Here is a 72,089-nt window from a genome sequence, read left to right as displayed (position 1 = left end):
TGCATTCACTGGAAAGGCGAAGAGTTAGGGGTGACATGATAGAGGTTTACAAGTGGGTGAATGGACATAACAAAGGGGATATTAATAGGGTATTAAAAGTATCAACACAAGACAGAACACGAAACAATGGGTATAAATTGGATAAGTTTAGATTTAGGAAAGACTTGGGTAAATACTGGTTCAGTAACAGGGTTGTTGATTTGTGGAACCAATTACCGCGTAACGTGGTGGAGGTGGTGTCCCTCGATTGTTTCAAGCATGGGTTGGACATGTATATGAGTGGGATTGGATGGTTATAAATAGGAGCTGCCTCGTATGGGCCAACAGGCCTTCTGCAGTTGCCTTTGTTCTTATGTTCTTAGTACACACGGATGTGGAGAAAATCACATTCACCCGCACACTCACGACAGTGCCAAACTGTCCGAAATACCGTTTCAGCAGTGCCTCCCAGAATTCAAAAGGTGCACCATGGACACTGACGTATGTGAGGACACCACTCCGATCGGATATAACCACGAACCCGCAGCGTCCGTCAGTAGAAACGACTGCCCCTCAAAGCGGCTCAAAAACACCCAATAAACCTCGCCGGCAGCAAATTTCACCACTGCCCGACGAGAAGAGACGAGCTCCACGCCATGGATGACAGCCACGGCCAAACCCAGCACCTCACAGAACACCAGCTCTACAGCCGGGTAGTCAGCCTTACCTGTAAACTCGAGGCCGACAGAGTGAGCCCACAACTTGGAGGGATGAGGCCCCCCTATCACTCAGTCGACGTCAACAACTACACCAGGGTCCACTCACTACGCTGAGTCGCCAACAACTGAAGGGGTCAGGTGAACCGTCCTCACCCCACAGCAGTCAGGGTGCAACCATGTCTCCCTGTCTGTCTATTTTGTGCAACAGTTGGTTTAGGATGATCCTTTCAAGCATCTTGCAAGTGCTTGACATAAGACTGATAGTATTAAAGTTATCAGTTAATTCTTATTTTTCCAGCTGTGAAGTGGACGACACCTTGTCTGGAGACTTTTGTCAGCTGGTCGCCTACCTCTCCGTCGGGTTGGGGGGGGGGGGGGGGAGGAATGATACCGCTCCACTAACTTAACGCTCTGATATACTTATTTTTTACTTTAATGTGTATGTTGCACTAAAAGCATACTTATCAGGTACCTTATAAGTTTAAAAATAAAAATACAATAATCTAGTTCACATAGCTCTAAGATACTGCGTTTTCAGTGTTGTTTTGATATGGTGTGGCTGCCCTCCTCACTGCCTCTCACAGGCACTGTTGACAACTTATGTTCCTATTAATGAATTCTTGAGCACTGCTGCTCGTCTTTTAGTAGCTTTACGTTGTTGTTAACTGGCCCTGGATAATACTTCGCTCATTAACTTGTTCGTACGAGACTTATGAGCAACCATTGGTGATAGACACCAATGTGTAGCCATCAATAATATAACCTCTCCCACTCTACCAATAACCGTTGGAGTGCCACAGGGCAGCATCTTGGGACCTCTCCTATTTCTTATATACATCAATGATCTGCTTAATGTCTTTAACATTCTGAAACCTATTTTGTTTGCTGATGATACTACCCTCATCTACTCTAACCTCAACCCACATACACTAAATAATGTTGTTAATAATGAACTAAAAAAGTCCACTTATGGATGTCAACCAACAAACTAACACTTAACATAGAAAAGACCTACTACATCTTATTTGGAAGCAAATCTACAAATGCAATTCAGCTTCAGATAGACAATGTAAACATTAGTAATAAAAATGATGGAAAGTTTCTTGGCCTATTCCTAGACAAGAGACTCAACTTCAGTACCCACATACAACACATAACTAAGAAAGTCTCTAAAACAGTTGGGATACTCTCCAAAATCAGATATTAGGTACCTAATTCTGCTCTCATCTCTCTATATTATGCACTAATCTATCCCTATCTTAATTATGGTATCTGTGCATGGGGTTCAACCACTGCAAACCACCTCAAGTCCATCATCACCCAGCAAAAATCTGCTATCAGAATAATAACAAATTCTGCTTTCAGACAACACTCAGCCCCCTTGCTTAACTCCCTAAACATTCTAAACATAATCTCACTCCACAAATTCTCTTGTGTCAACTACATTTACAAAACCCTGTTCTTAAATGCAAATCCTGCTCTGAAACTCTCCCTGGACAGATGCAATAGGACCCATTATCACCACACCAGAAATAAATATATCTTTGATATCCCCAGAGTTAAACTTAATCTGTGTAAACACTCTATGCAAATAAAGGGACCAAGTCTATGGAACTCACTCCCTATTGAATTGAAAAGTTCTCCAACTTTTCCGACATTCAAAAACAAAACTAAAAAGTACCTAATTTCATCTTCATAGTTTTTTACCTTTTGCTTTAAAATTACACTGTAACTATTGCTACCCAATCTCCCAATCCTTATGTACCCAATCTGAACATCTTTACCATTGTGATCATTGCTGTCTTCTTATATGTGCTATCAATCTGCTGTATGGTGTCTATTAATCTTGTTTAAATTACCAATCAAGTTGTCAGTGTAATCAATCAGAGCTTCAATATACCAATGTGCTTTAATATACTTACTAATCTCTCTCATCTCATTTTTTTCTTGCAATGTATCTGTTATCATTTTGTTCATTCTGTTAGAATTTACCTACTTAAAATTATCTGTTAGATTTGGACCTGCCCGAAACGCTGCGCGTACTAGTGGCTTTACAAGAGTGTAAATACTATGCTATGTATTCTCACAAACCCAATGTACCTTCTTGTATATAAATAAATAAATAAATAAAAATAAAAATATATTTAATTATTTCCTTAACTATAGATTGTCACTACCAGTATCAATGGCATCACTTCACCAATGTTTGAATTCCTGTAAACAGTATAGGCCTCCTACGGCCACTCCAAGCACTAGTGACGTGAGAGTGTTGCTCTAGCCCAGCTTGACCACTTCATATGACATGTCTACCACTTTGCTCTAGCACCACAGCCCCTTCACTACCAAATACCTCACTGTCCTGCGTGACAGTGAATACCAGCATTATCTTCACTTTAATAAGACTTAATCGAAATCCTCAGATTACGCAAAATTGTAATTAATTTTGTCAATAAAGATGTTAATAATAAAAATAACTAAAATTTCACACTAAAATACCACAACTGAAATAACCACTGAGGCTCACACCTCAGTTCTTTCCTCACTGACTTTGGGTCAGCGGCTGAGTAACCAGATGCCAAGTGAACCCTCCCTTGGGGTCCCCTCTAACACTGATCCCTCGCGACCCCAGAGTGTAACTTATAGTTTCGTCTGACATGCAAAGTGTACTATGGCTCTGCCGTTCCATTCAAAAGATTTTTAATTTCACATTTTTTTATTGTTTATCCCATTTTATATTGTTCCCTTCTTCATTTTTCACATATTGTGTTGTTATTTGCTCTCACTTTTATTCCATTTGCATAACTTTAATTTTTAATATTGCTTATTATCACTCTAAATTTCACTGTAATTTGTAGAAATTATAGCAAGTAGATTTACAGCAGATTTAGTATTTTACTGTTCTGTAATCACATTCTTTATCGTATACTAGCAGTACCCGGCCACGCGTTGCTGTGGCTCAGCAACGCATGTGCGTTGCTGAGCCACAGCAACCTTTCCTGTCCCCCAGTCCTCCCCACCATTCTCCCTTCACCCGTCTCCTCTTCCTTCCCACTATGCCCCCTCCCCTGTCCCTTTGTCCTCCCCACTATTCTCCATTCCCCCATCCCCTCGTCCCCACCATCCCAAATTTCCCTGTCCCCTCGTCCTCCCCACCATCTCTCACTTCCATCCCCTCGTCATCCCCACCATTCCCCACTCCCTCGTCCGATGTCTTCCCAAATGGTCTGATGTTCCTATCAGAAAATTGGGAACATCAAATGATCTGATGTTCCCATCACTGAAATATAAGAAAAACAGTTAAAAAATGAAATGAAAATAAGAAAAAATATAAAAATAAACTATACTCAGGAAACGAACGGTCTGGTAAACAACACAGCTCAATTCTAACGCAATTCACACAAAATAAATAAATCAAAATGAAAATAAATCAAAATCTATGAAAATTCAGTTTATCAATGCAATCAGAAACATTGGAATGGAATTGTAACATGTTTAGTATAGCATGTGTGTTGCTATTACATGCAACAGATAGTGTCGTTTTTCAAGAAAAGCATAGTTTTACCTGTCACAGGTGTTGTTGTGTTGATTTAGGGGCGACGACGATCGTGGGATCGGATGCGCCCTCCTGTCACAGGTGTGGCATCTATACTTATACTTACGAAATGAACGATATGGTAAACAACACAGCTCAATTAAAACACAATGTCACACAAAATAATTCACTAAAAAATAAAATAAATCGAAATCTATGGAAATAAAATTTATCAGTGCAACCGGAAACATTGAAATGGAATTTGTGACATATTTAGTATAGCGTGCATGTTGCTATTATGTGCAACAGATGGCGCTGTTTTTCAAAAACGCATGTTTTTACCTGTCACAGGGGTGGCATCTATATAGTAGGTATATAAGAAAACGCGCCTATTCGAATGCAACGTTGTGTCAAAATTTCAAAGCCATTGGTGAAGAACTTTTGGAGATTACAGCATGTGTTGCTCCTACGTCCAACAGATGGCGCTGTTTAAAAAAAAAAATGTTTTTTCCTGTCACAGGTGAGGCATGCATATAATAGATACATAAATAGACGCGCCTATTCAAATGCAACGTTGAGTCAAAATTTCAAAGCAATTGGTAAAGAGGTTTCGAAGATTTCCCTTACATGAAAAACACAGTTTTTCAGAAAAAGCATGTTTTTTACCGTCACAGACGTGACATCTATATAGTATGTATATATAAACCTGCTCGGATGCGAATGGAACGTTGTGTGAAAATTTCAAAGCAATCGGTGAAGAACTTTCGGAGATTAGCGATTTTGAACAAACGAACATTTCCATTTTTATTTATATAGACTCCATTGTATCCACATGCAAGCTGATATTGACCCTGAATTAAATCTCCTGTCACAAATCTACACTAACCAGCATAATGATCATCACTACTGCAGGTATTACACAGCACACCTGGCAAAAATAAAACTCCAAAATAACACTTGCCGTTCAGTTTTCAACCAAAATTCCAGATCACTTGGTAAACATTTTGATGACATAAATGTACTACTCACAGCACTAGGTACTAAACTATCGTTCATTATTTTAACAGAAACATGGCTAAGTAACACAGTAAGTAAGGACGGAACACTGCAAATTGTATGGTTAATTATTTAGCTAATGACACGGCTAAGTATTCTGTATTTGTTGACATCAAGGGAGCCTTCAACAAAGCACACGGGAATGCGATCCTGGACGAGCTTGCATGCATGGGTGTCAAGGGGAGACTCCGGAAATTAATTAAGACTACCTCACAGGGTAGTCGGTGGAAAGCCAAAGTCTGCTTCAACGAAGCAATCTCGAGAACAATGAGTATGGAACTCGGGATCCCCAAAGGAGGGGTCTTAAGCCCCACACTATTCAACATACTAAACTATCAACGCCATTGCAAATATTGATTTTTTTTTTCATAAGGAACACAGCAAGTGAGATATGCAGATGTTCTAATACAAGTCGCAACCTTAGGAAAAATTAAGCAGTCCATTGAACTCCTTGGAAGGAACTGTATAGAGCTCTGTTTCACTCTCTAACAAGACAAAAGCATACTCTCATGCAGGCGATGAGTCACAATAACGTGGCTAAAGTATGTTGACCAGACTACACACTAGAAGGTGAGGGGACGACGACGTTTCGGTCCAGGACTGACCGAAACGCCGTCGTTCCTTCACCTTCTAGTGTGTGGTCTGGTTAGCATACTCTCATCACAAGCGGGGAGAAAATGAGGAACTACAAATTAATGGTGTAACACTAGAATGGGTTGACCACTATCGGTACCTTGGCGTCACTGTCGGCTCTAACAAGGGAAAGAAAGAGGAGCTCAACCAACTCATAGGAACTTGCAAGAGTCGACTCAGGGCACTGAAAGCTATGACCTGGAATGGACATGGAGCTTCTATTGCCGTGCTTAAAATGATGTACACAACCTATGTGCGCTCCGTCATAGACTATGCTGCATCATTTCTATGCACCTACTCCCATAACGATATGAAAAGGCTTGAAAACTTACAAAATGAAGACATGACAATCATTCTTGGAGTTCTAAGAACTGCCAAAACAATTAATCTACGAGAGGAGTTGTCCCTCCCCAGTTTCAAAAGCAGAATTAAGTTACTAAATGCTAAGCTTGCAGTTAAGATAACCAGAGATCCCCATTACAGTGATATTGCCAAGAAAAAACTGAGTTTAGTGCTACTTACAGGAGGAAACAGGAGAAGCAAAAAATGGTGTGGGAACCGACCTGTGAGATTTATATTTATTTAATTTATATGAATATATATAGAATTTATATTTACATTAATTTATATACTTCGATAGCAATTTGTATAATGATAAGTGGACTGTATTTCTGCAATAATCTCATAATCTCACAAATCGATCCTCTACACATTAGGGGGGTTTATATTAATTTAATTTATATATATGCAGCCAATCAAACTACAGTATTAACTACACATTATTAAACATTGAAGAGGTTCCTTATCTTATTTGTACAGCAGGCCTTAGTCCACCAGGTATAACCAGGATGTAGACACCACATTTTCCCTCTTTGAGGTAGCTTCCATCACCCTGGTAACTGATGCACAAAGTATGCTTCCTCGTCTTGACCTGTCAAAAGGGCGCTAACTGTGAAGCCAGGTTCCTAATATATGACAAGCTATATCAGAGAAAACACTGTACATGGAACAATGTAGACCTGGCTTAATTACCTTTAGTATGAGGCTATCTCGTGCTCTAACCGGATCACCCTATATACACTGACATTAATGGCCACAAATGAAAGATAAATGGGTTTCGGAAGAACACTTAACTTGATTTGTTGACAGCGTGTTGATAATGGTACACCTTTGGTTTCCATAACACTTCGTCCAAGTAAAATTAACAGGAGCCGTATTTGCTCCCGTGAGCCTCCGTGGTCTTAGTTATAAACAATGGCTGCTCCCTCACCACTCCCTGACGCCTGGCTTACATTGTCCAGATGACAGAAAGTGATAGAAGGGTCACATTTACTCTATTTTGATATTGATAATTAAGTTAATTTATATGAGATGTTTTTCTGATGGTAAAGTCCAAAGACTAATGTATTTAAGAATAATTCCCAGCAGAATAGCTGGTGAATTTATAATAGTATGTGGTGATGATATCCCATTTTCTGTAGATGGTAATTCCACTACAAGTTACATTTTCTATGGGTTACTTGTTTATACAATACAGCAATTATTATCTGTCTGTATGTTATATTAAATGGTGTCGGATTTTCCGACAAATGGCATCACAGATCAGTCTGCTACCTCGAAGAACTTCACCTGCTTGAGCAAGCCCGTGAGCTCCTGCCTGTAGAGAGGTTACCTCCCTGGGAGGATGACTCATGCAAGATTATCATCAATGAAATGGCAACGAAAAAGTCCAACATGATACCACAAGAAATGAGGCACAAGTATCTTGAGGACATTTATAAGGAAGTCGGAGATGAACTAGATCAAATTTAAACTGACGGGTCATCTGACCCTGTCGATGGCAGAGCTGCTGCGCCATACACTGTAATTAGGAATAATGCCTTTCAATGCAGAAATTAAGAAAAAGCACGTATTGAGAACTTTGCCTCTTCAGAGCAAGCAGAGCTAACTGAAATTGTTATGGCGTTAAGATTCTTTGAACGAAGCACTAATGGTGCAGTGTTCTGAACTGATTCAAACGCAGCGCTACAAAGCCTAAGTAAAATTCGGGTAGAAAATCTTGCGATAGTCGCTAAAATTAGCTGTGAGGGTACTAACCAACCAGGGAAGAGTCGTCAAGTTTCTGTGGATTTCCTCCCATGTTGGAATATGTGGAAATGAATGAGCAGATGTGCTGACTGCTGAAGGCGCTGAAGGAGATCATATTGAATACTTCATACCCAAGACTCTGCTACAAATTAGAGGTATTATCAGGCAACATCACCGTGATAAGGTAACTGAGGAAAGGAGGATAGAAGAACAAATCAGTGAATCTGTACGATGGTACAACATGGGTTGCAGCTGGCAACCATCTGGAAGTTCTCGTCGCCATCTGGAAGTTCTCATTGCCATCTGGCAACGGAGAAAACAGGGCATTGGAGCGTCCTATTTTAAAATGCTCAAGCACATAATCCCTGCAGAGTGAAAGTATTGTACATTCGAAATAGAAGAGGTCGTGATAACATTGGAATTACAGTTGAACCGATAATCCGTTGTAACTACACCCCTCCACTTCCCTTCCAGCGGTTGAGAACTGTATGATCTGCTGCCACTTCGTTATTCAAGTGGGAGATGCATCTTTGAAGTCTTACAGGCGCCCTTACTGGGTCTACAGAGGTGAGTAGAGGCACTCACCTCAAAGCCAGCGAAGGACGTGCCTCAGACTATGGCGGAACAGGTGCCAATCAGGTTTCGTGCTCCCACAGAAGGTTCTTTCGGACAGATGGTCTGAAATTGTTAATCAAATCTTCGAAGGGATTCAATTTACCTGAGAGGTCACTATCTCTCTAGTGGCCTCGACGAGGACAGGAAACCGGCGGCTTGTCAAAAGGTCCCCCTCCATTTGTCCTGATGAATTTATCGAACTGTTTTTTTTTTAATTTGCTACAGTGTTTTGGCATTTACGGCTTCGACGGGTAGGCGGTTCCATGGGTTAATAATCCAATAGGTGAAAAAGCATCTCCTGTTCTCAGTCCTACATTGTGGCTTGTTGAGCTTGAAACCGTTGTTCCTTGTTCGTGTTACATCTGACCTTCTCAAGAAATTGTCCTGATCAATATCCTCCTGTTGTTCTAATTTTTAATAATTAAGTTGAGATCCGCCCTGTCATGTCTGGACCGCAGTGTTGTTAACCCTGTGGCCCTCAACGGTTCCTGGTGTGAGAGTCGACCAACACAACACTGCCTCACATGTCTCACTTGGAGCTGTTCTGTATATTGGAAGAAGACCTCTTGTGTTAGACAACAAGAGCCTGGACTTTTATACTCCTGTTATCTCTTGTGTAAGACAAGAGTCAGGCCATTTGTAGTCTTGTTACCTCTAGTGTATGACACCAAGAGCCAGGACATTTATACCCTTGTTACCTCTACTGTAAGACAGCACTAGAGCCAGGACATTTATACCCTTGTTACCTCTACTGTAAGACAGCACTAGAGCCAGGACATTTATAGTCTAGTTAGCTCTAGTGTAAGACAACAAGAGGCCCCTGTTACCTCTAGTATAAGACAATGTAACGTACGTTTATGTTACGTTGTTGGGTTGATTAGATACACAGTGTTTAGTGAGTTTCATATTTATTTAGTAGTCCTGGATACAGCAGTGTCGTAGACGTTGAGACGAAGCTTGGAGCAGAGCAGAGAGCTGAGTGTGGCCCGAGTCGCGGAGCTCTATGTGGGAGAGCGTTGTAGCTCGATGCGGTCCTAGTCTGCTGCCTGTTCTGTGTCGAAGCTGTAGCGTCTTGGGTCGATTAGAACTGCCCACGCCGAGTACTACATTCTTGACTGGAGACTGTACTGGTTTGCTATTCTCAAATCGCTGGCTTATATACGGTTACTACACCTCACAGTAAGATAGGAGGGTGGAAAAACCGTTACCTGTAAATAGGGATAGGATTATAGCTTGTGTAATTAGTTATGCCATTAAGATGATGAGATAATGGAGCGAGTATAAGTTTACTCGCTACAACAACAAGAGGCCCCTGTTACTTCTAGTGTAAGACAACAAGAGGCCCCTGTTACCTCTAGTGTAAGACAACAAGAGGCCCTGTTACCTCTAGTGTAAGACAACAAGAGGCCCTGTTACATCTAGTGTAAGACAACAAGAGGCCCTGTTACCTTTAGCATAAGACAACAAGAGGCCCTGTTACCTCTAGTGTAAGACAACAGGAGCCCCTGTTACCTCTAGTGTAAGACAACAGGAGCCCCTGTTACCTCTAGTGTAAGACAACAAGAGGCCCCTGTTACCTCTAGTGTAAGACAACAAGAGGCCCCTGTTACCTCTAGTGTAAGACAACAAGAGGCCCCTGTTACCTCTAGTGTAAGACAACAAGAGGCCCTGTTACCTCTAGCATAAGACAACAAGAGGCCCTGTTACCTCTAGTGTAGTACAACAAGAGGCCCTGTTACCTCTAGTGTAAGACAACAAGAGGCCCTGTTACCTCTAGTGTAAGACAACAAGAGGCCCTGTTACCTCTAGTGTAAGACAACAAGAGGCCCTGTTACCTCTAGTGTAAGACAACAAGAGGCCCTGTTACCTCTAGTGTAAGACAACAAGAGGCCCTGTTACCTCTAGTGTAAGACAACAAGAGGCCCTGTTACCTCTAGTGTAAGACAACAAGAGGCCCTGTTACCTCTAGTGTAAGACAACAAGAGGCCCTGTTACCTCTAGTGTAGTACAACAAGAGGCCCTGTTACCTCTAGCATAAGACAACAAGAGGCAGATCAGTGCTTCTGAACCCTCTGTGTGTAAACATATAAGAGCCCACTCCGACCATTATAGGAAGTGACGTGTTTGGGGAATCCAACACTATTTCTCACAGCACATATGCCACATTTACTAACATATTCCAAATGATTATTATCACATCAGTAACTTTTCTTCGTTAGTTTCGTTGTATAGAGGATAATTGCGCTATACATATAATTTAAACATTTCACAACTAAAATGTTGAGTGTAAATTGCCTGTCTTGTGGGTGGGTTGGGGGGGGGGAGATATTTGGGTTGCCAGCTGCACAATAGCTGCCATTTTAACGCGATACCTTTCCAGACTTTTTCCTAGTGAGTCCGACTCGTATATATGGCATTGTGATGCCATATATATGTGTAATATATATGGCATACACACACACACAGTAGATGGGGGTACCCAGGGGCGCATGGGTCTCTCTCTCTCTCTCTCTCTCTCTCTCTCTCTCTCTCTCTCTCTCTCTCTCTCTCTCTCTCTCTCTCTCTCTCTCTCTCTCTCTCTCTCTCTCTCTCTCTCTCTCTCTCTCTCTCTCTCTCTCTCTCTCTCTCTCTCTCTCTCTCTCTCTCTCTCTCTCCCTCTCTCTCTCTCTCTCCCTCTCCCTCTCCCTCTCTCTCTCTCTCTCTCTCTCTCTCTCTCTCTCTCTCTCTCTCTCTCTCTCTCTCTCTCTCTCTCTCTCTCTCTCTCTCTCTCTCTCTCTCTCTCTCTCTCTCTCTCTCTCTCTCCCTCTCCCTCTCTCTCTCTCTCTCTCTCTCTCTCTCTCTCTCTCTCTCCCTCTCTCTCTCTCTCTCTCTCTCTCTCTCTCTCTCTCTCTCTCTCTCTCTCTCTCTCTCTCTCTCTCTCTCTCTCTCTCTCTCTCTCTCTCTCTCTCTCTCTCTCTCTCTCTCTGATCCCCCCATTTATCGCCACTCTCCCCTTCGCCTCCACCTCTCTACTCTCTACCTCCAAATTCTTGGCCACTAATATTCAAGAAATCCAATAATTTACCCCAGGTACTGGTATACTGGTACTATTGTTGGTACGGTGCTTTACCAACTATTCCAGGTTTGCTAACTGTAGATAGAGTGTATCTTGATGGAGCTCACTATGTGAGGGTACCTCTCTACCGTACCCTAGTGATGGGTGTAGCGTACCCTACCTGTGCTCACTATGTGAGGGTACCTCTCTACCGTACCCTAGTGATGGGTGTAGCGTACCCTACCTGTGCTCACTGGGTGAGGGTACCTCTCTACCGTACCCTAGTGATGGGAGTAGCGTACCCTGCCTGTGCTCACTATGTGAGGGTACCTCTCTACCGTACCCTAGTGATGGGTGTAGCGTACCCTACCTGTGCTCACTATGTGAGGGTACCTCTCTACCGTACCCTAGTGATGGGTGTAGCGTACCCTACCTGTGCTCACTATGTGAGGGTACCTCTCTACCGTACCCTAGTGATGGGTGTAGCGTACCCTACCTGTGCTCACTATGTGAGGGTACCTCTCTACCGTACCCTAGTGATGGGTGTAGCGTACCCTACCTGTGCTCACTATGTGAGGGTACCTCTCTACCGTACCCTAGTGATGGGAGTAGCGTACCCTGCCTGTGCTCACTATGTGAGGGTACCTCTCTACCGTACCCTAGTGATGGGTGTAGCGTACCCTACCTGTGCTCACTGGGTGAGGGTACCTCTCTACCGTACCCTAGTGATGGGTGTAGCGTACCCTACCTGTGCTCACTATGTGAGGGTACCTCTCTACCGTACCCTAGTGATGGGTGTAGCGTACCCTACCTGTGCTCACTATGTGAGGGTACCTCTCTACCGTACTCTAATGGTAAATAAATTTAAATCATATGTAATTAGTTGAACACATAGAAACTGCTTCAAATAGATTAAGGAATAATGACTCCAGTTAACACCGGGTCCGGTTCCAGCGCAGGTTGAAGACGTCTGGAAAATGTTTCCATCTCATGCCTCTGTTCACCTGACGGTAAACAGGAACCTGTGAGTTAGGAAACCGTTGTGGGTTATACTGTATCAGGCTTCCTGTCTGCAACCATACGGCCGTGACACTTGCTTATAATTACTGACCAATCAGCCTGTATTCTTTATTCCTATACATAGATGAAGACTAAAATATATTCAGTGTATATCCCATTATCCACAGAACAGCAGTATATTGTTCCACAGTCTGTCCCTAACTTGAGATTTATGTTTAATTAAGCTCTAAGCAAAACCAAGTCAGCTATTGGTGACGTTGTATCAAATCAAATCAAATCAAATCAAATGTTTACTCAGGTAAAATTACATACATACGAGTTACAAACATAATGTTAAATTTCTAGAGACTTATTACACACAATGCCTAAAGCCACTAATACGCACAGCGTTTCGGGCAATAACATCACATCCCATTCTGAATACATCACTAATGTCAACTTCCATTCATCTGCAAAAATAAAAATGAAGTATGGCATACAGTTGGCGAGGGCAGGAAGCCTGACTTGGCTAGGCTGATGGCGTTCCTTCCAAGACGAGGCTACCTTGCCAGGGCTTATCAGATTGACCGATTCAGTGGAACGAATAATTATCCACACCACTGCCTTATGTATTGAATTATCCAATATTTCCACTCTCTAGTCTAGTGTATCTTCTTTTTTGTTGTTGTCGATTTTAAAAAGTTGAGGTGTGTGGTGGGAAAGATTGTGTGGGGCTGTTAGTGAGGTGTACAACAATACCTACCCGGGCGGCGTACGATAACGTTTCCAGCGGGTGGCAGAGCCTCTGGTGTGCCCAGGTGCGGTTGACTCAGTAGCCTCCGATATGACGAACGTTGTGGGTTGTACTTTCTTTGCCGGGATTTTGCTCCAAATTCATATCGGACAAGCCCTAAGTAAGTGACCATTTTTTATATATAAATATATATACAAAAATGCTTTGATAGTCTCTAAGTATATTACTAGTAGACACACGTTTATTCATTACTTATTGTATCAAGTACATATATATATGTGGTAAACGGTGATATAAGACCGCTTAACGGAATTGTTATCCTTTGCCAAATGTATTATTTTTCTCCAACTCTGAGTTGACGACGTATACAGTATGTTGTTTATTAAGGCAGTTAAGAAGATACAGCTGTATTTGACACTGTCACAACGGGCTCCCTCCAAGTGACGTAACCCCCCCCCCCTCACCCAACACCCGTCAAACCTGCCCCCTGTGTACACTACAGGTAATTATCCCACCTGTAACGAAAGTACTTATAGTAACTATTGGGGGGAAAGTACCAAGACGGAGTGATGGTACAAAAAAGTACAAAGATGTAGTGATGGTACAAGAGTACTAAAATAGTAGTGATGAAAGTACCAATATGTAGTGAAGGACCACCAGAAATTACCAATATGTAGTGAAGGACCACCAGAAAGTACCAATATGTAGTGATGGACCACCGGAAAGTACCAATATGTAGTGAAGGACCACCAGAAAGTACCAATATGTAATGACGGACCACCGGAAAGTACCAATATGTAGTGAAGGACCACCAGAAAGTACCAATATGTAGTTTTTTATTATTATTTTCTACCACAGTCGTGGCCACACATTTACAATGCTAACCAGCATATATACATTTTCTTCTATTTCCATGGACAGGGTGAGAGATGTGTTAAACATGTAGTTCAGGGATTTATTGAACAATCAACCACACAAGGTGATTGTAGTGCTTTTAAAATGCTAATCTAACCTACAGACATAAATACATAGATACACAGAGTTACGTATGCCCTACATAAAGTGGTCGATATGATTTTTACATAGTATCATAAATGTGCATTTACAAAGGTGAAATGTAATTCTGATCAGCTTCCACATATTCTTTATACACATACATACATACATATACATACATACATATACATACACACACATATACATATACACACATACATAACATACATTTATGGCTCTCCTACTCCGAGGGTGTGAGATAGCGGATAGAGAAACTAGTGTGCAATTAAGCACTTAATCACTGAAGGTGATGAAGGTGCTTTTACAAGCTCAGGTTATATAGTTACATCACATACATACATTGTATAATTGATACATTACATGGTCAATCTAGGGTACAAGTCCAATATATCATCAAGTGTTCCAGTATTCATATAGAAATTACAGAGTTCAGCATACATCAGCCCAGGAGGACGAAAGTCAGTCAGTATGGGACATTCTACAATATAATGTTCAAGAGAGTGCATGTTTTCTCTTTCACAAAGTTGACACATTGTGTACTCGATATTTGGGTTCTGAGAAAGCTGCTAGATACGTCTGTATCCCAGGCGTATTCTGGCCACTATAACATCACATTGCCGGGTTCTTGTTCTATTAGTCCCATATGTGAATGTCTCCTCACGATATCTATCATAATATTTAATGCTACAACTTTCAGGTCTTTGTGAATTTGTTAGGTCGGTGAGATCTTCATTAGATATTTAAGTATTCTCTTTGTCACTGCTAATGAAACACCCATATCAACTTCTACCACTGGTTTTCTGCAGGCTGTCTTTGCAAGCATATCAACAGTGTCATGCCTTGAGATGCCAACATGTGATGGTATCCATAGGAACTTAATCTCAAATCTGTTTTCTTTAGCAGCTGAAACATTCATTCGAATATCACTGACTATTTTCTGGGTGTCACTACTATGTGCGTTCAATGCCAGGAGTGCACTCTGCGAGTCACAGTATAAAAGTCCACCGTATTTGTCTTTTTTAAAATTCAGTGGCAAGGTATATGCCTGCAAGTTCAGTTTGAGTTGTACTTGCCCAGTCATTGACGCGCTTCATTGCTGTATGTACGAGAGAAGAGTGTTCAAATATATTACATGCACATCCGGTACATCGTCCACCTTCTTCTACAGAACCGTCGGTATAGCACTGATACACATCGTTACCCATACTCTGAGGACTCTTAGTGATGCTGCACAGTGTTAACTGTTTTAATAATGTAGAGTGTACACTAACTTTCTTGGGCAATGATGGACCACCAGAAAGTACCAATATGTAATGATGGCCCATCAGAAAGTAGCAGTATGTTATGATGGACTACCAGAAAGTACCTAAATGTAATGACGGACCACCGGAAAGTACCAGTATGAAGTGATGGACCACCAGAAAGTACCAATATGTAGTGATGGCCTACCCAGAAAGTACCAACATGTAATGATGGACCACCAGAAAGTACCAATATGTAATGATTGACCCCAGAACGTACCAGCATGTAATGATGGACCACCAGAAAGTACCAACATGTAACACACACAGAGATCACAATAACGTGATGCATCAAATGAACAAACGGCCCTTATGGATTTGTTCACCAACATGTAATGATGGACCACCAGAAAGTACCAATATGTAATGATGGCTCACCAGAAAGTACCAATATGTAATGATGGCTCACCAGAAAGTACCAATATGTAATGATGGACCACCAGAAAGTACCATTATGTAATGATGGCTCACCAGAAAGTACCAATATGTAATGATGGACCACCAGAAAGTACCAATATGTAATGATGGCTCACCAGAAAGTACCAATATGTAATGATGGACCACCAGAAAGTACCAATATGTAATGATGGACCACCAGAAAGTACCAATATGTAATGATGGACCACCAGAAAGTACCAATATGTAATGATGGCTCACCAGAAAGTACCAATATGTAATGATGGACCACCAGAAAGTACCAACATGTAATGATGGACCACCAGAAAGTACCAATATGTAATGATGGACCACCGGAAAGTACCATTATGTAATGATGGCTCACCAGAAAGTACCAATATGTAATGATGGACCACCAGAAAGTACCAATATGTAATGATGGACCACCAGAAAGTACCAATATGTAATGATGGACCACCGGAAAGTACCAATATGTAATGATGGACCACCGGAAAGTACCAATATGTAATGATGGACCACCAGAAAGTACCAATATGTAATGATGGACCACCGGAAAGTACCAATATGTAGTGGTATACCACTGGTGTGGGGGAATACTGACCCGTGGAATTTATTTATCTATTTTCAATTAATTAAATAATTTATTTAATTATTTATAATTTGTTTATGATTAATTTATAAAATAATTTATCTCTTACGTTAATTTGTTTGTTTCGATAGCGGAGTGTATGAATTTAAATTGGATTGTATGACACTAAATTCCCACAAACCGTTTCCTACGCAAGCTGTGGGTTTATTCCGACAACCGGAATGCGGACTTTTATATTATTGAATTTTGACAAATCGGAAACACAACAAACGTTGTGTACCTTGACTTTAGCAAAGCTTTTGATACAGTGCCTCATGAAATATTGATTAAAAAGATATAGCACCCCGAGTACAACGAGCCTCTATTAAGTTGGATTAGGGCATGGTTATACCAAAGGAAACAAAGAGTTAGTATATATGGAGTTAAGTCATACTGGGAAAATGTTGTAAATAGAATGCCTTGAGGCATTCCACTTGCAAAATTTATCCTATAACTATATCATCATTACCTAGCCTCAAAACCTCACATTTATCAGCATTAAACTGCATCTGCCAATCTTTTGACCATTTCAAAACTCTATTTAGATCGTCTTGAAGTGATAGTGAGTCTTTTTCCATGTTTATTTCCCCTCCTGATTTTTGTATCAACAGAAAATTTGCAAATATTGCTGCTCAACCCTAAATCTAAAGCATTTATATATATTATGAATAACAGAGGTTCCAGGACAAAGCCTTGAGGCATCCCACTTACAACATTTTCCCACCCTGACAATATAAATTTTTTTGTAACTCCTTTGAGTCTTCCGAATTTATTTCCCAAAATTTTTATTTTTTTAAATTGAAAATGTTGCTCAATACTGCGTCAAAGTTTTTTTGTATGTATAATAAGAACAAGTTCCAGGACATTGACCTGGGAGGCACATGAGGCACTTGCTGAAGACAAGATATATGTATGTAGAAATCCTTTCCACTATCAACTGGTTGAAAAAAAACACTGAAAAAAAACAAAATCTGAAATATGAACAGCCATTAGTTAAACAAAGTTGTGAATTTATTATTAACATGTTCTTCAAGATGCAATTGAATGGTTTCAGTGATGATTCATCCAAACAATTTTTTTACAATAGACGTTAAGTTTGTTGCATGATAGTTCGAGTCAAGTGATAAATCACATTTCATAAAATTCGGCACCACATTAACAACCCTCCATGACTTTTGCACCTTGGACAAATGCAATGATATGCAAGACAGGGATCACAAAGCTCATCTTAGTGTTTTAAGAATCCTATTTTAGTCAAGAGGATTCGACTTTTCGGAGTGAAATGATATATTGCCCCTTTGTTCAGAATCCGGCTATGTTAAATCTACTCTCATGACCCTACTGGTTCGCTTCATTAATTGTAGTGGTGTCCACCCTGCGTACTCACGGTCCTGTTCTCACTATAAAATTCAACAGTGAATTCTCATCCTCAGGGACATCATCATCATCCTCTCCGAGGCAAGGATTTAGCTCTGGCACCTGAACCAAGTCAGTTATGCTTGTGCTGCACATCAGTAGGCTCCGACCCACTCTCCTTTAGGTCCCCTTCTCCAGAAACGTCTCCATGTCCTCGTTACTGAGACTTTGGCAGATGCATGTCTTCTGCACGCAGACCATGAGTCACAATAACGTGGCTGAAGATATGATGGCCGAACCACACATCAGAAGATGGAGAAACGACGTTTCGGTCCGTCCTGGGTTTTGTGTGTGATAATGTCCGTTTTAGACGGATCGAAACGTTGTCGTTTTTCCTGCTCCTCTGCAGTCTGCATCCGGGAGTGTATTCTTGAACTCTCTTCTCATATCCACGTCCCTCCTTCTCGGTCCATCTTCCACATCCGTCCGCTACTCCCGTTTCTCTTGACCATTCTATTGCCAGTTGGGACTCCCTCTCATATCTCCGTTTTCCTTCACCCATTTCCCTTTGGCCTTTCCCCTACTCTCCACGGCCCCGACATTTATCCCTGAAGAAGTCACTGACATGCTGCATTGTATCCACTGCCCCTCACGGCTCTGCGCCACCATCTTCCAGCCAGGGGCGTAAACCGGACCCCGCCCTACTTTTCCTCTGCCAAGGGTAAAAACTACTTATTGTGACCAAAGAGACGCACCCACTCTTGGTCTGTAGTCTGACAACGTTATTGTTGTAGTGGTGTGTGTCAACTGGCCTAGGTCAACCCTCTTATACATGTGCAGCTGCTCCTTTCAAAGACCCTTCTCCCTCCATCTTGTCTCTCGCCTGCACCTGTCTGCATGTTTACTTCATACTTTTCCCGCCATATATTTTTGTTAGGCTTCACTATATCTGTTATTCAGAGGGTACCCACCATCCTTGACATGAGTTGCTTGGGGCTTCTTTGCCAATCTTACTGAAACTGTACCGTGCTTTATCTTTTAGTCTTTACGTTTTCACCGTTGACTGTCTCCTGGAACTGATGGTTTGTGGTCATCCGTGTAGCTTCCAGTTACACCTTTTAACTTCACTTTTTTAACGATTTTTCTAGCACCAATGTTCTCATAATTCAAAATAATGTTTACCTTTCTTCCACTTTTTCGTTGAACATCTGTTTACTGCTCACATAATCGCGAATGTATTGTATACTGTCTCTTCTCTTAATCTCATTTCGATCTTTTATCTCACTTGTTGATTTTAAGCACCTTTTTAGATCTTATATATGTGCGGTCACTCTTTTGGGCGAGTTTCTCCTGTAGACATGCTCTCTGGAGCGGTTCTGTTATTAACAGCCCCGGACATGTTTTGCAACCTTTTATCCTCTCTTAGTCCTTATCTCTGTTAAAGACTGGCGAGCTGACGTGAACTCTCGCCCTCGGAACTATTTCCTGTAGGGCTCTTGCCTCTCAACACCTCTTCCTTGGCTTTCATAATCTTGACATCGATTTGGCAAGTCTTTAACGGCCTCTATTACATAAATCATTTCTCAAATAGCTTGTTCTTTGTCCCAGATATTTCTGCCTCTTGTAGCATCTCCCAGTACGATGGTCGGCGGCCACCGTAGTATCGTTGGACTGGTAACATCGTGCTCTGGCTGTTGTAGGTAAATACGACGGGCTTCACTTTATGCAAATCATTTGAAGAACGTTGTACATGAGTGTACAAGACGACGAATCCAATTCCATTCCTCTGTCGTGCGTAAACCTTTGCACACTCAAGTCAATGTGAGTTCCACAACTTTTCTCGGATTTCTACCCTATTATTTATTACGCCATCCACAACCTCTGCAGAGAGAGAGAGAGAGAGAGAGAGAGAGAGAGAGAGAGAGAGAGAGAGAGAGAGAGAGAGAGAGAGAGAGAGAGAGAGAGAGAGAGACAGAGAGAGAGACAGAGAGAGAGAGACAGAGAGCATAGTGGTTAACTACTCCCAATATCATGTGTGCTACCAAATGTGACACATCTCCTTGGCCTTTCCCCCTCCTATCGAAACAGGAAATGAGAAACCGCACTATAAAGTTCACTCATCGGCCACACACACACTTAATTCGTGGCCACTTATTGGAACAAAGACCTAATTATCTGGATAAGATGTCTTGCTTTTCCATTGTTTCTTTGCGTCATGTGTCCCTTGATAAAAACCTCGGCCGATCTGATACCTTAGTGCATTAATTACCTTCTGCTTGATTTGCTCTTGTATTGACGTGATCCAGAAATTTTAGCCAAGTCTCATCAATTTACTAACTGTAGGAAACAGTTAGTAAATGTGGGTGATTGTAAATAACATTTCAACTGCTGCTCACTGGTTGGGAGGTGGAGTAGTCGGCCTTGAGCCCATTGTTGATATAATACATCACTATGAACCGTATAATTAGCTCCACAGGACTGTAACTTGCTTAGCTTAATGAATTTTGGGCTCCAGTTCTTAAGCCCAAATGTGCCATTGTGACCTTTCCCCAGTACCGCCCACGGGATGGGTATGGGCTCCACTACCGCCCACTGTAGGGGGTCTGGAACTGTGTTCTTGTTGGGGTCTGGAACTGTGTTCTTGTTGGGGTCTGGAACTGTGTTCTTGTTGGGGGTCTGGAACTGTGTTCTTGTTGGGGGTCTGGAACTGTGTTCTTGTTGGGGGTCTGGAACTGTGTTCTTGTTGGGGGTCTGGAACTGTGTTCTTGTTGGGGTCTGAAACTGTGTTCTTATTGGGTTCTGGAACTGTGTTCTTGTAGGGGTCTGGCACTGTGTTCTTGTTTGGGTCTGGAACTGTGTTCTTGTTGGGGGTCTGGAACTGTGTTCTTGTTGGGGTCTGAAACTGTGTTCTTATTGGGTTCTAGAACTGTGTTCTTGTAGGGGTCTGGCACTGTGTTCTTGTTTGGGTCTGGAACTGTGTTCTTGTTGTAGTCTGAAACTGTGTTCTTGTAGAGGGTCTGGAACTGTGTTCTTGTAGAGGGTCTGGAACTGTGTTCTTGTTGGAGTCTGGAACTGTGTTCTTGTAGAGGGTCTGGAACTGTGTTCTTGTAGAGGGTCTGGAACTGTGTTCTTGTTGGAGTCTGGAACTGTGTTCTTGTTGGAGTCTGGAACTGTGTTCTTGTTGGGGGTCTGGAACTGTGTTCTTGTTGGGGGTCTGGAACTGTGTTCTTGTTGGGGTCTGAAACTGTGTTCTTATTGGGTTCTGGAACTGTGTTCTTGTAGGGGTCTGGCACTGTGTTCTTGTTTGGGTCTGGAACTGTGTTCTTGTTGGGGGTCTGGAACTGTGTTCTTGTTGGGGTCTGAAACTGTGTTCTTATTGGGTTCTAGAACTGTGTTCTTGTAGGGGTCTGGCACTGTGTTCTTGTTTGGGTCTGGAACTGTGTTCTTGTTGTAGTCTGAAACTGTGTTCTTGTAGAGGGTCTGGAACTGTGTTCTTGTAGAGGGTCTGGAACTGTGTTCTTGTTGGAGTCTGGAACTGTGTTCTTGTAGAGGGTCTGGAACTGTGTTCTTGTAGAGGGTCTGGAACTGTGTTCTTGTTGGAGTCTGGAACTGTGTTCTTGTTGGAGTCTGGAACTGTGTTCTTGTTGGGGGTCTGGAACTGTGTTCTTGTTGGGGGTCTGGAACTGTGTTCTTGTTGGGGTCTGAAACTGTGTTCTTATTGGGTTCTGGAACTGTGTTCTTGTAGGGGTCTGGCACTGTGTTCTTGTTTGGGTCTGGAACTGTGTTCTTGTTGGAGTCTGGAACTGTGTTCTTGTAGAGGGTCTGGAACTGTGTTCTTGTAGAAGGTCTGGAACTGTGTTCTTGTTGGGGTCTGGAACTGGAACCGACGCCAACGGAAGACAGTGAACACCTTTTGGATGAAATGCCTGAAGTCAGGTTGCTTAATTCGACGGAACCAACCCACATTGGTGGGGGGAAGCTGGACCTCACGATGGTTCCACCAGTGTTTATGAGTTGTGTCATTGATCAGTTGACCAGATCAACAAGGCCAAATGAAAATCGCCTCCTGCTCCGCCGCATCATGTTCATCCAGAGCAAGAAGCAGAAAGGTTAGCAAATCTATTTGCTTCAAGAGAGCCAGTTCCACTCAACTTCCTCAAGCCACTCTGACTCACCAACAAAGAATGCAAGCAACGAAATGGAAAATAATAGATGATGCTTTAGCCTTACCTGACGAACTAGATCAACCTTTCAATCTGAAAGAACTCAGAAGAGCTGCAAAGAAAATTAAAAGCACAGCTCCAGATGAGGACAAAATCACTTACAACATGCTGGTCAAGTTAGGAGAAAAGGTTGAAGAAGCTTTATTGGATCTCATCAACAGAATATGGGTGACAAGAACTCGACCACTCTCTTGGAACAGTGCAATTATAGTTCCCATTCCAAAACGCAAAGACCAAGGAAATCCAAGACCCATCTCATTAACAACGTTTCTGGCCAAAACTGCGGAAAGAATGGTTCTTAATCGAATTGACTGGAAAACCAATTCACTGCTCCAAAATATGTTTGCTTACAGAAAAGGTGCTGGAACCACAGAATGCCTTACCTCCCTCTTGGATAAAATCAATGACAAACCTGGAATCATTATTTTTCTGGACCTAGAAGAGGCCTTCGAACTAGCCAATGCTCCAGTTACACTGTGCTGCCTGGTGGATAAGAAAATCAAAAGACACGCTCTTGCCTTTGATAAAAGAAGTTTGCTCAACATAGAATATAATGTAAATTTTCAAAGACAAATATACTCCTCAATGAGGCTGGAAAATGGGACTCCGCAGGAAGGAATACTAAGCCCCTTTCTCTTCAAATGTCTCGTGGAACAATTCATGAAGCTCAAGTTACCAAAAGTCAAACTGCTTAACTATGCAGACGACTTTGTGGTCATCATCAATGGCAAAGGTGCCAAGAACATGCACAAAAATGCCTAGATATTATCAGCAGGGAAGCGGAACGCATAGCAATGAAAATAAACAACAATAAAACCAAAGCAATGGCTGTTAAAATGAGAAATCAAGACATCAGACTCCCAATACAAGGACATGAAATTTAGTGGGTTACTTCATTTCAATATCTTGAAATCATAATAGACAGCCAGTTAAAGTTCACTCAAGAAATTGAATATCTTCGGCAACGTTGTAAAGTCAGAAACTCAGCTTTGCGCTCTCTGACCAGTCTTAGAAAGGGTGCATCTCTACCAGTACTCAAAATATACTACGTTCAAGCAGTTCGGTCACTCATTGACTATGCTGCTCCTGCTCTTACATCCCTCAGTGATAACCAATGGGAGAAACTGGAAGTGTCTCAAAATGATGCTCTGGGAACAATGCTGGGAGCATCTATATGGACGCATCGAGAGAATCTAAGAATGGAAACCAACTTATCAGCCTTAGAAAACAGGATCAAACAAAGGATAGCCACCATAACAGCAAAACTTGTTGGAACCACCGCCAGACTGTCAATCAAAGATAGCATATACAGATTGCTTCACAGAAACCTTCAATATAGAATACGTGCATGGACGGATAATCTGGTCAAAATTCCAGAGAAAGTGGACTTAACAGACCATTCAAAACATAGGGGAAGATAGACCATATCAACACTTTCAGCAGCTTCCTCCATGGGAAGAATCGTGTCAAAAGATAATCATTGAAGGATTACCAGCTAAAAAATCAGCATGTGACCCGCAGAGGCTCAAAGCAGTCATAGAACAACAAATAAAAACTATCTCAAGACCTACAACCATTCACATCTTCACAGATGGATCGGTTGATCAAGAAAAGGTTCTGCTGAGGCAGCAGTTTACACTAACAATCATGAAGCTTACTGGAGCATGAATTTTGGGTGCTCAACATTGCAAACAGAATTATATACCCTGAAAGAGGCCATAAATTATACAATTGAGAATAATTTACAAGAGGACATCTTTCATACAGACTATAAATCTTCGCTCCAGGCATTGTTATCCAGCCAGCACAGAGATAATATACAACTCATCACATAAATCCAACATATAGGAAAAGAAGCACACAATCTAAGGCTGTTAATCACCCTGAATTGAATAACAAGCCACATAGGCACAGTTAGTAATGAAAAGGCAGACTCACTAGCAAAAACTGCCACTGCTCTACCTGTTGTACAGGTTCAAATACCTCGAAGTTTTTCACAGATTAAGGAGCAAATCAAGAAGAAAATACTCCCAACTATCTAAAGTCGCCACAGAGCCAAAGTAGCAGAAGGAAGATACACTGCGATATGGTACGAACAAGCCACTGGGAACTCCTCTTTCAAGCATGACAAAAAGATATGCAGAGACATTGCAGTAGCCATACACAGACTCAGACTTGGTTACAAGTGCTGCTGGGAGGTAATAAACCCAATAGTTAAAGAGTGTCATATCTGTGGAACTAAAGCAGAGGCGCCACTATTGCACTACTTACTGGAATGTAAAGCTACTGAAACCCTGCGCATCAAACTCAACATTCAACGACAACAGCTGTATTAGATGCAAAATCCACAGCGACTACAATCGTTAAAAAAGCAGCTGAAGAATGGGACACATTGTGAACACTGCATCTACATCCGCCACCAAGATAATGCTATTAAAACAAGACTAAAACCAGTGCGGTTAAACAGAAGCGGAAAAGAAACGGGAGAAAAGGAGGAAACCCCACCTCCATTTAAAACTTTGATCCAACTATCACAGTAACAAGGTTATCACGCATAACCGAACTCAATTACGGGCTCACCATAGCCCGTGCTACATGAACATTTTGTTCTGAGTAGTTAAAACTAAAACAACAACAACAACAACCTTGTAAGCTCAGTATAGCTGTGTCAGTTCAACATAGTGTACTTCTGAAGATGTCACATTGCTGACGAAATGTTAACAATAAAAATGGAAACATTAAGTGATCTAGTGTTTCTTTACCCTCCAGATGGTAGAAGATATTTACGTAGAATGGAAAATTTCTAAAAGAAAATTTATAATAGTCGCAATGTTTTAATATCCATGTGTACTAGAAATATATATATATATATATATATATATATATATATATATATATATATATATATATATATATATATATATATATATATATATATATATATTTTTTAACCATATATATATAAATATAATATATATATATATATATATATATATATATTATATTTTTAACCTTATATATATATATATATGTCGTACCTAGTAGCCAGAACTCACTTCTCAGCCTACTATTCAAGGCCCGATTTGCCTAATAAGCCAAGTTTTCCTGAATTAATATATTTACTATAATTTTTTTCTTATGAAATGATAAAGCAACCCTTTTCTCTATGTATGAGGTCAATTTTTTTTATTGGAGTTAAAATTAACGTAGATATATGACCGAACCTAACCAACCCTACCTAACCTAACCTAACCTATATTTATAGGTAAGGTTAGGTTAGGTAGCCAAAAAAAGCTAGGTTATGTTAGGTTAGGTAGACGAAAAAACATTAATTCATGAAAACTTGGCTTATTAGGCAAATCAGGCCTTGAATAGTAGGCTCAGAAGTGAGTTCTGGCTACTAGGTACGACATATATATATATATATATATATATATATATATATATATATATATATATATATATATATATATATATATATATATATATATATGTAAAACCAAGAAAACTGCCAACCTACTCATGAGAAACTCTCCAGACACAAAGCAGAACACTTTAAAAGAGACCAATGTCGTCTATGCCTTCAAATGCCCACTTGGGGACTGTAAGCCTCAAAGAACTCAGTATATAGGCTAGACAACAACATCTCTTTCCAGGCGATTAACGATGCATAAGCAACAGGGCTCCAGTAAGGAACATATAATCTCTTCCCACAACCAGACCATCACCAGAGAAGTCTTAACAAAAAACACGGAAATCATCGATAGATAAAGCGATAGCAGGCGGCTTGATATCTGCGAGGCACTACACATTAAGAAGTCAACACCAGCAATCAACAGCCAATTAATGCACAACTATATTCTACCCACTTCAAGACTCCGCACCAATATAGAAGCATCAAGAAATATGGGCCAATAGGCCCTTTGTAGTTACTTCCATTCTTCCCTTTAACTTACCCAATATTATACCCATTGTTTCGTGTTCTGTCTTGTGTTGAAAGTTTGTTTTCACCTCATCCAAAACTGTTGTAACATATCACCTCACCCAAATGCAGGTATAAAATGAAAGCTGTTTAAACTCTGTTTAGTGTTTGCAGGTTATAGTTGTGGGTGTGTAAACTAAAGTCTTTGAAAATGTAATAAGTTATTACGAAACGCGTTCAAATGTTGCGTCAGACTAGAAATAAAAATGAATTTTGGAGAATTGATTTTTCAATTACCATCGACAGTGAAAAGAAACATAAGAAATATTGAGAAAATTCGTGTTAGCATTATTAATCTTACTTTTTCGGTCATATATATATATATATATATATATATATATATATATATATATATATATATATATATATATATATATATATATATATATATATATATATATATAGTAGGCATCCTTCAGTCTCGGGAGACTATGGAGTTGCGCCCTAGTTGTCAATCCTGGTGCAGCGTCTGGTGTGACTGATGAGGCCAATCCGAGAGTGGCAGTCCATCCCACACCGAGCACAAACGAAGTCCGATTCTGGTCTGTCTTCCTGGCTACCGGCTTTCCTTCTCTGTCTCTTTGCCTCCGATTCCTTGGCAAGTGACTCCTCGAACTTGGAGAGACCTCGTTGAACAGACTGCCTCCAGGCTGAACGGTCTCCAGCCAGTGTCTCCCATATAGCAAGATCGACGTCCATGGCTTTCAGGTCCCTCTTGCATACGTCTTTGTACCGTAGCTGGGGCTTGCCTGTTGGACGCTTTCCCTGCCTCATACAGGAGATCCTTGGGGATCCTGCCATCGCCCATTCGCACAACGTGCCCGAGCCAGCGCATTCGTCTCTGTATATATATATATATATATATATATATATATATATATATATATATATATATATATATATATATATATATATATATATATTATATATATATGTATATATATATGTATATATATATATATATATATATATATATATATATATATATATATATATATATATATATTATTAAATATGACCGAAAAAGTAAGATTAATAATTCTAACACGAATTTTCTCAATCTTTCGTACATTTCGTTTCACTGTTGGAGGTAAATCAAAAATCAATTCTCCAAAATTCATTTTTATTTCTAGTCTGACGCGACACGAGCGCGTTTCGTAAAACTTATTACATTTTCAAAGACTTTAGTTCACAAATACACAACTGAATAGAACTTACGCATCTCCGATTTTATATCTACATTTGAGTGAGGTGGAAGGGGTGATGTGGCATTAACACAAGACAGAACAAGATGTGGTATTAATAGGGTATTAATTTCATCAACACAAGACAGAACAAGAGTATTAATAGGGTATTAATTTCATCAACACAAGACAGAACACGAAACAATGGATATTGAATAGAAGTGTTTGTAGAAAGCCTATTGGTTCATATTTCTTGATGCTTCTATATTGGAGCGGAGTCTTGAGGTGGGTAGAATATAGTTGTGCAATAATTGGCTGTTGATTGCTGGTGTTGACTTCTTGATGTGTAGTGCCTCGCAAACGTCAAGCCGCCTGCTATCGCTGTATCTATCGATGATTTCTGTGTTGTTTACTAGGATTTCTCTGGCGATGGTTTGGTTGTGGGAAGAGATTATATGTTCCTTAATGGAGCCCTGTTGCTTATGCATCGTTAAACGCCTAGAAAGAGATGTTGTTGTCTTGCCTATATACTGGGTTTTTTGGAGCTTACAGTCCCCAAGAGGGCATTTGAAGGCATAGACGACGTTAGTCTCTTTTAAAGCGTTCTGTTTTGTGTCTGGAGAGTTTCTCATGAGTAGGCTGGCCGTTTTTCTGGTTTTATAGTAAATCGTCAGTTGTATCCTCTGATTTTTGTCTGTAGGGATAACGTTTCTATTAACAATATCTTTCAGGACCCTTTCCTCCGTTTTATGAGCTGTGGAAAAGAAGTTCCTGTAAAATAGTCTAATAGGGGGTATAGGTGTTGTGTTAGTTGTCTCTTCAGAGGTTGCATGGCTTTTCACTTTCCTTCTTATGATGTCTTCGACGAAACCATTGGAGAAGCCGTTATTGACTAGGACCTGCCTTACCCTACAGAGTTCTTCGTCGACTTGCTTCCATTCTGAGCTGTGGCTGAGAGCACGGTCGACATATGCGTTAACAACACTCCTCTTGTACCTGTCTGGGCAGTCGCTGTTGGCATTTAGGCACATTCCTATGTTTGTTTCCTTAGTGTAGACTGCAGTGTGGAAACCTCCGCCCTTTTCCATGACTGTTACATCTAGAAAGGGCAGCTTCCCATCCTTTTCCATCTCGTAAGTGAAACGCAGCACGGAACTCTGCTCAAATGCCTCCTTCAGCTCCTGCAGATGTCTGACATCAGGTACCTGTGTAAAAATGTCGTCAACATACCTGCAGTATATGGCCGGTTTCAAGTTCATGTCGACTAATACTTTTTGCTCGATGGTACCCATGTAGAAGTTTGCAAACAGGACACCTAGGGGAGAACCCATGGCGACCCCATCTACTTGCTTATACATGTGCCCATCCGGGCTCAAGAAGGGTGCCTCTTTAGTACAAGCTTGGAGTAGTTTCCTCAGAATACTTTCTGGTATGTCAAGAGGAGTACAGGCTGGATCACGATACACTCTGTCGGCTATCATTCCGATTGTCTCGTCCACAGGTACGTTGGTAAACAGCGATTCTACGTCCAACGAGGCTCTTATCCCTGTGGCCCGTGTGCCCCGCAGTAAGTCAACAAATTCCTTTGGAGACTTCAGGCTGAAGGCGCAAGGAACATAAGGAGTCAGCAGGCCGTTGAGTCGCTTCGCCAGTCTGTACGTGGGTGTGGGTATCTGGCTAATGATTGGCCGAAGTGGGTTTCCAGGCTTGTGCGTCTTGACATTTCCATACGCATATCCAGGTTTATATTCCCCAATGATCTTTGGCAGGTGGAGTGCGGATTTCTTGGCGTTCACAGTTTCGATCAGTTTGTTGACCTTTGCTTTTAATTCGGCTGTAGTGTCCTTCGTTACCCTTTGGAACTTAGTTTGGTCAGAGAGTATGATGTTCATTTTCGCCAGATATTCGTCTTTTTTAAGAATGACATATATTGGCGACTTGTCACCTCTCCTGACAACTATCTCCTTGTTCTTACGAAGGCTTTTAGCTGCCGCTTTAAGCTCGGGGGACAGTATGGTGCTTCTGTAGTTGCCTCGATTCTTTCCTCCTTCTGCAATAAGTTCTGCTTGTAAGGTATCTTTGGTAGTGACCTTCTTTTGTGTCTCGAGGTCGAATATGTCGTCCAACAGAATTTCCAACTCTACTTTCCGGGCCATCTCACTCGGTCTGGACATAACATGACAGTTTATGCCCAGATTTAGGAGAGTGACTTGGTCCTCAGTGAGGTTAATTCCTGCAAGGTTCAGGAAGCCATCTCTTGGTCGTGGAATTGCCATAGGTCCTCCATATAATGTTGTTAGTTTCTTGATAATCCTTGTTTCAGTGCTGAGGTGATGTTGGTCTGTGAGGATGTCGAGGTGTTGATGTAACAGTCATGGAAAAGGGCGGAGGTTTCCACACTGCAGTCTACACTAAGGAAACAAACATAGGAATGTGCCTAAATGCCAACAGCGACTGCCCAGACAGGTACAAGAGGAGTGTTGTTAACGCATATGTCGACCGTGCTCTCAGCCACAGCTCAGAATGGAAGCAAGTCGACGAAGAACTCTGTAGGGTAAGGCAGGTCCTAGTCAATAACGGCTTCTCCAATGGTTTCGTCGAAGACATCATAAGAAGGAAAGTGAAAAGCCATGCAACCTCTGAAGAGACAACTAACACAACACCTATACCCCCTATTAGACTATTTTACAGGAACTTCTTTTCCACAGCTCATAAAACGGAGGAAAGGGTCCTGAAAGATATTGTTAATAGAAACGTTATCCCTACAGACAAAAATCAGAGGATACAACTGACGATTTACTATAAAACCAGAAAAACGGCCAGCCTACTCATGAGAAACTCTCCAGACACAAAACAGAACGCTTTAAAAGAGACTAACGTCGTCTATGCCTTCAAATGCCCTCTTGGGGACTGTAAGCTCCAAAAAACCCAGTATATAGGCAAGACAACAACATCTCTTTCTAGGCGTTTAACGATGCATAAGCAACAGGGCTCCATTAAGGAACATATAATCTCTTCCCACAACCAAACCATCGCCAGAGAAATCCTAGTAAACAACACAGAAATCATCGATAGATACAGCGATAGCAGGCGGCTTGACGTTTGCGAGGCACTACACATCAAGAAGTCAACACCAGCAATCAACAGCCAATTATTGCACAACTATATTCTACCCACCTCAAGACTCCGCTCCAATATAGAAGCATCAAGAAATATGGACCAATAGGCTTTCTACAAACACTTCTATTCAATATCCATTGTTTCGTGTTCTGTCTTGTGTTGATGAAATTAATACCCTATTAATACTCTTGTTCTGTCTTGTGTTGATGAAATTAAAACCCTATTAATACCACATCTTGTTCTGTCTTGTGTTAATGCCACATCACCCCTTCCACCTCACTCAAATGTAGATATAAAATCGGAGATGCGTAAGTTCTATTCAGTTGTGTATTTGTGAACTAAAGTCTTTGAAAATGTAATAAGTTTTACGAAACGCGCTCGTGTCGCGTCAGACTAGAAATAAAAATGAATTTTGGAGAATTGATTTTTGATTTACCTCCAACAGTGAAACGAAATGTACGAAAGATTGAGAAAATTCGTGTTAGAATTATTAATCTTACTTTTTCGGTCATATTTAATAATATATGTCTACAGGAAAGACTGCTACCAAAATATATATATATATATATATATATATATATATATATATATATATATATATATATATATATATATATATATATATATATATATATATATATATATAGGAGAAGTGCGTTCTGGCTACTAGGTACGACATATACATATATATATATATATATATATATATATATATATATATATATATATATATATATATATATATATATATATATATATATATATATATATATATATATATATATATATACACACACACACATGAAAATTATTTCAGACAATGGAGTGACTTGAACTCGCGACCTTGTGATTCCCAGACACTTGCCTTAACCGACTCAGCCACGATGGTACAAAAGTTGACCAAACCAAAACTCTATTCAGTTCTACATTCGGTTCTCTACCGGTGGGGAGGTAATTAACGCTCCAGGTATACCGGATCTTACTACATTTATGATAGGTCAGTCTCAATGATTTTTCATATTACAAGACAGAAGACGTACGCTAATTCCCTCCTCCCTTAGCTTTCACCAGCTGCAGATCCTCTAGCAGGGACAAGTTCAATTCCCAGACGTGGCAAGTGTAACAGTACCCTCCAGTCTGTCAACACCAGGAGGGAGGCGGGTGACCTACCTTCTTTATCCTGGTCCTACATCTATCGTGTCTCCTCTTACAGCGCTTAGAGGAAATGGCGCGCCCGGGGAGCGGTGCAAGATGGGCGGGAACGTGGCCGGACAGTGCGAGGAGGTGGAGGCGTGTCTGCGGGACGGGGGCGTGGTGAGGCGAGAGGGCGTGGTCAAGCTCTGCGACGCCCAAGGCTCCAAGGTCTTCGTCTGCTGCCGCAAGCCCCACCGGGTCGCTGATGAATGTGAGATCTTCATGTTGTTCCAGGCCTTGAGCCCAACCCGTCCTCTCCACTCATAGGTCGCGTTTTTGACGTCAACCACCGTGAGAGAATGGGATGTATGGTTAAGTTACGGCTCACGAATATCTGAGTTTTCTATGTATAGGACTAGTTAGGTTAGGAGGGTTGCTTGGGTTTGTACGCTTCTGGTTACGTTAGTAGGTGGTTAGGTTAGTAGGTTGGATTTTGTTACAGAGTCTGCCTAACCAGCCAGTTAGGCAGACTAACCAGCCAGTTAGGCAGACTAGCCAGGAAGTTGGGCAGACTAGCCAGCCAGTTAGGCAGACTAGCCAGGAAGTTGGGCAGACTAGCCAGCCAGTTAGGCAGACTAGCCAGCCACTTAGGCAGGCTAGTCAGTCAGTTGGGCAGACATGAGCTATGAGGAAAGACTTCCCGAAGTCTTTCCTCATAGCTCATGTCCCTCCATTCGGGCACTCGTCTGGTGGCAAACCTCTGAACCTTCTCCAATTTAGTCTTATGCTTGACGAGATATGGACTCCATGCTGGAGCTGCATACTCCAGGATTTGTCCGACATAAATGGAATACAAGGTTCTGAATGATTCCTTACACAAGTTTCTAAAGGCCGCTCTTATATTGGCCAATCTGGCATATACCACTGATGTTATCCTCTTGATATGGGCTTTGGGGAACCGGTCTGCCGTGATATCGACCCCCAGGTCTCTCTCTGATTCTAGAAGAATTTCATCTCTCAAATAATACCTTGTATCTGGCCAGCTACTCCTTACACCTATCTTCATTATATTACATTTGCACGGGTTAAACTCTAACAACCATTTGTTTAACAATTTCTTCAATTTGTCCAGGTATTTTTGAAGCCTCATGCTGTCCTGCTCTATCTTAATCCTTCTCATAATTTTGGTATCATCAGCAAACATTGCGAGGAATGAGTCTATACCCCCTGGAAGATTACTTACGTATATTAGAAACAGGATAGGTCTGAGTACAGAACCCTGTTGGACTTCACGCCATTCTGAGGTCTCACCCCTCACAGTAACTCTCTGCATCCTATTGCTTAGGTACTCCCTTATCCACTGTCACCTGATCATAAAATTCTGTTAAACCAGTGAGGCAAGCTTTACCCTCCCTGAACTCATGTTGGTAGTGTGTCACGAAGTCCCTTCTTTCCAGATATGTTACTAGGTTCTTTTTCACGATCTTCTCCATCATCTTGCATGGTATACAAGTTAAGGACACTGGCCTGTAGTTCAGTGCCTCTTGCCTGTCTTGTATTCCAGTTTTGTATATTGAGACTACATTAGCCGTCTTCCATATTTTTTATAAATCCCCCGTCTCCAGTGACCTACTGTATACCATGGAGAGTGGCAAGCAAAGTACGTCTGCAATACTCTTTCATTACCCATGGTGAGACTCCATCCGGACCAACAGCCTTTCTCATGTCCAGATCTAACAGATGCCTCTTCACCTCATGTCTGGTAATTTCGAACCCTTCCAAGGCCGCCTGGTTTACTGCGACCTCTCCTGGCTCAGGGACTTCACATCGTTCTATTGTGAAGACCTGTAATGTCTTGTTGAGTTCTTCACACACCTCTTTGTCATTCTCTGTGTACCTGTCCTCACCCGTTCGAAATTTCAACACCTGTTCTTTCACTGTTGTCTTTCTCCTGATGTGGCTGTGTAGCAGTTTTGGTTCGGTCTTGGCTTTAGTTGCTATATCATTTTCATTCTGTCTACCTGCTTCTCTTCTCACACTGATATACTCATTCCTGGTTCTCTGGTATCTCTCTCTCTGTTTTCTGTTGCTCTCTTATTTCGGAAATTCATCCACGCCCTTTTGTTGCGTTCCTTTGCTTCCATACATGCCTTATTAAACCTTGGATTCTTCTTCTGCTTTTCATTGTTTGCCTTTTGGGCCGGAATAAACCTGTTTACTGCCTCCTGACACTTTTGGGTGACATAGACCATCATGTCATGTACTGTCTTAGTTCTGAGTTCTGTGTCCCATGGTATATCCCTTAGGAATTTTTTCATCTCATAATTTCCCTTTTGGTACTCCAGCCCCTTGATTTCTAGTACTTTCTCGGGGAATAATAATAATAATAATAATAATAATAATAATAATAATAATAATGATAATAATTTATTCAGGAAAAGTACATATATAGATGCAGAGTTACAAACATACTGTTGGATTTATAGATAGAGCAAGTACATACAATACCTAAAGCCACTAATATGCATAGCGTTTCAGGCAATCATTACTCCTAGCTTTACCAAGTACTCAAAGATCAATACACTGTGGTCATTCATTCCCAAGGGGCTTCCAACTTAGCTTCCCTTATATCCGATTCATTCATGGTAAATACCAGATCAAGCATAGTAGGCTCATCTTCTCTCATTCTTGTTGGTCCCTTGATGTGTTAGCTTAGAAAGTTTATTGTTGCCACGTCCAGCAGCTTAGCTCTCCATGTATCTGGTCCTCCATGTGGGGTCTCTGTTCTCCCAATCTATCTTCCCATGGTTGAAGTCGCCCATGATTAGAAGTCTGGATCCGTTCCTGCTAGCGACAGAAGCTGCTCTCTCTATTATATTAATGGTATCCATGTTCTTTCTATCATATTCCTGTTTTGGTCTTGTCATTGGTGGGGGTTATATATGACTACTACTATATGTTTTTGTCTTCCAATTGCTATAGTACCTGTTATGTAGTCACTGAAACCTTCACAGCCCTGAATAACCATCTCTTCAAAACTCCAGTTTCTTCTTATCAGCAGAGCTACTCCACCTCCTCCTCTTCCTTCCCTCTGTTTCCTTACTACATAGTATCTACATTTGTTATGGTTTTTATTAGCTTTGTTTCCTGTGAGTTCTATTATAACTGGGTTTTCTTCTTGTGCCCCTTCTCCAAGTTCACTGGATTTATTTGTAATCCCATCTATATCTGTGTACATTGTCTTGAAGCTCACTTTCTACCGTCCATTCTTGTTTCCTCTTATTACTGGTCTTTCTGCTGACGGAGGAAGTCGTTCCAGAGGTGTGTGGACATTTGTGAGTTGGTTAACAGAGTCTCAGAGGATTCTTGGGCGAGTCGGGCGTCAAGGGAAGGGGGGACAGGCAGGGTATGGGGTGAGGAGGGTAGGGGGGACAGGTAGGATATCAGGTCTATATCTATACATATGGATATATATATGTGTGTGTATGTCTATGTGTGTGTATGTCTATGTGTGTGTATGTCTATGTGTGTGTATGTCTATGTGTGTGTATGTCAATGTGTGTATTTATGTATATATGTCTGTCTATGTTTGTATAGAAGAGTGTTAATATTAACTCATTATACATATTTAAAACAAAAATTAAAGGAATACACGTAAAATTCACACGATTCCAAGTTAAGTCTGTCTACCACAGTGTTAAGCGACATTTTCAACAGCAAGTGCAATGTGATAAGGAGACCAGTAATGCGTTAATTAAAACATGTGTGTGTGTCTTCTCCCCTGGCGACTGGCGACGGTGTTGCGCAGTGTGCAAGGCCTGGGCTCCCTTCTGGCACCGGGACGACGGCAAGTGCGTCCACGAGAAGCAGCTTATTGTCGGGGGTGTTGACGCTGAGCTTGGAGAGTTTCCCCACATTGTAAGTGATGACTTTGTGTAGTGGTTGTGTTGGGGGGTAGTTCTCTGTTGCTTTGGGGGGGGGAGTGTTGAGTAGTTCTGTGTTGCTTGGGGGGGGGAGGCAGTGTTATAGGTTGACATCTGTTGCCTGGGGTCAGTTTAAGGGAGGTTGTGTGTTGCTTAAAACAGTGTTGGGGAATACTGTTATGACCCCATGTAGCCTGGTGGAGCGAGTCTATCTAGTGAGAGTTATTCTGCTTTCCGGACCTGAGATTAAGAGGTCAGATGAAGAAAATATATAATGTCAGTGAGTAGTTTAAGAATACGAGCAGAGGATGATCGTCTGATAAAAGTGACATGGAATGAGATGTCGATATTTTGGTGACGTGACGTGACGTGACACTAGCATGACGTCGTGACGTTACTTGAGTTACAGCAGTCGTCACAGATGGTTGTACTTTGTTGATCTCCTGGAAGAAGGAAGAATATAGTGCCCTGTGATAGCGGTGAAGTGAAGGCTATTTACAAGTCTCAAGTCTTACAAGTTACAGTCTCCGTGGTGTAGTGGTAAGACACTCGCCTGGCGTTCCGCGAGCACTATGTCATGGGTTCGTATCTTGGCCGGGGAGGATTTACTGGGCGCAATTCCTTAACTGTAGCCTCTGTTTAACGCAACAGTAAAATGTGTACTTGGATGAAAAAACGATTCTTCGCGGCGGGGGATCGTATTCCAGGGACCTGCCCGAAACGCTACGCGTACTAGTGGCTGTACAAGAATGTAACAACTCTTGTATATATCTCAAAAAAAAAAAAAAGTGTGAGGAAGCTGTTGGGAACATCGTCCACCATTTCTCTGTGATTTTAATATATTAGAGGCGACTTGGAAGCGAGTGGTTGGTCGCACCTGTGTGGAACTCCAATTGTGTGCTCCTTCAAAAGAAAGGAAGTAAGCAGGCGTTTCTGTGTGGAGCCTGCCGGGCGACACTGTGTACTCAAGTCAAAACTGGAGGAGGAAGCCCTGTGAAGAAGTCCTAAAGCGATTTTTGTGGGCGGCCTGTGTGAGCACCATGTTGAGCGCCAGAGAGTGAGTGCCCCAATATCATCGATTTCTGTGGTAAGCTTGTTTAATCAGTTGTTAGATTAACTACCAGTGTTTGATCGTGTGCCCAGCGATCATAGTGAACATATGTGTATATAGAGAAAATATTTTATTGAGCAAGTGAGCTAAAATAAGGAGTTAGAGTTAAGAGAACATGCTGGAGGGAGGAGTGATACATCTACTCTCGATGGAGGTCAAGGGGCGACTGAGGCATGGAGGTTCCCAAGCGTCGTGGCAAGGGCAGAGGTCCCGGCAGAGTGTCAAGAAATGTTTCCAGCTTGAACTCGTCCGGAATGGGGAAATACCCACCACAGTTGGACGGTGCGGTAAGGCATTGGAGAGCGAGATTTAGTACTGGGATATAGGTTTATCACTTGTGTTTTGTTAGGAAAATATTTTTATTGACATGGTTGTGGAATTGCAGGGTTGTGTGGGAAGAAGTTAATGAAGGAACTTCGAGGCTGGAGAAGAAGTGTAGGCTGATCTCTGAGGTAGAGCAGGGCTCCACAGTGAGGAGTTGAACTTCAAGCAGTGTAGGGCAGCTACACATTTCTTTGTGGAGCCAGTGGAGGAGCATTACTGATGTTGGAGTAGGACTTCATTATGAAGCAGATTGATGCAGTGTAAGGTGATAGATTGATTTCTTCTTTTGTTGGAGGATACTTAGGTAGATGTTCCCCCTCCCTGTCCGGCTCGTTGATGCCGTGAGGAGGCTTGGAGGGCGGCTGCCGGAGTGTGATGCTCCATGGGCCAGTTCTCTCTCCTTTTGTGGCCTGCTCCTGCTGCTGTCCTCACAAATTTTGTGAGGACACCTTTTCCTTTTCCTTTTGTTTTGTTTTTCTCTTCCCCTCTTCTCCTTTCTGATTGTCATTTCCCATTGACCTTGTGCCTGTTTTGTTCATTCTTTTGGACTTCTTTTGTTTTGACGCCCAGGTGTTTGAGGAGGTATACTCTTGCACCCGTAGAACTGTAGTACCCAATGTTGAGAGCGAGGGGAATCTTTTATTGTCAATCCCCCTTTCGTCACTGAACCCGATCTCGATAGACTGACGGTTCTTAAGGTGACGTCTGTGGGGCGTATACTCACGACGCACCCCTAGGAGGCCCCGGCATGATCGGCGATAGCTTCTTGTTGGGTGTCCTGCCTCTAATTGTGGCTCCATGGTCAGTGTGGGGCACATTCGTGAATGAAAGTGTTACTTCTCGTCTCTATGTCTGTAAATGTTCCTCTTGTACCCTCTCAGGCTCGTGGGGTGGGCGACCAAGCCTTGCTCCTCCTTTGACCCTCCTGACTACTCCCCTCGGCTTCCCTCCCTCCTCTGTGGTTGGGTTGAGCCACAAGCCCCCAGTGTGACCACCTCGTCCCCTGGCACGGCTCACTCTGTCGTTGTGACTACTGCACCTTTTAACCCCTCTCTCTTTGGGGGTTCTCAATGCCGTCCGTGCCACGGCCACACTCGCTCGATTCCTTCCCGTACTGATGTGTGTCAAGCCTTGTTTGGTCCCGCTTCGTGGGCCAAATACTTTGATCTCCTCCCTCTTGATTCTATGCCTCATGACGATTTCTCCCTCCATAGGCATCTCGTTGATTCCGTGGATGCCTCTGATACCTTCAACTCCACCCATCTCGGTACATGTGTCGTTGCTGCTCTTTCTCAGGATGCAGCCTTCCGCTTGGCTGCCTTATCCTGCCTTGGCGAGAGCCTTGTTCAGGTCTTCAAGAACGCTTGGTTGAATGCCAGTGTTGGCACTCTTCTCCTCCCACCCCATGTTGCAACCGGTGTTTGGAATCTACAGGACTGCCACGATAATATTCGGCATATCCTCGAAGCCCAGGGCCATTCTGTCCTCCAGGTAGATATGTTTACTCGTCCCCCTCGTGGTCGTCGCCGTCAACCCCTTCGGGTTGTGAAGATTACTTTAGATGGTAGGACCATTCCGCCCTCTGTCATTCTTGCTGGTGCCTGGTGCTCTGTCCAGGAGTACATTCCCTCTCCTCGGCTCTGTAATAAGTGTTGGAGGTTTGGGCATGGAATCCTTTGCTGCTCTAATACTGTCTCTCTCTCTGTCCTGTGTGTGGGGACGAGGGTCACTCTAAGTCGGAGTGCACTTACCCCAGGCTCGCTGCCTCAATTGCGGTGAGGCCCATCCTACCTTCTCCCATGCGTGTATACATTACAAGCTTGAGGCAGCCATCCTCAACTTGAAGCACCGGGAGCGTTTGTCTTTTCCTGAAGCAAGGTGCCAAGTTCGCCGTCTCCCACCTTATGCTAACGTCTCTTATGCTCGCGTGTTGTGCTCTGTGATTTCCAGTGATTTCACTGTGAAACAGTGATTTCCTCTCTTCGTCTTTCTCACCTTCCTCAGACTCAAAACCGTTTCTAAGCCTTAGACCCCGACATGCCCACTGCCCCCTCCTCTGTTCCTTTGAGTTCTGTCCCGAAGGGTCCCCCTCCTGGTTCTCTGTCTGGGGTTCCCCTTCTTTCTGCCCCTCTTTCTTCTTTCTGTCATGTCTCCTGTGTCTTCTTCCTCGTATCCCTCTGATCCTCCTTCCCATCCTTCTCCTCCGTGTATTGGCTCTCCATATCGCCTGTCAATACGGGCTGATGACCATCGCTTTCCCAATGGCCATTGTGTATGCTCTTGTTCTGCTTCTCCTGTTAAGACGCTAAAATCTGTTGCCTAGTACATTGTTGCTGAGACGCCTGTCTCTTTGATTCAGAAGCGTAAGCCTGGCTCCTCTCCTCCCTCCTCCCTGGTGGGTAAAAAGGCTTCGCTTTCTTCCTCGCCCCCCTACTTCTGACTCTCTCGCTCCGTCTTCTCCCATTTCGGTAGTTACGCCCTTTGTTCTTGCTATGGAGGTCTCTTTGGGCCCGCTTCCTTCTCGGTTGCTGCCCTTGCTGAGGTGCACTACCTGGTTTCTGCCCCTCCTGCTGTCCTTGGCCCTCGGTAATCCCCCCCCCCTCTTCCTCCTCCGGAACCTACTCGTCCACCCCCCTGGTCGGTCCTCCAGCTCCCTTCCCTCCTTCTTTACTCAGTTTACCCATGCCCCCTAACCCTGACTTTGCTGACCCTGCGCTTCTTTAACGTGCTGTGTTCCCTTTTCACCTTTGTTTCTTTGTTGTTCTCTGTTGCTGTCCTTTCTTTTCTTGTCGAGGTCTATTCTTCAGTGGAACATTCGTGGTTATTACGCCAATTTCCTTGAACTCCAACTTCTGATTTCGTGGTTTTCGCCCCTTTGTGTCTGTCTCCAGGAGCCGATGCTTGAAGCTCGTCCTGGTCGCTTTCGTGGCTATTCCTTTCTCTCCCCCCCCCCAGCCGTTGCTGGGGCTTCTAACTCTTCTGCTCTCTTGATTCGCGCTGATGTTCCCTTTGTCCTCTTACTTTTTGCTTCGCCTCTCCATTGTTCTGCTGCTCGTATCTTTGTGGGGAAATGGTACACGGCTTGTTCCATTTATCTCCCCCCGAGTGTCCCACTTTCTCTTCCTGATCTTAAACACCTACTGGACTCTTTGCAGGAGCCTGTGCTCCTGCTGGGTGATTTTAACTGTTGTCATTCCCTTTGGGGTGACGTTCTGACAAATACCCGAGGTCGCCTTCTTGAGCTGTTTATCTTCTCTTCTTCCCTGTCTCTTCTGAATTCTGGTGAGCCCACACATTTGGACTCTCGGACTAGCACCCTTTCCTGTCTTGATCTTTCTCTTTGCTCGTCGTCTCTTTACTTAGATTTCACGTGGCAGGCTCTTGATGACCTCCATGGCAGTGACCATTTCCCCATCCTTGTTACCTTTTTCCCTTTTCACTCTCCCCTCTCCTTCCCTAGGTGTCAGTTTGCTAAGACAGACTGGAACCTATTTACCCTCAGTGTTGCTCTCTCTGACCTCTCCCTCGCTCTCTCCTCCTTTTTCATGACACCGTCTTCGACGCTACCCTCCGCTCTATTCCTTGCTCTTCCTCTCGGGGACCACGGAAGTGTGTTCCCTGGTGGAATGCATACTGTGCTCGTGCTATCCGCTGTAAGCGTGCAGCCTGGAAGAGACACCGCCGCTGGCAGATGGCGAATTCTTTTCTTTTGTTTTGGAGGGTGAATACAGTGGCCCGTAGGGAAATCTGTATGGCTAAACGTGAATGTTGGGCGTCTTATATCTCTTCCATTACATCCGAAACTCCTCTGCCGCAGATCTGGAAGTGTATCCGCAAGATAGTGGGTAAGTTTGTTCCCGATGTCTCGCCGGTCCTTCACCTCCATGGTATTCTTGTGGCAGACCCGTTGCAGGTCGCTACCAAATTGGGTTCCAACTTTTCTTCTGTTAGCTCCGGGTTTTATCTTCCCCAATCTTTCCTTCTTCGTAAACCTGTCCTTGAATCTCGTATTTTAGATTTCTGCACTCATCTTTGACTTCCCTATAATGATCTCTTCTCTCTCTCTGAACTTCGGTCTGCCCTGGCTCTCTGCGGTTCTACGGTGGTGGACTCCGATGGCATTCATTATGAGATGCTTTGCCATCTCCCTCCGTGCACGTCTCAGTATTTACTGAGTCTGTATAATCGGATCTAGGAGTCGTTGTCAGTCCCTGAAGACTGGCTCGATGCTGTTGTAGTCCCTGTTCGCAAACCAGGGTCTCTGAGTACATCCCCTAAGAACTTTCGACCTATTGCCTTCACAAGTTGTGTCTGCAAACTCTTTGAACGTATAGCTAACGTTCGTCTGATGTGGTTCTTAGAACACCATCACCACCCATCCCCTTCTCAATTTGGTTTCCGCAAGTGCCGCAGCACAACAGATGTCCTGGTGAACTTGGAGGTCTATATTCGTACCGCTTTTGCTGCGAAGACCTCCGTTGTTGCCGTCCTTTTTGACCTGGAAGAGGCTTACCACACCACTTAGCAATATCATATTCTATCCAACTTCATTCTTTTGGCCTTCGTGGTCATCTCCCTCTCTCTCTCTCCACAGCTTCCTCTCTCGTCGTTCCTTTCGGGTGAGGCTTGGTACCACTCTCTCTGCCATTTTCAGAAATACGAAGGTGTGCCCCAGGGTAGTGTTCTGAACACTACTCCTTTTCTGGTTGCCCTCAATGGTCTTCTTTCCTCTCTTCCTTCAGGCGTCTTCTCCTCTCTCTATGTCGATGATCTTACCCTTTGCTGTCAGGGTGATGATTCGCCTCTCCTTCAGCGCCGGCTTCAACTTGCGATTGATGCCGTGTCGTCTTGGGCCACCGATCATGGCTTCAGGTTCTCTACATCTAAGACTTGTGCGATGACTTTTACTCGAAAGCATGTCATTTTTCGTCTTTCTATGTCGCTTTATGGTCACCCCATTGTGTACAAGGATTCCCCTAAGCTTTTGAGGTTGATTTTTGACACTTGTTTGTCTTGGTCGCCCCATATCTCTTACCTCTGTGCTGAATGCTCTAAGGCCATTACCCTCCTTTGATTCGAATATTGTCCCACACTTCTTGGGGAGTGGATAGGCACACTCTCCTCGCTTTACATTCCTCTCTCGTCCTGTCTAAACTCGATTATGGTTGCCCTGCTTACTCGTCTGCTTCTCCTTCTACTCTTCGCCGTCTTGATGCTTTGCACCATGCTGGGTTGTGCCTCAGTTCTGGTGCCTTTCATTCGACTCCCGTCCTCAGCTTGTATGTTGACACTGGCTTCCCATCTTTCCAGGACTGCCGTGATCACTACTGTCTTTGCTATCTTGCGCGGTCCGTTCTCTCGCTCCTGTCGTGCTTTACCTTTTGCCCCTCCTGCGGTTCCTGTTCCTCTTCACCACCTCCCTCTTTCTTTCCGGTTATCTCGCTTACAGGATTCTCTTTCAGTTCGTATTTCTAATATTTCTCCTCGTGTTGTTCCTTCTTTGCCCCCATGGAGAGTCCCACTTCTACAGTTTTGTACATCCTTAACTAACATCACTAAAGCTTTTACCCCTCCTACGGTTCTAAAGCGCCTTTTCCTTGAAGACTTTTCTTCTCACTCCCGCTCCATTTCCATCTTCACCGATGGGTCTAAGTCTGCAGACGGTGTAGGCTACTCTGTTGTTTTTCCTGATTGCACTTACAAGTGTCGCTTACCTCCGGAGACTAGCATCTTCACAGCAGAACTTTATGCTATTATCTATGCTCTTCGTCTCCTGCTTTCTCATTGTCAATCTTCCTTTGTAGTTGTTGTTGACACTCGTAGTGCCCTCATGGCACTCGGGTCCTTTAATCTGGTTCATCCAGTAGTTGTCAAGATCCAGCATTGGCTGTTTTTTATTCACAGTAAATTTAAGTCGGTTGAGTTTTGTTGGGTTCCCAGCCATATTGGTGTTTCTTTAAATGAGTAAATGAGTCTCCGCTCCTGTCCCATCTCTCGTGAAGGTATTCCTTATTCCGACTTTTGCCCGGTTATCCATTCCTCCATCCTTACCCTATGGCAGGATTGTTGGTCTTCTGTTACTGGTAAAAAACTGCGTACTCTTAAGAGTTGTGTCCTCGTGGCCGTTCTCCTACCACCGTAACCGGCGATGGGAAATGGCTCTGGCGAGGCTGCGCATTGGCCATACTCGCTTAACTCATGGTCACTTAATGGAGTGCCACCCTGCTCCTTATTGTCCAAATTGCATTGTCCCTCTTACAGTCGTGCATATCCTTGTTTATTTATTTATTTATTTATTTATTTATGCATATACAAGAATGTACATAAGGAATGTGAGGATACAATTATGGTAATTACAGTCTTGTAAAGCCACTAGCACGCGCAGCGTTTCGGGCAGCAAACTGTCCTAATGTTAAATGTCCTAACTTCCGGGACGAATATGTGTCGTGTTTTCCGACCGTCCCCCGCCGTCGCTTGTCCCTCGTTGGAATTCTTGGTGACTCAGATACTTTTGATATCGTTCGCCTTATGCGTTTCTGTTCTCGTATTGGCATCCTTGGTGTTATTTAGCGCCCTCTGATTATCCCGCACATTTGATGGTGCTACATAGCCTTCCTGGTTTGGTGCCTTCTTTTGATAATTACTTACTTATAAGGTAAGTGATTGGTGAGTGATATAAGGTGATTGGACACCTCTATAAGGTGTCCAATCACTTTGGGTGGACGGTTGAGCGACTGTCTTGCTTAATGCAGGTCGGCGTTCAGCCCCAAACCGCCCAAGTGGTTTGGCACCATTCCTTTTTTTTTTTTTTTTTTTTGAGATATATACAAGAGTTGTTACATTCTTGTACAGCCACTAGTACGCGTAGCGTTTCGGGCAGGTCCCTGGAATACGATCCCCGCCGCGAAGAATCGTTTTTTTCATCCAAGTACACATTTTACTGTTGCGTTAAACAGAGGCTACAGTTAAGGAATTGCGCCCAGTAAATCCTCCCCGGCCAGGATACGAACCCATGACATAGCGCTCGCGGAACGCCAGGCGAGTGTCTTACCACTACACCACGGAGACTGAAAACCCCCTTTAAGGGGGTTAAACCTTCTTTAACACCCCCCTCCCCCCGTCCCATCCCAAATCCTTATCCTGATCCCTTCCCACTGTTATATAGTCGTAATGGCTTGGCGCTTTCTCCTGATAATTTTCTCACTTCCCTCTTTAAGGTTTCTCGTTTAGGTCTATTCTTGTCGAGTCGATCTTGTCCCAAATAGTGCTTCAGAGCATGGTTGTCGGAGCCAGGTGTGTTGCGTCGTTGTGTTGAGGTGTGCGCGGTTGCACCTTGTATGGGAGCTGGAATCATGTACCTGCAGCCAGGTGTGAGTTATTCATGGTCGAGTACACGTTAGTTCAATGACATTTTTGTCCATGGACTGGTCGACGACCGGGCCGCGGGGACGCTAAGCCCCGGAAGCACCTCAAGGTAACCTCAAGGTATGGCTGCATATGCCCGGTCTGGCCTCTTAATGCTGGAAAAGTTATGTTGTATGTCTTGTGCTTCGTCCATGATGGCTTCCACCTTCTAGTTCAGAGCCTCAGTGAGCTGTTTGTTACTTTTCGGGATCTTGAGATTTTTTTCTCACCGATACATCCGACACTCCTTCTGGACACACGATCATCCCCACTTTCGCGTGTGTGATGTGTCATCACTCCAACACCGAGCTGGCTAAACCTCGCCTCTCGTCACCCAGACAGATCGTTGACGAACTCACGCCTCACACGCCACGTTATTGGAACCCCCCAGTTGTTGTTGTTGGCTCTGCTGTTTTGTTGTTTAGTTGGACTTGGGGGCATTGGTTTTGGATGTTTATGCAAAGTCCAATCATCCCTGTCAGCAGTTCCAGCACTTCAACTTGGCCTTTCATGGTGTATCCCTTGGGTTGGGTGTAGCTGAAGGCCCTTGGGTTGCGAGTGGCTGAAGGCCCTTGGGTTGCGAGTGGCTGAAGGCCCTTGGGTTGTGAGTGGCTGAAGGTCCTTGGGTTGGGTGTGGCTGAAGGCCCTTGGGTTGCGAGTGGCTGAAGGCCCTTGGGTTGTGAGTGGCTGAAGGCCCTTGGGTTGGGTGTGGCTGAAGGCCCTTGGGTTGCGAGTGGCTGAAGGCCCTTGGGTTGTGAGTGGCTGAAGGCCCTTGGGTTGGGTGTGGCTGAAGGCCCTTGGGTTGTGAGTGGCTGAAGGCCCTTGGGTTGTGAGTGGCTGAAGGCCCTTGGGTTGGGTGTGGCTGAAGGCCCTTGGGTTGCGAGTGGCTGAAGGCCCTTGGGTTGCAAGTGGCTGAAGGTCCTTGGGTTGCGAGTGGCTGAAGGCTCTTGGGTTGAGTGTGGCTCATATCCCTTTCATAGACTATGTTACTCAGACATGTTATGCTATAACTATGGTAGAAATTTTCCACAGTACTAAGAAATCGGCAGCTGCCACTGTGCATGTTTCTATTTCCTGATTACAGGACTTAGGCAGTGAACGTGCTTTCCCTGGACTGGAATCTGTAAAAGTTGCTGTGTCTTTTCTCTCATCCTCTTCTCCTCATATTGTCTAATTGGAGACCTTTGCTGTTCGCATCATTTCCCTGGCTCCCACAAGCCCTGTTTAACTTTGGATTATGACACTCCTCTCTGGCTGTCCTCATCCAAAACCCTTCTTAAGGCTCTGCCTCCCTCTGAAGAGTGTTACCCAGACCTATGTCTGTGGTTCATGGCTCTTTACTGATCTTCACGAACTAAATTTTAGAGTCTGTTGTAGGGACACCTGTACAAGAGGTGGCGGTATAAGGTGGCATGGCGCAGTTCTTGGTTGTTAATTATTAACCATATGAGTCTGTGATAGATGAGATGCCATTTCTCTCTCTTGGTGGTTGTTACCTGATGCCTGCTACTGTTGTCTCTTACCGTTCAGCCTTATCAGAGCTTCTCTTATATATATGCCTATAATTTGGATTTATCTATATTTCTCTGTTAGGTTGACTCTAGCATTCTTTCATCAAAGGCCGAATTATCCTCTGCTTGAGTTCGCTTATCTCCTCCTCAATAAGTGGCATGATGACACCAACACCGGAAATCATGTGAAGAATGTGAACGAGGGCGATGGTAGGCCCACATAGCAAGGGGAAGACCCACCCAGGGGCTCCTGTTGCTCCTCAAGCAAACTGTGCATTTCTGGCTTTCCCAACGTCCCAAGCTAAGCTGGTGTGGTTCGAAGGACTTTCCAAGGAATTCTCCAAAACATTATTGGATTTAGTCCGACCTTGACTAACATCACCCTACATTTGTGTGTCACATAAGCAAGCAGATATCATCAGTGGACTGGTTGAAGGTGGGATTGGTAACATGGTTATCACCAGAGAATATGTTATCAATTGTCGTAGAAAATTTAAGGCTTATTTTGTTACAAGTTTTCCGAGAGTTTTCTGTTGACAAAAGCTTTTAATCTTAAAGGGGTCTACAGGGCAAGAATGATATACAACAAGGTGAACCTCTTAATAGGATCAACATTGTCTGGAAAGACAATGAACCTTCCCCTCAACAATATTGCTTCTTTAGAAGTCTTATCCCACCAACTCCTCTTAGAACTTTGGAGTCCTCTCCTATTATCTGGTATAAATGCCACGGTACTAATCAAGAGACGTGACTGTGTGTGTGGGCTCTGTGCTGAACACCATGATACAAGGCTGTGCCCTCACAAAGATCCCCTGGTCCCTGAGGACGGTGAGGTAGCCTTTCCTCCGAGCAGAAAGTATCTCCGGTGTTTACTTGAATGAGTAAATATTTGGCATCATGATTATGCACAACTGATCATTAGGGATACTTAAAAATCACATTTCAGGTGACCCTAAAAATCATGAAAGAGAAGCCCATGACCTCACCCAAACAAGAGAAATGCTGATTAAGAACAATTGTATATTAGACAAAACCCAGTATGTAAGAAGATTACAAATTCTTGAAGCCTTCCAATTAAAAGTCGAACAACCCACCATAAATACTCAAATAACAGAACTATTCACTCTACCCACCATGTGAGTGAGAGAGCCAGACCGAAACACGAAGATGCCAACGATGACGTCACTGCCCAAAACGCCATGCCAACTACACCTGAAAAATCTTTGTATGTATTGGTTATTGGTCCATGTCTCTCCTTTACTCTTGACTTTCGCCTTTTCTCCTCACCTAATTGTATGTACTTGACCTCCCTGCAGTATAAATCTGATGTTACCTCCTGTTTCCCTGCCCGCTTCTGTGCCAGGTAAGTCCACTAAGGGCTCACCATAGACCATGCTACTTGGTACTTTTTATTCCGAGTAGCTGAATTTAAAACAACAAGATCAACCTGTCTCCTCATTAAAATCATTACATTACTTACTAAAGAGATACATCACATCTGTGAGTCACTCACAGACCGTCACAGTCCGATAACATCATAGACCCAAGCATCTATGGTCCAGGGGCCACCTGCACCCACGCCACCACGACACTAAGTGGTGGACAGGACCGTGATCGCCAGGAATATCAGCACATGGATCACCGACTTCGACGACGACGACAACGACATTCTCGCCAGCATCAATGACAAGAACCCGACGCTGACAGCAGTAGCGGTCAAGACCAGCTCCAACGCCGAAGTCAACCGTAGACCAACACTGAAGGTGATTTTCATTCATTACGGCCATCGCAGCGATCCAAGCCACGGACTACAGACATAAGTGCGCAGTAATCGCCATACAACCCACCCAAGTGACCAAGGAACGCTTCATGGAACTCTGGCAGTGCTTCAAGTGCTATCAGTACTCCCACTACACCAAGAAGTGTATTGAGAGACCGCAGAGATGCAGTGTCTGCGCCCAGGAGCACCACTACACGGACTGCACATCCTCCCACCGACGCTGCCTGCTCTGCAAAGGCCCACACTCTGCAGTCTCACCTGACTGTCTCCTCTGGCAGGAGGAAATCCAAAAGATGATGCCTAGCGCTTTCTCCACCACCATACTTCGACCAGCAGACCCACTTCCGTCGGAATTCTCTGTCTTTCTTGGAAACACAGGTGTTTCCCACCTGTGTTTCCAACCACCGTCCGGCCCCTAGGGACGCCATACCCAGCCGACTGCACCACCTCTGACCACACATCCACCGGCCCAGCCTGCAGCCTCCACTAAGATCACCCTTCTGTCCATCCTCCTTAATATCGCCGACAAAATGGCGGGCAACAACGTTACCGCTTCAGCCACGTCATCAACAGGCTGCTCATCATTAATGCACTTCCTACAGCTGCTGTATCCGATGATCTTTTTCCAACTTCGACAACTGCTACCGGATCATATGCCCCGGGGATTGCTGAGCCGACTCTGCCAGAGCAAATCCACAGTCCCCAAGCTTGTCCCACTGACAGGGACGGCAGCAGCCCCCAGGATAGCTGACCAGGACGACAAGGCCGGATCCAAAGACTCGACTGGGTCCAAAGACTCAAACCGACTCCAAAGACTCTAAAGACTCGACAGGCTCCAAAGACGAAACCATGAAAGCCGACCCTGATGACTCGACTGAATCCGATGCTTCAGTCGATGTCATGCATCGACTGAAGCATCTGGCCCCTCATGCTGCCGGCTGGGCACCATCTCCCCCTTCAGGTCTTGCATCGGCACAAACAAGACTGGCAGGCTCCCATGCTGCTTCCTCTGGAAATATCCAACGTGGCCGCGCACTTTCCTAGGAAGACAGACAGCATAACTCCATAATCCACAACGAATACTGGGTATACAAGAGCAGGGAAACAGAACAGATCCTTCGCATGGTCGTCCCTCAAGAATGCCTCAACCACCTCCTTGCAGAGGTGATCGAGGCACCTTGAAAAAGGAAATTCGATCAGACTACCAACATAACAGAACTGGGATTAGGAAACCAATTCTCTTGTAACACTCGGACATCTTTTCCTAGACCGGCCAGCCCACCGAAGACCCTGCTGACTCTGGCGCTGAACTGTGAGTGACGTGTGTACCCCATCAATTCACCGGTCTGACCAGCCTTATGGTCTTTGATTGGATTGGCGCGTCCACGGACACCATCCCAGATCTCCAGTATCAGCTATTGATACAGATAATGGCTCCAAAGAGCCTCCATTTACGGGCTCACCATAGCCTGTGCTACTTGGAACTCTTTTTGTTCCGAGTAGCTGAATTTAAAACAACAACCACGTACACACCCACCTGTCATGCCGGCAGCATGAGGGTGGATGTGTTCAACAACAACCTGTCTCCTCACTAGAGAATAAATCTTGTAGGTTCGAAATGTTGTATAAATTATAAGTGTAATACATAAATTGTAAGTGTACTGTTAATTATTATTCTTTTAGTCAACTCGAAAAAATATGACCTTTGGAGAAATATTCTTCCAATTAAACCAAGATGCAAGAGCACTATAGTCAAGGAGATTGCAGCCCTTAAACAAGAAAATAATCAACACGGAATATGCCGTCCTATTCAATGAAACGTGTGTGTAGAAGACAATATTTGGGTGTACAAGACTCCCCCGGATGCTACATATCGTCTTCTTCGAGGCCGAGGGGTCCATACAAACGTAACCAGAGGTGGTACCCCAATACATATTAAAAAATATATACTGTATATATATATATACATGTAACTACTATGTAGTACCTGATATGTGGGTTCCCTCCCCTCAGGCAATCGTGGGTTCGCAGAGCGGCGGCCGTGGCATTAAGTGGATCTGTGGCGGCACCCTCGTCTCCCCTCACTACGTCCTCACCGCCGCCCACTGCTTGGAATCGTGAGTGAGAGGCAAGGTGGGGGAGAGGAAGGAAGGGAGGGGGAGAGTGGAAGAGTGAGTTAGACCTTAGACCACAAGGAAATGTATGAGAGGATGTCACTGTAAGGTAAGACGTGCATGTATTGAGGTATAGCGAGCTAGGGAGAGTGTGAGAGTATTAAGGAGAGTGTGACTGAGTGTATGTGTGAGAGAGTGAGTGTGTATGTGTGTGTGTGTGTGAAAGAGTATGTGTAAAAGAAATTGTGTGTGTGAGAATGAGTGTATGTGTGATAGTGAGCGAGTGTGCGTATGTATGAGAATGAGTGCTTGTGTGTGAGTGTGTGTTCTCACCTATTTGTGTCTGTTGGATCGAGCATTGACTCTTGGATCCCGCCTTTCAAGCCATCGGTTGTTTACAACAATGACTCCGGTCCTATTTCCCTATCATACCTCCGGTCCTATTTCCCTATCATACATATATCAGTTTTAAAATTATGAATAGAATTTGCCTCCACAACCTGTTCCTTAAGTGCATTCCATTTTCTCAATACTCTCACGCTAAAAGAAAACTTCCTAACATCCCTGTGACTCATCTGAGTTTCCAGCTTCCACCCATGTCCCCTCGTTCTGTTACTATTTCGTGTGAACATTTCGTCTCTGTCACTCTGTCAATCCCCCTGATTATTTTATACGTTCCTGTCATATCCCCCCTCTCCCTTCTTTTTTCTAGTGTCGTAAGGCTCAATTCCTTCAGGCGCTCTTCATACCCTATCCCTCGTAACGCTGGGACGAGTTTCGTTGCAAACTTCTGAACCTTTTCCAGTTTTCTTATGTGTTTCTTTAGGTCGGGACTCCATGATGGGGCGGCATACTCTAAGACTGGTCTCACGCAGGCAGCGTAAAGTGCCCTAAATGCTTCCTTACTTAGGTTTCTGAATGATGTTCTAAGTTTTGCCAGTGTAGAGTACGCTGCTGTCGATATCCTATTTATATGTGCCACAGGAGTTAGATTAGGTGTTACGTCCACGCCCAGGTCTCTTTCTCGCGTCGTTACAGATAGACAGTTCCCCTTCATTGTGTACTGTCCCTTTGGTCTCCTATCACCTAGTTCCATTTCCATAACTTTACATTTGCTTGTGTTGAACTCCAGTACCCATTTCTCTGACCATCTCTGCAACCTGTTCAAGCCCTCTTGGAGGATCCTACAATCCTCATCAGTCACTTGCGTCATCTGCGAACATCGACATGTAGGATTCTACTCCTGTAAACATGTCATTAACGTATATTAAAAATAGAATTGGTCCCAGCACCGATCCTTGAAGTACTCCACTTGTTACTGTTCGCCAGTCCGACTTCTTGCCCCTTACCGTAACTCTCTGGCTTTCCTGTTAGGTTTATTTATTTATTTATTTATTTATTTATTTATTTATTTATTTATTTATTTATTTATTTATTTATTTATTTATTTATTTATTTATTTATTTATTTATGCATATACAAGAATGTACATTGTGAATGTGAGGATACATAATATGGTAATTACAGTCTTGTAAAGCCACTAGTACGCGCAGCGTTTCGGGCAGGTAAAGTTCCTTACCCATGCTAGGGGTCTTTCCCCCCACCCCCGCCTGCCTCTCAAGTTTGAACAGCAGTCTCATGTGCGGTACTGTATCAAAGGCTTTTTGGCAGTCCAGAAATATGCAGTCTGCCCAACCTTCTCTACCCTGCCTTATCCTTGTTATTTTAACATAGAATTCCAGAAGGTTTGTTAGGCAAGATTTCCCTTTCTAGAACCCATGTTGATGTTTGTTCACAAACCTAATGTTCTCTAGGTGTGCAACCAGTCTTAGCCTAATTATTCTTTCAAGTATTTTACAGGGGATGCTTGTCAGTGATACAGGTCTATAGTTAAGTGCCTCCTCCCTATCACCTTTCTTGAAAATCGGTACAACATTTGCCCTCTTCCAGCAATTGGGCAATTCACCCAACATAAGTGATTCATTAAAGATCCTTGCCAGAGGCACGCAGAGGGCCTGCGCTGCCTCTTTAAGTATCCACGGGGATACTGTGTCTGGTCCAACCGCTTTAGTTGCATCCAGTGTTGTCAACTGTTTCATTACCTCCTCTGCTGTCACCTCTATATCTGATAGTCTTTCATCTAGGGTAATCTCTTCTAACAATGGAAGCTGCTCAGGCTCGGTTGTGAACACTCCATGGAAACAGGCATTCAGTACCTCGCAGATTTCCTTGTCACTTTCAGTATATGCCCCCTCTATTTTCCTTAGTCTTGTCACTTGGTCGTTCACCGACAGTTTTCTTCTTATATGGCTGTGTAGTAATTTAGATTCCTTTTTCGCTTTCATCGCAATATCGTTCTCATAATTTCTTACCGATGTTCTTCTTATGTTAATGTAATCGTTTCAGGCTCTGTTGCATCTGATCCTGTTGTCGTCTGTCCTTGGGCTTCTGTACTTCCTCCACTCCCGCCTGCTTCTCAGTTTTGCTTCCTGACACTGTCTATTAAACCATGGGTTATTATATTCCCTCTTACTTTTTTCTTTACTGTTGGTATAAATCTCTCTTCGGCCTCCTGGCATTTCCATATGACCAGGTCCATATGACCAGATCATCTCTTGGACTGTTTTTCCTTTAATTTCTTCCTCCCACTGCACTTCACCCAGATAGTTCCTTATCCTCCTGTAGTTCCCTTTCCTGTAGTCAACTCTCCTTTCCCAGACCTCTTGTCCCTTGGTCACAAGTTTGAATTCCATCATGTAGTCAAAGACTAGGACATAATGGTCGCTGGCCCCTAGAGGTATTTCATGTTCCAAATTCTCGATGTCTTCTACTTTCTAGGTGAAAATCAAGTCTAATAGGCTCGGTGCATCTCCTCCTCTTTCCCTTGTGTCTTCTTTCACATGTTGTGTTAGGAAATTCCTGTCTATAACATCTACTAACTTTGCTCCCCATATTTCTTCCCCGCCATGGGGGATTCATTGATTCCCAGTTTACCTCTCCATGATTTAGGTCCCCCATGACCAGCAGTTTCGCTCTCATTCTGTGACCTAATGTTGCTGCCTTCTGCATTTCATCTATACATGTCTTGTTGTTGTCATCATACTCCTGCCTGGGTCTTCTACTGTTTGGTGGGGGATTGTAGATTATCAAGATCACAATCTTCCTCCCATCTGCTGTCAGAGTTCCATGTATGAAGCTTGTGCTCTCATTGGTACCCCAATTTTCCAGGTTTTCAAACTTTCATTTCCGCTTTATTAGGAGTGCCACTCCTCCTCCCTGTCTCTGTGTCCTTTCTTATCACCTGGTACCCCTCTGGAAAGATTGCATCTGAGATCATGTCATTTATTTTAGTTTCCACTATTGCAACTATGTCAGGATCTGCTTCACTAACTCTTTCCTTTACCTCTTCTGCTTTATTAGTTACCCCATCAGCATTGATGTACCAAACCTTGAGACTTCTTGGAAACTCTGGTACCAGAGTTCTCCCGGCCTTTCTCTGAGGGTCTGGGGGGATCTGGGGGTGTCTGGGGGAGGGTGAATGGGGTCTGGGGAGATCTGGGGGATGTTTGGGGGTTGAATGGAGGTTAGGGAGGGGTGCCTGGGAAGCGAATGGGGTCTGGGCATCTAGGAAGGTGGGTAGGAAGGTTTGGGGTAGTAAGGTCTGGGTAGGTAGGTCTGGAGTAGCAAGGGCATACTGGGTCTGAAAATTAGGGAGGGTCTGAGAGGCATAGGGGGGTTGAGAGGTAGCGTGAGGCTGAGAGTCTGATAGAGGTTGAGAGGTTGGGGGGAGAAGGATAGTGGGGGTGGGGGGAAGAGGGGAGGATGGAGCATGGATAGTGAGAGTGGGAGAGAGGTTATATTAGTCAGTAGTCAGTAGTATTAGTCAGTATGTGTATTCACCTAGTTGTATTCACCTAGTTGTGCTTGCGTGGGTTGAGCTTTGGCTCTTTGGTCCCACCTCTCAACTGTCAATCAACTGTTACTAACTACTCCCCCCCCCACACCACTCACACACACACCCCAGGAAGCAGCTAATGAGAGCTGACTAACTCCCAGGTACCTATTTACTGCTAGGTAACAGGGGCATCAGGGTAAAAGAAACTCTGCCCATTGTTTCTCGCCGGCGCCGCGAATCGAACCCGGGACCACAGGATCACGCGTCCAGCGTGTTGTCCAGTAAGCCACCGGTCCCTGTGGATCCTTGTGTGTGCGTGTGTGTGTGTGTGTACTCACCTAATTGTGCTTGCGGGGGTTGAGCTCTGGCTCTTTGGTCCCGCCTCTCAACCGTCAATCAACTGGTGTACAGATTCCTGAGCCTATTGGGCTCTATCATATCTACATTTGAAACTGTGAATGGAGTCAGCCTCCACCACATCACTTCCTAATGCATTCCATTTGCTAACTACTCTGACACTGAAAAAGTTCTTTCTAACGTCTCTGTGGCTCATTTGGGTACTCAGCTTCCACCTGTGTCCCCTTGTTCGCGTCCCACCAGTGTTGAAAAGTTCATCCTTGTTTACCCGGTCGATTCCCCTGAGGATTTTGTAGGTTGTGATCATGTCCCCCCTTACTCTTCTGTCTTCCAGTGTCGTGAGGTGCATTTCCCGCAGCCTTTCCTCATAACTCATGCCTCTTAGTTCTGGGACTAGTCTAGTAGCATACCTTTGGACTTTTTCCAGCTTCGTCTTGTGCTTGACAAGGTACGGGCTCCATGCTGGGGCCGCATACTCCAGGATTGGTCTTACATATGTGGTGTACAAGATTCTGAATGATTCCTTACACAGGTTCCTGAACGCCGTTCTGATGTTAGCCAGCCTCGCATATGCCGCAGACGTTATTCTCTTTATGTGGGCTTCAGGAGACAGGTTTGGTGTGATATCAACTCCTAGATCTTTCTCTCTGTCTGTTTCATTAAGTACTTCATCTCCTATTCTGTATCCTGTGCCTGGCCTCCTGTTTCCACTGCCTAGTTTCATTACTTTGCATTTACTCGGGTTGAACTTCAACAGCCATTTGTTGGACCATTCACTCAGTCTATCCAGGTCATCTTGTAGCCTCCTACTATCATCCTCTGTTTCAATCCTCCTCATAATTTTTGCATCGTCGGCAAACATTGAGAGGAACGAATCTATACCCTCTGGGAGATCATTTACATATACCAGAAACAGTATAGGTCCAAGGACTGACCCCTGCGGGACTCCACTTGTGACGCCTCGCCAATCTGAGACCTCACCCCTCACACAGACTCGTTGTCTCCTGTTGCTTAGGTATTCCTCTATCCACCGGAGTACCTTCCCTCTCACTCCAGCCTGCATCTCCAACTTTCGCACTAGCCTCTTGTGTGGCACTGTATCAAAGGCTTTCTGACAATCCAAAAATATGCAGTCTGCCCACCCTTGTGGGCAGTGTGTGTGTGTGTGTGTGTGTGTGTGTGTGTGTGTGTGTGTGTGTGTGTGTGTGTGTATGTGTGTGTGTGTGTGTGTGTGTGTGTGTGTGTGTGTGTGTGTGTGTGTGTGTGTGTGTGTATGTGTGTGTATGTGTGTGTGTGTGTGTGTGTGTGTGTGTGTATGTGTGTGTGTGTGTGTGTGTGTGTGTGTGTGTGTGTGTGTGTGTGTGTGTGTGTGTGTGTGTGTGTGTGTGTGTGTTTTTGTGTGTGTATTCACCTAGTTGTATTCACCTAGTTGTGCTTGCGGGGGTTGAGCTCTGCTCTTTCGGCCCGCCTCTCAACTGTCAATCATCTGTTACTAACTACTATTTTTTTCCACACACACACACACACACACACACACACACACACACACACACACACACACACACAGGACTCGCATGACTCGTAATTCTGTGGCGCGGGTTCGATTCCCGCACCAAAGTTTCTTTCACCCTGAATGCCCCTGTTACCTAGCAGTAAATAGGTACCTGGGAGTTAGTCAGCTGTCACGGGCTGCTTCGTGGTGTGTGTGTGTGTGTGGTGTGGAGAAAGAAAAAGTAGTTAGTAAACAGTTGAGAGGCGGGCCGAAAGAGCAAAGCTCAACCCCCGCAAACACAACTGGTGAATACACACACTCATACACACACACACACACATACACACAAAGGTTTGCCACCAGACTAGTACCCGAGCTGAGAGGTATGAGCTACGAGGAGAGACTACGGGAATTAAACCTCACTTCGCTGGAAGACAGAAGAGTTAGGGGGGACATGATCACCACATTCAAGATTCTGAAGGGGATTGATCGGGTAGATAAAGACAGTCTATTTAACACAAGGGGAACACGCACAAGGGGACACAGGTGGAAACTGAGTGCCCAAATGAGCCACAGAGATATTAGAAAGAACTTTTTTAGTGTCAGAGTGGTTGACAAATGGAATGCATTAGGGGGTGATGTGGTGGAGGCTGACTCCATACACAGATTCAAGTGTAGATATGACAGAGCCCGATAGGCTCAGGAATCTGTACACCTGTTGATTGACGGTTGAGAGGCGGGACCAAAGAGCCAGAGCTCAACCCCCGCAAACACAACTAGGTGAGTACAACTAGGTGAGTACACACACACACACACACACACACACACACACACACACACACACACACACACACACACACACACACACACACACACACACACACACACACACACAGGAAGCAGCCCGTAACAGCTGTCTAACTCCCAGGTACTATTTAATGCTAGGTAACAAGAGCATCAGGGTGAAAGAAACTCTGCTTATTTGTCTTTGCCGGCGTCGGGAATCGAACCCGGGCCACAGGATTACGAGTCCCGCGCGCTGTCCACTCAGCTACCAGACCCCTTACCCCTGTGTGTGTGTGTGTGTGTGTGTGTGTGTGTGTGTGTGTGTGTGTGTGTGTGTGTGTGTGTGTGTGTGTGTACTCATCTATTTGTACTCAACTATTTGTGCCTGCAGGATCGAGCACTGGCTCTTGGATCCCGCCTTTCTAGCCCCCAGTTGTTTAATGCAATGACTCCAGTCCTCTTTCCATATCATATCTGCTTTTAAAATTATGAATAGAGTTTGCTTCCACAACCTGCTTCTTTAGTTCATTCCATTTTCCCACTTCACTCATGCTAAATTAAAACTTTCTGGCATCAATATTACTCAAATGAGTTTCAATCTCCCACCATGTCCCTTTGTTCTGTTAGTAATCAGTGTAAATATTTGATATATATCCACTCTGACAATGCCTCTAAGAATTTTATACGTCTCTATCATGTCTCCCCCTCCGTCCATTTTTTCTAGTGTCGTCAGGTTTAGTTCTTTCAATCGCTCTTCATCTCCCACACAATTCTGGGATGAACCTCATCACAAACTTCTGAACCTTTTCCAGTTTCCTAATTTTTTATATATATTTTTTATTTATATATACAAGAGTTCTTACATTCTTGTACAGCCACTAGCACGCATAGTGTTTCGGGCAAGTCCTTAATCCTAATTTCCCTGGAATACGACCTGCCAAATCGATTAACAACCAGATACCTATTTTACTCATGGGTAAAGAGAGGCTACAGTTAAGGATTGGTGCCCAGTAAATCCTCCCCGGCCAAGATACGAACCCAGGCCACAGCGCTCGCGAAACACCAAGTGAAAATGTCTTACCACTACGCCACTGGGACTGACTGCTATGCTGCATTGGGACTGCTACGCTGCACTGGGACTGCTACGCTGCACTGGGACTGCTACGCTGCACTGGGACTGCTACGCTGCACTGGGACTGCTACGCTGCACGGAGACTGCTACGCTGCACGGAGACTGCTACGCTGCACTGGGACTGCTACGCTGCACTGGGACTGCTACGCTGCACTGGGACTGCTACGCTGCACTGGGACTGCTACGCTGCACTGGGACTGCTACGCTGCACTGGGACTGCTATGCTGCACTGGGACTGCTACGCTGCACTGGGACTGCTACGCTGCACTGGGACTGCTACGCTGCACTGGGACTGCTACGCTGCACGGAGACTGCTACGCTGCACTGGGACTGCTACGCTGCACTGGGACTGCTACGCTGCACTGGGACTGCGACTTTTATGCTGCATGAGGACTTAAATGTTTCTTCAGGTGGGGGCTCCATGACGGGGCAGCATAGTCAAAGACTGCTCTCACATAGGCAGTATACAGCCCTATTAATGCCTCTTTACTTAGGTTCCTGAATGATGTGTGACAGTCCTTGTGGCGCAGTGGTAAAACACTCGCCCGGAGTTTCGATCCTGGCCGGGAAGGATTGACTGGGCACCAATCCTTAACGGTAGCCTCTGTTCACCCAGCTGTAAATGGGTACCTGGTTGTTTAATATCTTGGCGAATCGTATTCCTGCGAAAATTAGGATTAAGGACTTGCCCGAAACGCTATGTGTGCTAGTGGCTGTACAAGAGTGTAAGAACTCTTGAATATATAAATAAAATAATAAAAATGTTCTACCATTTGCTTGTGAAGTGTATACTGCTGACGTTATCCTATTTATGTGTGCCTCTGGAGTCAGATTTGGTGTTACGTCTTAAGGGTGTAACCTCATTTTACAGTATTACGTACCCTCTGGTGCGCTAGCTCGGCACTCCTCCTGGGTGTCCGGCTCTTGAAGTAACGTCGTCCTCTTGACGACGATGACCGACTCAGTGGGTCAATCTTACGGTCGCCGCGATTTGCCACGCCCTCGACATCCTCTTGCATTAGTCCCGGTGAATCCGCTTGCAAATGAGGTCGGCTCCTGAGCCCCAGTCTTGTTGGATCACAGTCGTGACTGCTCTCGAGTCGGTCCTCCTCACAAACTTCTACTTGCTGCGATCTGCCCAACAGTGACAGGACGACAGGGAGAGAACGTGTGCCTTGTTTGGATCTTGGGAGCGAACTGACGCGAGCCGTCTCAGTTCACCAACGTCGCCACGGTGTGACGTCGCCGTCTTGCACGGCGCTGATTGGTCCACACCGGTTGCGCCTTCACATTTTGAATTCGCAAGTACACTGGTTCTCTGGGATGCCCCACATCTCGCCCTGGAGGAGGAGGCACCTCTGTCTCTCACTCCTCCTCACCACACAATTTCCTCATTCACTGCTATGCAAATATTCATTTACACCTTACCTACCTATTTTCGCCTATTCAACACATACAGACCTGAATAAATACACATAAATATAAAGGGTAAAGGATGGGAACAACCTGAAGGTAGTCTCGGTTAGGCTTACCTGTGCACACGATGAGTCACAATAACGTGGCTGAAGATATGATGACTAAACCACAGACGAGATGATGAAGAAACCACAACGTTTCGGGCCGTCGTGGACCATTATCAAGTCGTGTGTGATCACAGACGACTAGATAATGGTCCAAGACGGACCGAAACGTGGTCGTTTCTTTATCTTCTGGTGTGTGGTTTGGTCATCATCTAGACTTATCTATAATCATGACAGTTGACAATTCAATGATTAAAGTCCTGCAACTTTCTCTGAAAACTGCACTGGACCCGCCGACAGTTCCTTGTACAATGTACAATTTTCCGCCTGATCAGAATTTTGGGGTTCACCGCTGTTTCTCTTTCAACAATTGTTCTCAATCAAATCCTTGACGAATCTGATCCCTTGTACATCATGCGTCTTGCATCATCTTGGTCTGATCTTTGGCGTCCTGAATGATATCTAGGAACATTTTATTATTATCTGACAGTGGTGTAATATGGCCTTCCGGACTTGGCACTTTCTTTTGAGAATTACTTTGTCAGTTCTCGTATTGGCATATTTAAATATATATATACGTAACTGGCGCTTTCCTCTAACTTGACTGGTGTTATATGTCTATACCTGCTCTGCAGCTGTTTATTATTTAATACTTTACAAATCTGAAAACAACAGATTTGACTGACCATGCGGCTGACCCTTCCCAGGCTCCTGAATTTCGCGCTCACAACACCCGACTCACTCCCTTGCAATCGCGATTAACAACTCCGCACTTCTCAGGCGTGTACCCGTGCAGTTTTGGGTGACGCTTGGAGAACATGATCTCCAGTCCAAGGGCGCGCCGGACCTGCCGAGCATCACCGGCACCTTCCCGCCATCTCTCCTGCAGGCGGACGAGCTGACTAGGAGCTCCGCGAAGAACGCGCCCACCAAGCAGACATTCCGGGCGGAGCCGATCAGCCACCCACAGTACGAAGGCAGCCTTGTTAAGTACTTCGACATCGCCTTGCTCAAGCTCGAGACCCCGGTGAGTGGCATGAAAAGGTAGCAGAATATAGGGATTCTTGTGTGGTTCAGGAGTCCAGGCTCTATCTTGGTACTTTGTGGTGTGTTATACGTATCTAATAGTGCTTACTAAACAGTGACTTTGGGGGGATGGGAGGTCTAGCTCTTTATGCTCTGCCTATTGGTTTGGTAATGCCCGTTATGTAATAGAGGAACTATCCCGACATTCAAATTCTTTGACAAATCTGGCCTTAAAGTTTGGATGGAGGTGGCTTCCACAACTTCTTCTTTCAGTGCATTCACCTTATTGACCATTAGTATAGGGGACGAGTATTTCCCTTTATTATTTTGTTGTTGCTTTTACAGTTTCTACTAATGCTCTCTTGTTCTACTTTCTCTCAGTTTCAAGAGACTGTCTTCTCCACTTTGTTTATTCTCCCTATGTATCTTAAAGGTTGTAATCATAGTCCCGCTTTCGTCTTTCCTCAAGGATTGTAAGATTTTGTTCCTATTAACCAATCCCCATTGTAACTTTCTTAAATGTGGCACTAATTTTTGTCGTCAATCTCCGTACTTTTTTAATTAAAAAATTTATTTTGCTGCCGAAGCTGTGGATTTCAGACCAATGCTGTATATTTCAGTACTGGTCTGGTATAGGCTTTGTAGACTATCTTTAAAGAGTAATTATTTAGGTTTTTAAATGACATTCTAACTCTTATATGATTTCCTTATATTATTTTCTTTCTGAATCTTTTAGATGCCTTATTTCCCTTATGGTGTAGATACCTCCTGGTCTCCTTTCTCCATCTTTATTTTCTTACACTTATTGGTATTGAATTCTATCAACCATTAGTTTGATCATTCTACTAGTTTGTCATGGACTTCCATTAACTATAGTCCTCGATTTTTACATTCTTTATTAGCTTGGGGGTCAAATGTAAACCCATTCACGTTCACTCCCTTGAGTTGGTTATTCACTTTGTTTGCTCCTTCAGGTATTCCTTTGCTCTATTCGATATCTTCCAAGACGTTCCAGTCTGCTTCTTCATTTTGTACACCAGGGGCCAGATTCACGAAAACACTTAGGCAAACACTTACGAACCTGTACATCTTTTCTCAATCTTTGGCGGCTTTGTTTCCAATTATTAAACAGTTAATGAGCTCCGAAGCACCAGGAGGCTGTTTATAACAATAACAACAGTTGAATGGGAAGTTTTCATTCTTGTAAACTGTTTAATAAATGTAAGCAAAGCCGTCAAAGATTGAGGAAAGATGTACACGTTCGTAAGTGCTTGCGTAAGTGCTTTCGTGAATCTGGCCCCAGCCTTTCACGAGGACCAAGGTGCTGCAACAGCTTGAAGCAAAATAAACCCATGGAACCGCTTACCCGTCGAAGCCACAAATTGCAAGACATTATGTTGACCAGACCGTCGGTCATTATGTTGTCGGTCCGCCCTGGACCATTCTCAAGTCGATGAGAATCGACTTGAGAATGGTCCAGGACGGACCAAAACGTCGTCGTCCCTTCACCTTCTAGTGTGTGGTCTGGTCAACATACTTCAGCCACGTTATTTTGACTCGTCGCCTGCAAGACATTACTTTGGCTTAAAATTCAGCTGAAAAAAATAATTCCAGGAAAGTTATGGGACCTGTGAAGAGCCCATCTTCTAGGTCCCGTCGAGTCCACTATATGGTGGTGCTCGTGTAAATATTGTTTGACACTTTAGGAAAGTGCAGACACGGCTACATTCTTTTCCAACTTGATTTGAGTAAGTTTGTCATGGAGTTCGATAAAGTTTATCATCCATGACTAAGACCATGCTGTCTTTTGATTACAGATGTTATCTTCTCCAGGTGCTCCATTATTCTCAACCTGATTACCTTCACCAGTGATACTAGACTGTAATAGTGATACTAGACTGTAATAGTGATACTAGACTGTAATAGTGATACTAGTCTGTAATAGTGATACTAGTCTGTAATAGTGATACTAGTCTGTAATAGAGATACTAGTCTGTAATAGTGATACTAGTCTGTAATAGAGATACTAGTCTGTAATAGTGATACTAGTCTGTAATAGAGATACTAGTCTGTAATTTAGTGCCACCTTGTCTCTCTTTGTATTTTAATAATGAGACTACATTTGCCTTTTTTCTAAAATTCTGGAAGATTTCCTGTCTTGCGAGTTTTATTTAAGATTTTAGTTGAGAGGTGCCACAGTACTTGTGCAGTGTCCTCCACCAGCCGTGGGGACTTGTGCAGTGTCCTCCACCAGCCGCGGGGACTTGTGCAGTGTCCTCCACCAGCCGTGGGGACTTGTGCAGTGTCCTCCACCAGCCGTGGGGACTTGTGCAGTGTCCTCCACCAGCCGTGGGGACTTGTGCAGTGTCCTCCACCAGCCGTGGGGACTTGTGCAGTGTCCTCCACCAGCCGTGGGGATATTAAATCTGGTCTTCTTCATTTTGCCATGTGTCATTACTCCTCTGGTTTTGTGACCTCTTCTACAGTTACTACGCTGTCATCCAGTGTTTCTTCTGGGGATTTATCCTCTCACAGCAACCCGTTCTCACACTTTCTTACAGTATAATAGATTAATATACCTATAATAGGTTAAGTAATAATTGTAATTACGAAGCTATAAGATGCTTATCTTAACATACTAAGAAGGTTAGGTAAGGTCGGTGTTTTCTATGAAGCTTTTCAAGGTAAACTAGTATGTTAAGTATGTCACATATGCACGTATTTAATAAGTCAATATTGACTATATGAAAGTGCGAGAACGGGTTGCTCACAGCCTAGGGTCTCGAGCTGTGTCTTTTGTAAGGATTTCTTGAAATCTTTCATAGAGTTCCACACTTACCTTCTTGTCGACTTTTGTGAGAAGTAACCATACTTACTTCCTCAGACTGACCACATGGTCTCTTCTTGTTTCTCTCTTATATGCCTGTAAAACATCTTAACTTTGTTTCTTAACTTTGCAATAATGTCACTACAAAATTCCCTCATGGCTTCCCATTTTCTTAGGTAGCGATTGTAATTATTTTATATTTTTGTCAATCATTATTGCCTCTTGCAATTACCATTATTTGAAAAATCTTAAAATATTTATCCTCTATGTTGACCCGACCGCACACTAGAAGGTGAAGGGACGACGACGTTTCGGTCCGTCCTGGACCATTCTCAAGTCGATTGGTCCAGTCACAATCGACTTGAGAATGGTCCAGGACGGACCGAAACGTCGTCGTCCCTTCACCCCTCTAGTAAGTGGTCTGGTCAACATATTTTAGCCACGTTATTGTGACTCATCGCCTGCATATTTATCCTCTAGAAATTTTGTGTTCAAGAAATGATATGTTATTGTTGTTTGCGTGTGGTGGCAGGCAACGCTGACCAGGCGGGTGGTGCCGGCCTGCCTCCACTCCAGCGCTACTGAGGACCTCACCGGCAAGGAGCTCGTCGTCGCTGGCTGGGGCTACACCACATACGGTAACACCTCGCCCAGTGGCAACTCTTGACAAGTTATCTTAATGTTCTTATTGTTGTCTAAGATGCAGCTACTCGGAACAAAAACGTTTTAAGTAGCACGGGCTATGGTGAGCCCCGTAGTGGACTTACCTAGCACAGGAGCGGGCTATGGTGAGCCCGTAGTGGACTTACCTGGCACAGGAGCTGGCTATGGTGAGCCTGTAGTGGACTTACCTGGCACAGGAACGCAGCCCTTAAACTAATCATAATAATTCTAGTAAAGAATGAAGACCTTCCGGAAATACTAAGATGCGTCTCAATACACAGAGAGTCCATTAGAGCCTGGGAACACCCACCGCATAGGTTCGAACCGGCTCCTACGGATTTTCTCATGCTTCTCATTCTTATAGCACTTTTTTTTTGGTGGTTCTCTCTCGCGGTTCTCCCTCTTTATCATTCATCCTCCTTCTGGCCCTTTCCTTTCTTGGAAGACTCTGGCAGGATCACCTTCGTCTAGCTTGGGTTTGGTATTTGCTGTCATTATACTTCAGAATGGTGATTTGTATCTGTTCCATTTGGCGTAATTTCTCCCCATTGTTGTTTTATCTCTATTGTTTTATTATACCTCATTATTGTTTTACTCTCTCTCCTTATTATTGTTTTACTCTCTCTCCTTATTATTGTTTTACTCTCTCTCCTTATTATTGTTTTACTCTCTCTCCTTATTATTGTTTTACTCTCTCTCCTTATTATTGTTTTACTCTCTCTCCTTATTATTGTTTTACTCTCTCTCCTTATTATTGTTTTACTCTCTCTCCTTATTATTGTTTTACTCTCTCTCCTTATTATTGTTTTACTCTCTCTCCTTATTATTGTTTTACTCTCTCTCCTTATTATTGTTTTACTCTCTCTCCTTATTATTGTTTTACTCTCTCTCCTTATTGTTGTTTTACTCTCTCTCCTTATTGTTGTTTTACTCTCTCTCCTTATTGTTGTTTTACTCTCTCTCCTTATTGTTGTTGTATTACGTTTACTCTCCATGTGCTATGGACGCCTCATAAAGTATGTGTAGCGTATATCAGGAACCAGGCTCCGTTGATGGCCACTCTGGTCACCTGTGGCGGGCCACTGTGGCCACCTGTGGCTGGCCACTCTGGTCACCTGTGGCTGGCCACTCTGGCCACCTGTGGCTGGCCACTCTGGTCACCTGTGGCTGGCCACTCTGGCCACCTGTGGCTGGCCACTCTGGTCACCTGTGGCTGGCCACTCTGGCCACCTGTGGCTGGCCACTCTGGCCACCTGTGGCTGGCCACTCTGGCCACCTGTGGCGGGCCACTCTGGCCACCTGTGGCGGGCCACTGTGGCCACCTGTGACTGGCCACTCTGGCCACCTGTGGCTGGCCACAATAGCTCCACACATATAGTCGCAACAGGCCATTTTCCGACCAGATCCCTTATACATGTATTGAGTATATATGACGTCAGCATGACTCTGTGGGGTCTCAACTACTCTCCAGAACTTAAGAGTTCATGTCAGACTCTTATGAGAGCAGGAAGACTGGTGTGGTTATCTTCATGTTATCTTAAGATGATTTCGGGGCTTAGCATCCCCGCGGCCCGTTCCTCGACCAGGCCTCCTTTTTGTTACATATCCCCAGGATGCAGCCCATAGCAGCTGTCTAACTCCCCAGGTACCTGAACAGGTGCATCAGGGTGAAAAAAATTTTGCCCATTTGTTTCCGCTTCCGCCGGGGATCGAACCCGGAATCTTTGGACTACGAATCACATCTGTCCACTCAGCCTTCAGCCCCCCTCGAGCCGGTCGGCCGAGCGGACAGCACGCTGGACTTGTGATCCTGTGGTCTTGGGATCGATCCCAGGCGCCGGCGAGTAACAATGGGCAGAGTTTCTTTCACCCTATGCCCCTGTTACCTAGCAGTAAAATAGGTACCTGGGTGTTAGTCAGCTGTCACGGGCTGTTTCCTGGGGGTGGAGGCCTGGTCGAGGACCGGGCCGCGGGGACACTAAAGCCCCGAAATCATCTCAAGATAACCTCAAGATACATCAAAATGCGACGTTCTATCACAAGGACAAGGTGCCATTTCTCTCCATTTATCCTAACCCATACACACGTGGTGTATGGGTTAGTATTCATCCTAACCCATACACACGTGGTGTATGGGTTAGTATTCATCCTAACCCATACACACGTGGTGTATGGGTTAGTATTCATCCTAACCCATACACACGTGGTGTATGGGTTAGTATTTCTCCTCACCCATACACACGCTTCCGACCGTACATTAGAGGTGTAATATCACATATACGTAAGGTTGTATTATTATTTAACACCAGAATTAATTACCCTACTGGGATAAATCCCACACGTTAACACACTACTCAGCTAAAGCCGGGAACAAGAGCCGGCATTATGTCTAGCTTGGGTGAGTGGACGTGAATTATTCCTTCCTGTTCGCTCCACATTTTCTATCCACCTTAATTGAGGTAGAGAAAACAATCTCCCCTCCCCTTCAACATAAGCTACTCGCATACACACATTATACACATGGAGCATACCATAATAATAATAATGGTAAATTACCTGCTGTAACATTAGGGACAATACCAGGTAGTATATAAGAGGTATACGTAGCCTAGTCTACGTGCTACTTGGAGCTTCTCGTTCCCCAGGAGCTGAATCTAAAACAACAACAAGGTAGCCTGGTTGTGGACTATTCATTATAACAAGAGAACTATTATTATAATAAAGTTATCTCTTTGGTCATAACAAGGACAACATCACTCGTAACGTCTTTGTCACATCTGGCTCTGTGACGACACACTTCCTCTGTCACAGGACTTGGGGAGCTGTCGCGGATCCTGCAGAAGGTGACGATTCCGGTGGTGGACCATCTACAGTGCCAGGCTCGCTGGGACAACAGTGACAGTCCTCCCAGGGGTATTCTCGCCGACCAGTTGTGTGCCGGCGCCCCGGGCCGCGACTCCTGTGGGGTGAGTCCTCGATCTCAACTTGTTGGGTGCAGGGAAGTGTGTCTAGCTAGTGGGGGCAGCTAGACATGCTTCCCTGCATGGCTAGTGGGGCCAGCTAGACATCCTCTTCATGGAAGAGAGAAGGATGAAGAGGGGACACGGGAAGGATGAAGAGGGGGCATGCGAGCAAAGTAACCCTAACCTAACCATAGATAGAGAGTAGATAATAGTACTATGTAGTCGTTCTCAGTCCGTTCACGGGAGTGTGTTTCCTGCTTGAGAGCAACCCGCCATTCCCCGCCTCCCCGCAGGACAGCAAGAATCCTCCGTCCCAACCAGCTCAGTGGGTTGGGGAGAGGAGCACAGTGGGTGGTTGGCTGGGGGTGAGATGTGGTTGGTTGGGGAAAGCATAGTTGAGTGGGAGGGAGTGTATTGGGGAGGAAAAGGGAGGTGTGGGGAAGAGTGAGCTGAGGGAAAGGGTGACTTGTGGAGGAAACTGACTGTGTTAGACAAAAATTTGAGTTTCTGTTATGCATACGAAAGATTTGTCTATAATGTACAGTGTCTTTAATAATGAGTCTATAATGTACAGGGTGTCTATGGTCTATAATATACAGGGTGTCTATGGTCTATAATATACAGGGTGTCCCAGAGTTAGCTATTTCTATGAAATCGGATGAATTTAAAAAAATTCGTTTCTATTGCTATTTATCATGTTTAATTAGTGTACAAATAACTAAATTATCTATTTATATTTCTTTATTTACATATGCATTGTTTTATTTTATTGATATATATGCAAGAGTTCTTACATTCTGGTAAATTATGTTACCTCGGGGGCCTCGTAGCCTGGTGGATAGCGCGCAGGACTCGTAATTCTGTGGCGCGGGTTCAATTCTCGCACGAGGCAGAAACAAATGGGCAAAGTTTCTTTCACCCTGAATGCCCCTGTTACCTAGCAGTAAATAGGTACCTGGGAGTTAGTCAGCTGTCACGGGCTGCTTCCTGGGGGTGGAGGCCTGGTCAAGGACCGGGCCGCGGGGACACTAAAGCCCCGAAATCAACTCAAGATAACCTCAAGATAACCTTAATTCAGAAGCCTAACCCTAATACTAAATACACGAGAAGGCACCTTCGCTGTGACCTCCCGTATCAAAGGATTATTAAATAATGAATTTAGAGAAATATTTACAAGGAAATTTCACAGAATCGAATGAAATCATTTATTCTGGTTAAAAGACATATATAAGATGAGCTACAAACATAATGTTGGATTTCAAGATAGAGGTAGTTGATACAATGCCTAGAGCCGCTAATACGCACACAGTTTCGGGCAAGGAGGCCCTGAAGACAAAGCGATTCTTGAACTTGTCAACAAATTTAAAAGAACTGAACCCGTACACGACGACGTGGGAAGAGGACACACGCGGACAGAACGTGACAGTATCGAAGGAGAACGACACTTGTTGAAAGTTCTCAATAAAGATTTGCCTTATGATTTATAAATCTATTTTCGTATCATAATTAGGTCAAAACATGATATTATGGGCGTTTTTAGTGGATTCGTCCGATTTCATTGAAATAGATTGGTGTCTATTTTATGTGGAGCATGAAATGATGTGGAGCATTTGAATTACCTCCTCGTAATACCTTAATCTTGCATCTTGGTGCCCCCAGGGTGACAGCGGGGGGCCCCTCTTCGAGAAGTTGAAGAGCGGGCAGGCGTGCGAGCAGACGGTGGTCGGCTTGGTGAGCTTTGGCCCGGGTTGTGGAGGCCAAAACGCCATAGGCGTCTACACCCGCGTCTCCGCCTTCCTGGACTGGATCACGGGCTATATAGCACCCAATTAGTTCTCCCTGGTAGTGGTAATGGCGGTTTGTTGCTGACATGAATTAGTAGTGACTGATTGTGTTCAGTGTAGTGGGTGTCCAACCACTAGGGTAGGACGGTAGAGCGACTGTCTTGCTTAATGCAGGTCGGCGCTCAATTCCTGAAAGTCCAATTGGTTGGACATCATTCCTTCCCCCTGTTCCATCCCAAATCCTTATCCTGATCCCTTCCAAGTGCTATTTAGTCGTAATGGCTTAATTGGCGCTTTCCCCATAATTTCCTCCCTCATTGTAATAGGTAAGGGAAGTGGTGGGGTGGTGGCTTACCCATTACAGATAAGGTGTCCATTACGTCCTAGACATACAACAGTACTTCCAAGGTAATTACTTGACAATTAATTCTCTGTTACTACATACGAAAAAGATAACTCTTGTTATTGTATGTAAAGTCCTTAGTTAAACTAATTGTGAATTATTTAACGTCACACACAAACATTTATATAAATTGATAATGTTTGAGACCTGTTTCATTGTTTTTAAGTGTCTCCTATTATTTTATATATGTTCTCCTCTCATTACTATAAAAGAAAATAGGAAAATAATGTGCAATTTGTCTATCCTAATATGAGGACCTGATATGTTAACATGAATCAAAATTTAATTTGAAATTGTATAAATAGAAGGTAATAGATTTATTCTATATTTTTTCTCTACTGTTTGAAAAGAAGACATGTATAGAAGTTAGCTTCTTTCACGCGAGTGAAGGGATGAAGGAACATTGAAGAATAACTTAATTATTGTATTGTTAATTGTGTATTTGTCAAAACCATTAATGTTTGTTTTCATCTTAATATATTGCTGTCAAAATACGTTGTATGTTTCACTGAGCCAACATGTTGTATGTATATTGTATTATTAAAACTATATAGACAATATCATGTAATTATTTTGTATACTAGAATAAGCTACTGGTTACTAGTGACTGTAGTGGGTACTGGTGACTGTAGTGGTTACTAGTGACTGTAGTGGTTACTAGTGACTGTAGTGGTAACTAGTGACTGTAGTGGTTACTAGTGACTGTAGTGGTAACTAGTGACTGTAGTGGTTACTAGTGACTGTAGTGGTTACTAGTGACTGTAGTGGTTACTAGTGACTGTAGTGGTTACTGGTGACTGTAGTGGTTACTAGTGACTGTAGTGGTTACTAGTGACTGTAGTGGTTACTGGTGACTGTAGTGGTTACTGGTGACTGTAGTGGTAACTAGTGACTGTAGTGGTTACTAGTGACTGTAGTGGTAACTAGTGACTGTAGTGGTAACTAATGACTGTAGTGGTAACTAGTGACTGTAGTGGTAACTAGTGACTGTAGTGGTTACTAGTGACTGTAGTAGTGGTTACTAGTGACTGTAGTGGTAACTAGTGACTGTAGTGGTTACTAGTGACTGTAGTGGTAACTAGTGACTGTAGTGGTAACTAGTGACTGTAGTGGTTACTAGTGACTGTAGTGGTTACTAGTGACTGTAGTGGTAACTAGTGACTGTAGTGGTTACTAGTGACTGTAGTGGTTACTAGTGACTGTAGTGGTTACTAGTGACTGTAGTAGTAACTAGTGACTGTAGTGGTTACTAGTGACTGTAGTGGTTACTAGTGACTGTAGTAGTAACTAGTGACTGTAGTGGTTACTAGTGACTGTAGTGGTTACTAGTGACTGTAGTGGTTACTAGTGACTGTAGTGGTTACTAGTGACTGTAGTAGTAACTAGTGACTGTAGTGGTTACTAGTGACTGTAGTGGTTACTAGTGACTGTAGTGGTTACTTGTGACTGTAGTGGTGACTACACCGTCAGAATATGGATTCCTAATACAGATTTCTACCCAGTTAGTCATTCTTCATTCCGCGACATTAGCAGGCTCGCCCCACATGCACCAAGATGAAGCACCAGCCACACACCCTCTCTCTCCCCACATGCACCAAGATGAAGCACCAGCCACACACCCTCTCTCTCCCCACAACACCAAGATGAAGCACCAGCCACACACCCTCTCTCTCTCTCTCTCCCCACATACACCAAGATGAAGCACCAGCCACACACCCTCTCTCCCGCCCCACAACACCAAGATGAAGCACCAGCCACACACCCTCTCTCCCGCCCCACAACACCAAGATGAAGCACCAGCCACACACCCTCTCTCCCGCCCCACAACACCAAGATGAAGCACCAGCCACACACCCTCTCTCCCGCCCCACAACACCAAGATGAAGCACCAGCCACACACCCTCTCTCCCGCCCCACAACACCAAGATGAAGCACCAGCCACACACCCTCTCTCTCCCTCCCCCAGAACACCAAGATGAAGCACCAGCCACACCCTCTCTCCCTCCCCCACAACACCAAGATGAAGCACCAGCCACACCCTCTCTCCCTCCCCCAGAACACCAAGATGAAGCACCAGCCACACACCCTCTCTCCCGCCCCACAACACCAAGATGAAGCACCAGCCACACACCCTCTCTCCCGCCCCACAACACCAAGATGAAGCACCAGCCACACACCCTCTCTCCCTCCCCCACAACACCAAGATGAAGCACCAGCCACACACACTCTCTCCCGCCCCACAACACCAAGATGAAGCACCAGCCACACCCTCTCTCCCGCCCCACAACACCAAGATGAAGCACCAGCCACACCCTCTCTCCCGCCCCACAACACCAAGATGAAGCACCAGCCACACACACTCTCTCCCGCCCCACAACACCAAGATGAAGCACCAGCCACACACCCTCTCTCCCGCCCCACAACACCAAGATGAAGCACCAGCCACACCCTCTCTCCCGCCCCACAACACCAAGATGAAGCACCAGCCACACCCTCTCTCCCGCCCCACAACACCAAGATGAAGCACCAGCCACACCCTCTCTCTCCCGCCCCACAACACCAAGATGAAGCACCAGCCACACACCCTCTCTCCCGCCCCACAACACCAAGATGAAGCACCAGCCACACACCCTCTCTCCCTCCCCCACAACACCAAGATGAAGCACCAGCCACACACCCTCTCTCCCTCCCCACAACACCAAGATGAAGCACCAGCCACACACCCTCTCTCCCTCCCCCACATACACCAAGATGAAGCACCAGCCACACACCCTCTCTCCCGCCCCACAACACCAAGATGAAGCACCAGCCACACACCCTCTCTCCCTCCCCCACAACACCAAGATGAAGCACCAGCCACACACCCTCTCTCCCTCCCCCACATACACCAAGATGAAGCACCAGCCACACACCCTCTCTCCCGCCCCACAACACCAAGATGAAGCACCAGCCACACACCCTCTCTCCCGCCCCACAACACCAAGATGAAGCACCAGCCACACCCTCTCTCTCCCGCCCCACAACACCAAGATGAAGCACCAGCCACACACCCTCTCTCCCGCCCCACAACACCAAGATGAAGCACCAGCCACACACCCTCTCTCCCTCCCCCACATACACCAAGATGAAGCACCAGCCACACACCCTCTCTCCCTCCCCCACAACACCAAGATGAAGCACCAGCCACACACCCTCTCTCCCTCCCCCACAACACCAAGATGAAGCACCAGCCACACACCCTCTCTCCCTCCCCCACAACACCAAGATGAAGCAGCAGCCACACACCCTCTCTCCCGCCCCACA

At 44.2% G+C, this 72,089-nt stretch overlaps 1 protein-coding gene across 2 annotated transcripts; it reads left to right on the top strand.

Moving 5' to 3' along the window:
• The first annotated feature begins 13,439 nt into the window (after positions 1-13,439).
• On the top strand, positions 13,440-69,281 carry LOC123746412 (trypsin-like). 2 transcript variants are annotated; one of them, XM_069314777.1, is made up of 8 exons: positions 13,440-13,569; positions 31,851-32,042; positions 35,580-35,689; positions 49,838-49,941; positions 59,901-60,147; positions 63,506-63,611; positions 66,448-66,602; positions 68,259-69,281. In XM_069314777.1, the coding sequence occupies exons 1-8, from the start codon at positions 13,500-13,502 to the stop codon at positions 68,430-68,432; spliced, it is 1,158 nt and encodes a 385-aa protein (XP_069170878.1). In that variant the 5' UTR covers positions 13,440-13,499; the 3' UTR covers positions 68,433-69,281. The 2 variants fall into 2 exon arrangements, with proteins under 2 accessions (XP_069170878.1, XP_069170879.1); XM_069314778.1 differs by having other exon boundaries at positions 13,487-13,569; positions 31,851-35,296; positions 35,369-35,689.
• Positions 69,282-72,089: the final 2,808 nt, after the last annotated feature.

Source organism: Procambarus clarkii, chromosome 80 (genome assembly GCF_040958095.1).
Source record: "Procambarus clarkii isolate CNS0578487 chromosome 80, FALCON_Pclarkii_2.0, whole genome shotgun sequence".
NCBI lineage: Eukaryota > Metazoa > Arthropoda > Malacostraca > Decapoda > Cambaridae > Procambarus > Procambarus clarkii.
The sequence above is the reverse complement of the archived record's forward strand: the minus strand, read 5'-3'. Positions and strand labels throughout refer to the sequence as shown.

Excerpts from the sequence above, each read along its gene's own strand:
- LOC123746412 (XM_069314777.1), top strand. The coding sequence starts at position 13,500 with ATGACGAACGTTGTGGGTTGTACTTTCTTTGCCGGGATTTTGCTCCAA. Across the intron at positions 32,043-35,579 it reads CCACCGGGTCGCTGATGAAT|TGTGCAAGGCCTGGGCTCCC; the intron begins GTGAGATCTTCA and ends GGTGTTGCGCAG. Across the intron at positions 60,148-63,505 it reads TGCTCAAGCTCGAGACCCCG|GCAACGCTGACCAGGCGGGT; the intron begins GTGAGTGGCATG and ends GTGTGGTGGCAG.